The sequence below is a fragment of the Lathyrus oleraceus genome, chromosome 5, assembly GCF_024323335.1.
Source record: "Lathyrus oleraceus cultivar Zhongwan6 chromosome 5, CAAS_Psat_ZW6_1.0, whole genome shotgun sequence".
Classification (NCBI taxonomy): Eukaryota; Viridiplantae; Streptophyta; class Magnoliopsida; order Fabales; family Fabaceae; genus Lathyrus; species Lathyrus oleraceus.
The window spans coordinates 43,315,794-43,387,882 of NC_066583.1; the positions used below are offsets into that span (position 1 = coordinate 43,315,794).

The 72,089-nt window shown below is 37.1% G+C and overlaps 6 protein-coding genes and 1 pseudogene across 6 annotated transcripts; 2 read left to right on the top strand and 5 right to left on the bottom strand.

Annotated features, from left to right (window-relative positions):
• Positions 1–22,595: 22,595 nt before the first annotated feature.
• On the bottom strand, positions 22,596–23,897 carry LOC127078634 (uncharacterized; annotated as a pseudogene).
• A 319-nt stretch (positions 23,898–24,216) lies between these two features.
• Positions 24,217–24,672, bottom strand: LOC127078636 (uncharacterized). The gene has a single exon (XM_051019075.1). It carries the CDS (start codon positions 24,670–24,672, stop codon positions 24,217–24,219), a length of 456 nt encoding a protein of 151 aa, XP_050875032.1.
• A 66-nt stretch (positions 24,673–24,738) lies between these two features.
• LOC127078637 (glutathione S-transferase T3-like) lies at positions 24,739–25,224 on the bottom strand. The gene has a single exon (XM_051019076.1). It carries the CDS (start codon positions 25,222–25,224, stop codon positions 24,739–24,741), a length of 486 nt encoding a protein of 161 aa, XP_050875033.1.
• Positions 25,225–26,192: 968 nt separating this feature from the next.
• LOC127084298 (protein RADIALIS-like 6) lies at positions 26,193–27,365 on the top strand. Its single transcript, XM_051024716.1, has 2 exons — positions 26,193–26,576; positions 27,198–27,365. The coding sequence occupies exons 1-2, from the start codon at positions 26,314–26,316 to the stop codon at positions 27,223–27,225; spliced, it is 291 nt and encodes a 96-aa protein (XP_050880673.1). The 5' UTR covers positions 26,193–26,313; the 3' UTR covers positions 27,226–27,365.
• A 225-nt stretch (positions 27,366–27,590) lies between these two features.
• LOC127084488 (uncharacterized) lies at positions 27,591–29,761 on the top strand. The gene is made up of 2 exons (XM_051024948.1): positions 27,591–28,052; positions 29,235–29,761. Exons 1-2 carry the CDS (start codon positions 27,751–27,753, stop codon positions 29,602–29,604), a joined length of 672 nt encoding a protein of 223 aa, XP_050880905.1. The 5' UTR covers positions 27,591–27,750; the 3' UTR covers positions 29,605–29,761.
• Positions 29,762–30,016: 255 nt separating this feature from the next.
• LOC127084351 (uncharacterized) lies at positions 30,017–32,003 on the bottom strand. Its single transcript, XM_051024781.1, has one exon. The coding sequence runs from the start codon at positions 31,976–31,978 to the stop codon at positions 30,074–30,076; it is 1,905 nt and encodes a 634-aa protein (XP_050880738.1). The 5' UTR covers positions 31,979–32,003; the 3' UTR covers positions 30,017–30,073.
• A 3,837-nt stretch (positions 32,004–35,840) lies between these two features.
• On the bottom strand, positions 35,841–41,833 carry LOC127081383 (alkylbase DNA glycosidase-like protein mag2). The gene is made up of 2 exons (XM_051021644.1): positions 40,298–41,833; positions 35,841–36,191 (listed from the first exon to the last, which is right to left on the bottom strand). Exons 1-2 carry the CDS (start codon positions 41,422–41,424, stop codon positions 36,167–36,169), a joined length of 1,152 nt encoding a protein of 383 aa, XP_050877601.1. The 5' UTR covers positions 41,425–41,833; the 3' UTR covers positions 35,841–36,166.
• Between the last annotated feature and the right edge of the window lie 30,256 nt (positions 41,834–72,089).

Here is a 72,089-nt window from a genome sequence, read left to right on the forward strand (position 1 = left end):
AACATATCAATGATCATTCATACAAAATTTCAATCCAATCCAACAATCATAGGTCATGCAAATAAATTCAGAAAGTTGACCTAACTAGGTGTGACACAAATTGTCACACCTAGATTCAAAAAATCATATCTCAATCATCAGGTATCCAAAAATCACAAACTTTATATGGAAATCACCATCAACATGTCCAGAATGAGCACAAAAAATTTCAATCATTTCTTTAAATGTATGAGCATTTCACAAAGGTTATGGCAACATGTATACAATTGTGTCACATTCTACAAACCCTAGCCATTTTATTTTTCCATCCATGCAAAAAATTTCCAAAAATGTCCATTAAATTCTACACAATTTCATGAGTATGGCACAAAAAGTTTCACTCAAATTGGATCAAAAATGAAGGAGTTATTAATTTTTGAAGTTTATGCAATTAAATGGAAAACAAGAAAAAATGAAATAGAATAATTAAATAAATAAATGGCGCCAGTGGCATTTTTGAAAATATCTTGAAGTTCCTCAAAACGACACCGTTTTGAGCTTAGAAACGAAATGTTTCTATTGGCTGCTGGGCGCGGCAAACAAAAATTCAAAAGCAAAAGCCAGAAATGAAGATCAAACGCCCTATTTTTCCAGAAATCATCATCAATTTCCCAGCAATGGCAAGAACATCAAGAACAATGAATCTCAACAAAAATCATCATGCGTATAACCAATGGAAAGGTCTAATCATCAGGAGCACGAATATACAACCTAATCAACCTAAATCTAACTGTATAAACCGGATCGATCGAATTAGGTTTTGGCATCACAACTAAAATTCACGATAACTCGTTCTACAGCTAACCAATTCACAAACCATCACTTGCATGCTGATCTATGATGAACACACTACAAGAAACACATAATAATTGCAGCAATTGAGAATTTCGAAAATGCACCTTGAAGAAATGGCAGATGAAGATCTGGAAGTTTCAAGGCAAAAAAGGCACAAACAGATGATGCTCATGGATCATGAAGTTGAATGGAAAAGCTTGCTCAGCTCCAGCATGCTCCAGGCTCGAAAATTCTCAAAGTTCCATGGATGTGCAATGTGTAAACAGTCGAGATTCTTGATGTTTTTGGTGAAGCTTTCTCAAAACAGTTGAAGAAGGAGATGATTGGAGAATGAAGCAAAAGGAATCACACGAATTGATGAAGAATTGGAAGAGTTTTGTGGAATTTTGCTCTTGAATGTTCTTGAGCTTTTGGAGAATTTGGAGGGAAAAGTTTGTTGAGATTCTTGTGAAATGTGATTCTGATCAAAAGTTGGTTATGATTAAGTACTTATATCCCCAATTAATCCACCTCTAATCATCCAATTAACCAAATGACATGTGATTAGCAAAAATGAGATTTTACTAAGCAAGGGTAAAAATGCCATTTCACAATGGGGCCCATGACAGCTGTATGACAGCTCACACATTCTCTAAATATCAGTTATGATGTGGTGCAACTTGTCCCATGGTCATTGGTTGTGTAATTTTGATTTTCACTATGCCATACCATGAAATGCATTTTTCAAGTGAAGTTCAAAAGTGACTTGGTCAAATATTGCACCTTGGATGTTTATGACAGTTCAAACCATTTTCAAATTGCATTTGTGAGGTGTTGCAAAAATCCCCATGCCAAAATTCCCATTATTTCTCCACTTGGACCATTTTGCCCTTGGATTTTTAATTGTACACTTGAAAATTGACTTTTTGCATTGACCATTTTTGATGAATTCCAACTATGCACCATGAAAGTACATGTCAAATGGAGTTTGCTCATAAAAAGATCACTCAATTTAGACACTCCATGTGGAAGTTATGCCACTTTGATTATGGGTCATTTTTGAAATTGAATGGACCATAACTTGCCAACCATACATGGGAATTTCATGTTCTTGGACTTTTTGGAAAGGTTAGAACAAGATCTACAACTTTCATGTTGAACAAATTTTCATTTGAAGCTTCCTTGGACATGTAATTTTGAGGTCAAAAACTTTCCATTTTGGGAACTTCTATTACAAGTCACTTTCTATTTTTGGCAATTTCTTGTCTGACTTGATTTTCTCCATTCTTAAGCTTTGAAATGTCAAATAACACTTGTTCCAACATGAATGAAGTGGATCCAACTCATTTTCACCTCCAAATCCATTAAATCATGCACAGTTGACCACAGTTGACTTTTCAACTAATAGATGAATTTGGCAATGCATTGATCAATCTGAGCCCCAATTCTCTGATGAAGTGGCTCAAGGATGAAACCCTAGCCTCAATAAGCTCCATAAAATCATATGATGATCCCCATATACATCATAGACCCCATCTCCTAGCCATGCCCTGATTGGCCCAATGCACCTGATTAGGGTTGACCAGTGGTCAAAACCCTAATCTCAAGGAACATGCTTCAACACTTGATGATAACAAGACCATGATGATGATGATGTATCACTCCAACCAAGATGAAGACTAATATCCTTGAGAATCATGAAACCCTAACTTGGACCTCCACATCCTCAGATGATTGCTGACTAGTCCAATAAAACCCTAGCTTGCACTTTGACTTCCTCATCTTCTGACCAAGACTTGAGAGAATGACTTGCACCATGTAACCACATGATATGCAATATGCAATGCCTAATGACCTAAAATGATATGCAATATGTTAAGCTAGTCCCAAGAGAGGAGGGCAAATTTTGAGGTGTTACAGCTGCCCCTATTCAATCCATTGTGAACCTGTCGATATGAATAGCCTCGGCTTTCAGATGATCAGGATGAAGAGTGATTGAATACCAAGAACAGACGAACAATTTGCACTCTGATGGGAAAATAATTAACAACGCCTGTCAGAATCGGCGAAGAAACAATCTAGAAAGAACATTCGTCCGGAACGGAGAAAACTCGGCTTGAACCCCAAAACGGAAACGTCGACCTGGATACCAAAATAAATGGTAACACAGGGATAACCATGGCCTGAACACCACTCATCCGCTCGGGATTATTATTCCTTTCTTTTTATGCTTTTCTTGAACCCCAGAATTTTTCTGATAATCCTTTTTTATTTTCTTGAACCCCGAAATTTTCTTTTGCGCAAATGATCCTCAAATCACTGCATTTGAACCCCGCTCTCCTATTTGCCAAATAATGAACCCCATTCTCCAGTTTGAACCCCAGTCGCCTGACGATAACTCACGATCGCCATTGTGAACCCCGTTCTCCAGAAAATGCCTCAACATTTCCCTTTCTCCATTTGAACCCCATCTCCAGAAAATGCCTCAACATTTCCTTTTCTCCATTTGAACCCCGATCTCCAATTTCTCGTGATGATTCCGCTGGCAACGTCGGAAATAACACCAAACACCACTCTGAGGGCGACATGTCAGAGGGTATACCTTCATAAAGGAAGGTAGCATGTGTATCTCTTCCTCAGAAGACACCTTATAACGACCTCCATCGGCCTCAGCCAGAGTCTTAGGTGACACATGAACAGAAGATAATCCTGCGGACCTCATCCTGGATATAATCTCCAACTCCAATCTCCATTTGAACCCCAAAAAATGCCTCAGCATATACTCTTCTCTGATTGAACCCCGATCTCCAGAAAATGTCGCAACACTTCCCTTTCTTCATTTGAACCCCATCTCCAGAAAATGCCTCAACATCTCCTTTTCTCCATTTGAACCCCGGAATCGCGCTGATCGCGTAACGTCCTTGATTTCACTTCCATCTCCGCCCGACGGAAAAACTCGTCCAGTATCGCGCTACTGGAGAACACTGCCGATCTGACATCTAGATGCTAAACTTCTCAGAATAACCCCTTCAACTAGACACTGACTGATGACTGGGAAGAAACTCGACGTTTACTGGACATCGAACAATGATGTTTACCTGACACCAAAGAAAGCTCGACCAGACACTTACTGATGACTGGGAGAAAACTCGACATTTACTGGACATCGAATCAATGATGTTGACAGACACCAAAGAAAACTCGACCAGACACTTACTGATGACTGGGAGAAAACTCGACGTTTACTGGACATCGAACGATGATGTTTACAGGCATCAAACAAGGATGTTGACAGGACATCAAACAAGGATGTTGACAGGACATCGAACAATGATGTTGACAGGACATCGAACAATGATGTTTACAGGCATCAAACAATGATGTTTATAGGACATCGAACAATGATGTTGACAGGACATCTAATCATGATGTTGACAGGCATCGAACAATGACGTTGACAGGACATCGAACAAGGATCGACCAGACATTAAACAATGACTGGGAAATAACTCGACGTTTACTGGACATCGAATGATGATGTTTACTGACACCAAAGAAAACTCGACCAGACACTTACTGATGACTGGGAAATACTGTTGCTCACAATGCTGAACTCCTCGGAGTATCGTCTTCACTATCCGGCAAACCAAATCCCAAGCGGTAACCACGACTTGAATTGCGCTGATCGCGTAACGTCCTTTGATGTTATTTCCATCTCTGTCCGACGGAAACATTTCCTCCAATATCGCACTACTGGGGAATATTACTGATCTGACATCCTGATGCTAAACCCATCAGAGTAGCATCTTCCAACTTCTGTCGAAACCACCTCTCAAACAATAACCACAGCTTGAGACTAGCCTATGCTTGCAATGATGCATGACTTTTTCTGCGTAATGCTCCATAATTATGGAAATGCTACGCGATTTATTATGCAATATGCTATGCTTATTCTACATGATGAATGCATAAAAAGTATCCCCCTCAAGGGATTCTGCTGAGGAGCACGAGACACTCCGTTGAGGAACTCGTCAATTCTCCGATCTCCACCCCGCTGGGGAATAGTACTGCTGCTGGGAAAAGGTAACCCTTGCTGGGGGATAACCTCCTTTGCACCCAATCCGCTCGAGAAACTGTTGGGGAATAAGAACCACCAACACTCTGTGGGGATACAACAGTCTTTGATTTGCTGAGGATATCAATCCCGACTCTGCTTGGAGACCCCTCACAGATACCTGGTGACTTCACTGGGGAAATGCTCACAGATACTCTACCGGGAAACAGCCACCTTCAGGCCTGGCAACTGGGGAAGCATCGAACTGACACCTGCTGGGGATAACCATCCTGACCCTGCTAGGGAAGCGACTGCTACTCCGCTGGGGAATCCATCCAATCCACACCTAGGATACTCAGCTGGGGATGCAGATATCGGCCTGCTACGGAAACTTATCCGATCCACTGGTAGGATGAACACTGCTGGAGATATATTTCACTGAAACCCGCTCCACTCGGGGAGTAGCAACCTTCAGGCCTGGCTGCTGAGGAAACATCGTTTACCCGCCGAGGATAACCATCCTGACCCGGCTGGGGAATCCACAGACCTCGGATCTGCAGGGGATTTGGTCCTCTAATTCTGCTTGGGGACCTAGCTGGGAAATGAGAAAAGTTGGTACAGAACACCCGTCGACTCGTCGAACCATGGTATCTACCTCCCAATCTCGTATCAGCTTTCCACTTTTGAGAATTCCCAGACTCGTCTGGACCTTTTCTGCTCCATCATCTTGTATTCCCAATCGCTCCGCGCTCGACGGAGAGCGTACTCCTGGGATTTATACAGACTTTTCAATTTTCCGACTTTGAAGAGTCTTCTTGATTAATTCCAAGGGTCGTCGGACGTCTCTACGTCTCTGCACTGTTCTCCCACTTGCCTGTCCCTGATTGGACCCTGCGGGGATTTTTTACAGACTTTCCAATCTTCCGATTTTGAAGAGTCTTCTTGATATCATTCAAGGATCGTCGTACGTCTCAACGTTTTCTCGTCGTCCCTTCATATTCATTCGTCCCAGGTTGGACTCCATAGGGATTTGTTTTGTAACAGCTTCCACATCACAACCTGCAAGTGAGTGAAAAATATCTAATAGTTCCTGCAAAACAGATCGTTAGATAAAACCGTGCCCCAGGCGTGTCAAGATTTCAACACTTGAGTCACTCATCCTTCCGAATAAGATTTCAAGCTTTCAATCTTATAAACATGCATTGGAAGAGACCTGTATGTCTTAAAATGCAAGATTCTTTATCAAAAAATATTGGATGTTTTTGCAATCAAAGTGGTAATGAAAACAAAAAACAAAATCATTTGACTGAATATGCATTTTATTGATTGGAAAAGTGTGGCTCAAATTGAGCAATACAAAGGAAGCAATTCCTGAAAAGAGGTAATTGCGCACAAAAGGAAAAATCTATCCTAATGGCAATGTGAAACCCGTAATCTCATCGAGTTCCAACTCGGTTACACCCCATATGTCCTCAGACTCTCCGTGCTTTCTGCCTTCTGAACAAGACGATTCCGATTGATCCCCACCGGGTATTATCCATGATGCTTTACTGAAGCGCAAACGATCATGCTAGACGCAGTTGTTCGTTTCAATCCCTCTTTTGCCTGGACCGCCCTTTCGGGTTTTCAGTCCACCGGGATACCCATTTTTGCCCAAGTCGCCTTTTCAGGTTTTCGACTTGCCGGGTGTACACTTTTTCACTTTATCCCTAACTTTTGCCCGAACCTTTCTTTCTGTTTTTGGTTCGCCGGGATGCCCATTCTTGCCTGGACTATTTTATTCTTTTCGTCCAGCGGGTCTCTTTATACGAAGTATTTTTTAACTGCGTCCGCATTCACAGGGGATGGAAAATCTTCGCCATCCATGGTCGTCAACAACAAGACTCCGCCAGAGAAAACCTTCTTGACCACGAATGGACCTTCATAATTCGGTGTCCATTTGCCCCTACGATCGTTTTGAGGAGGAAGGATCCTTTTCAGCACCAGATCACCTACGTGATATACCCGAGGTCGCACTTTTCTGTCAAAAGCACGCTTCATCCTTTGCTGGTATAACTGCCCATGACAGATGGCCGCTAGCCTCTTTTCTTCAATCAGGCTTAACTCTTCGTACCGGGTCCTTACCCATTCCGCCTCTTGCAGTTTCACGTCCATCAGGACTCTCAAAGAGGGAATTTGAACCTCAACTGGTAGCACCACTTCTATCCCATACACCAGCTTAGAAAGGCTTTGCCCCAGTAGATGTACGCACCGAAGTTCAATACCCAGGATACAAGCTTCGTACTCAGTCACACCGTCGGTGCCTTCAAACGTTAGCCGGGCGATAAAAGCTCATTCACCTTAACCTCCCCATCAGACATTAGAATCCGTTCGGATTCAGGGTCAGGCCCCTCCTCCGGGATCGGTTACTCTCAATCTTTCGATTAGAGCACCTCAAGATGTCCTCATCAGGGAACTCAAACTTCATCGGTTGATCATCCTCCACGAGTTACTGGGCGATGTAATCAGACAATACACTCCCCTTGATTGTTTTCTGAACGGTGTATCGAATATCGCATTCAATCAAAATCATTGGCCCTTTCGCAACCCGTCCGGTCATTGCTGGCTCTTTCAGAAATCTACCTGATCAGATCCATCTCGAAATCCACAAAGTGGTATGAATCAGCATATACTGTCTCAGTCGGCGAGCCGCCTATGCCAAAGTACATCAAGTTCCCGGAGCAGTGAATGTATTGTTTCACAGTCGGTACACTTTTTGCTAAGGTAAATTGCATGCTCTTTTCGACAAGCCTCGTCATGCTGACCCAATACACCTCGCAGACCCCTCGAAGGCCGTCAAGTACCAGATTAACAATTGCTCCTTCCACGGGAGACATCGGAATCAGAGGCTCCTGCAACTTATTCTTTTACCATTCAATGCCCCTTGGCAATCATTATTTCACCCGACCGTTTGATCTCTTTTTCTTGAATGGGTTCCCACGTGGCTGTTAGGTGAGATGTGAACCATGACATGTAGTTCAATCTTTCTAAGAAACCACGAACCTCTCTTTCCATTCCCGGTTCAGGCATTTTTTTTTTTTTTTTTTGCAGGATCAACCTCGATTCCCCTTTTTTACAATGAATCCCACAGCTTACCGGATCGCACTCTGGTAGTGCACTTACTTGAATTCAACCTCAGTTTGAATTGTCTCAACCAGTCAACCGACTTGCCCCGGTCATCCAGATGCCCCACTTCTGTATGGGACTTTGTTATCATGTCATCAACATAGCATTCAATTTCATGATGAATCATATCATGAAACGAAGTCACCATGGCTCTCTGATACAGGCACTGGCGTTCTGCTTCTCTAGAGGACAATCTTCTCTCCATGGTAGCTTGTGCGCAATGACACCGGTATCCGCCCTGGCATATCCTGACATGACCAGGTGAAGGTATCCACATGCTCCTTCAACAGGACTACCATTCTGCTCTCGACTTGCCTCTGAAGCGGCCCTAATTTCCATTTCCTTCCTGACCTCGGCGGTGCTTGGAATAACAATCTCAACCCGCTCCTCGTGCGGCTGAATCACCTTCTCCTCTTGTTTTGACAACCTGGCTAATTCCAGCAGATCACAATCTTCTTCGCCTTCTTCTTCGGCATGATAGATCGGTTTGTCGAAGTCATATGAGGTGTAACCAAATTGTTATCAACGAGATCCGGAGAATTATTTTTTGAATTCGGAACGAGACAAATCAAAAAAAGAAAAATGAAAACAAACATTGCCATTTTTATTTGTTTTTAAACTGCAAAAATAAATGAAAAACAGGGAACACCGCTTTTTGACTGAAAAACATCCATTTATTAATGATGCAGAAAATGCAAATTTATGAACATGAGGTGGCCCTTACAATGAACCATTACGTGTCGGGCAACACGTATGGCTTTCATGCAAATAAAACTAAAAACAAGAAATATTACTCTTCCGGACGAGTGACAGTGCTGATCCTTTTAAGCCTTCCAGCTCCCTGGTGCGCACGATCTTATCCATTGATCAATCTCCCAGTCATTATTAGTTTCTTCACTCGCCGCACCGGCGTGAACTGGATCTAACATTCCAGCACTGATAAACGTGAACGATGGACGACGTCCTCTATTCTGCTCAGACGAATCTTGACCTGGATGATAACTAATCCCAAACATATCCGACTTTACCACAATGCCTATGATTTTTCCCCAGCCTGGGATCCCTCCATTTCTCAACATTTCCAGTGCCTGTTTGTAAGAAGACACAGACGGTTTTTTCTCTTTTCCAATACCGATGGCATTTTTCACCTTGATGGCTCCAGCTACCAGACTGGGTGTTTCAAATTTTCCATTGTCCATTTCTACCTTCATCTTTCTCTGGACCGATTCCCCAATTACTACACACCCCTTTGTAGCGATGGCCGCACAACAATCATCAACACGAAGGAAAGCTCTATTTTTCATCAGAGGTCTCTGAACCACAGACATCGGAGCTTTTAGCTGATCCCCATTCGTTTCATCTATTTTCCTCTTGTCTTTGGACATCACATTCACCCCCATAGGGCCATGCATCGGCATAGGGTTAGCATTAACATCCGACATCAGCGCAAAATTGATGGCTTTAGAATCCACCAAATCTTGGACCACATGCTTAAAAGCTTTGCAATCCTCAATGTGATGTCCGGGTGCCCCAGCATGGAACTCGCACCTGACATTCTCATCGTAACCGGCAGGCCTCTGATCAGGTTTCAACAGAGTCAACATCCTTGGCCGCACCAATCCAAGATCCATCAACTTTTTGAACAGAGAGGCGTAAGTCACGGGCGGCTTATTGAAATGACGATCTGTCGTCCTCCTTCTCACCTGGCCCACTGCTCTTTGTGCTCTCTGTTGAGGTGGTGGTTGCCGCTGTTGTGCAGATTGATTACTAGTAGGGATTGTTACCGTATCAGCATATGGGTGATAACGATCCTTACCGCGTTCTCTTTTAATCTGCGCACCACCTGATTCAACCTTCTTCTTGGGCTGACCACTGTCAAGGGATTTCTTCACTATAGAGCCAGAGGGATTTGTTACTTCGGATGACGGAGTCTTTCCCTGAACTTTTTCCTTGATCGTCCAGCCCTCAATCCTTTCTAATCTCTCGGCCATGGCTTTCTGCCCCAAGGCAAGCCCTTGCACAACACTGAACAAATCCCTCACCATCTCTTTCAGCTCGAAGATGTCGGCGTTGGGAGAATCCATCAGTTTGGATTTGTTGCCCCTAGCAGGATATCTGAGCAAACGAGCTATGCGCACCGGTTGACACCTACAAAACAGCAAATGGGTTAATATGCATGAATGCAACGTCTATCCATATGAGGAAGCTTCTGTCCTTTGATTCTGGTTTCATCAAGACAGATAACATTTTGACATCCATATTCTGAAATTCAAGATGTCTCTCAACCAGATTCTCAATCAATAATGCCCCCATATGGCTAGACATAGGTTTGGTGCAGATGAATGCAAAATGAGAATGATGCAGATGTATGAATGCAATGCATTGCCACCCTCCAAGTCATCTGATCATCTGTTGCTCTGAAACCTGGTCTCTGAACTGATCATAACCATCTGAGGGAACAAGTAACCACCAATCCATCTTAAGGGTTCCGAAATAAACGGAAGACAGATACATCATCATCATCATCAAACCATCTCTGAACAGATACCAATAACCATCTGAATCGGCCCGGGGAATCCTGAAATAAACGGATCCCCACTGATAAATAACTCGGCCCGGGGAATCCTGAAATAAACGGATCCCCACTGATAAATACCACGGACAGCACTCCGGCGTCTCAGAAATAAACGGCCATAAATCCGACTCATAAATAGAACCCACGGAACAAATAGTCACCATCTGAACATGCATCTGAAAGAATCACCCTCCCCTCACAGGTAAATTCTAAACAGGTCATCCTAAGGCGGATAATAGTCTCGACAATCGGGCAGAGATACTCAATGGGTTTGCCCTTTCGGGTGTGCCATTGTAGCTCTCCTGAGATCGTCTAAACCAAAGATCCGGGAAATGATCGGTCACCAGAGTCAACAGTTCAGATGAAGTAACTCAACCAAAGTGGAATACCCACAGAGGCAAGCACTATCAAATGAACCTCGTCCGGCTTGTGGTACATCATGCTGCCAGGCACATATTGACCTAACATGAAGGAGGCAACATGAGACCACACTAATCCTAGGTGTATACTCGGGCCTAGGTTTTAGCCCCACTCAGAACACCCACCCCCAAACAGAGGAACCACCTGCACAGAGGAAGGCAACATGATAGTATGATGCATGCAAATATTTATGCAAATATATACACTGTTAGAATAATCAATGCAATAAATACAACAAAACAAACAACCTAAACTATCCTAGAACGCTAGGAGAGACTCGCTTAGGGCAGATGGACCAACACAGGTCAACATCTGTACAAGTCCCCAGCAGAGTCCCCAGCTGTCGCATCCGCGAAAAAACAACCGGCGGGCTGAAATAAAAACACAACACAGAGCCGCCACTGCGCGTTATTTATCCCAAGATAGGGAAAGGAAACACTCAGAGAAACCTGGAAAGGAAATGGTCTTGCGACCAAAGAGAAAGGGTAAGGGAGTCGGTTACGCAAGGGGAAGGTATTAGCACCCCTCACGTCCGTCGTACTCGACGGGATCCACGCTCTAAGAAAAGAAAAGGTTGCTAAAACACCACAGACACACGCACCGAAGACAACACAGGTGGGGTTAAGGGGGAGAGAGCTCGATAGGACGTCGCATCCTATGCCTACGTATCTCGTCTGGAACGAGAATCAGAGCTGCCGTAGTTCGGCTCACGCACGCCAAACAAGACACACCGGCAAACATGGAGCCTGAATGCCAATCACTGGGCTTACATCAGCATCCGAACCAAAACACGCACAAAACGGCAAACGTGGAGCCCGACTGCCAATCACTGGACTTACATCGGCATCCGAACCAAAACACACGCAAGAAGATAACAAGCAAACACACGCAAAAAGAAAAAAAGTGCCCGGAGAGACCTCGCACGGTCTCCTGCCTACATACCTCGTCTGGAACAAGGATCAGGGCGATGTAGTTCCCCCTAAAGGGAAAGGAAGAACATGCAAACTAGTAGGGAGTCGGGAACTCGAGCCTACAAGTCATCAAGCAAGCCAGAAGAGACGCTGAGACGTCAGAAAAAACGGCACACACAGACTAACAGGGAGTCGGGAACTCGAGCCTGATAGCTGCCAAACAAAACACACGCAAAAAAGAAAAGGGTGCCCGGAGAGACCTCGCGCGGTCTCCTGCCTACATACCTCGTCTGGAACAAGGATCAGGGCGATGTAGTTCCCCCTCAAGGGAAAGAAACTCTAGCCAGAAACCAAGGGAAGACACACTACCAGGGAGCTGGACTCGAGCCTAGTGTTGTCATGCATCATTACCCTATGTTCAGGTTTCTACCTACTTGCACAACTGCAAGCTAATCCTATCCAGGAAAGAAGCAAGCATACAAGCATACAAACAGAACAACCCAAGCATTTCAAACAAATATTCACATAGCACACACTATAACCAATCAAGTGAGGCTCACACAATGGGTTTGACTGCCGAAGCAAGTCATCTGTACATGGGTAGTATTCGCTCTTAACCTTGCCATTACGAGGCTAAGGTGAAGCAGATGAAAGGTGAAGTGAGGATGAGACCTCACAGCTCTTATCCCTGGCCAGGGAGAGCCTTTAGACAAAGGAGCGTGGGTCCAGAATGGAGGGACCCTTCTACGCTCAAAGACTCTGACTCGATTGTGCAACAGCACAGGATCTTGGGTTTGTGTCCCAATGCATCAACACACAGCCGTGTGAGCAGAGGGACGACTCACAGAATAGTGGGGGATAGATTGCATATCCCTTTGATCCACCAATTGCCTCATAGAGGTCTTTACCTGCTTGGCACAAATGTAAACAACCACAAACATCGCCTCTTAAGGAGGACTTCAGACAGTTGCCTGGCCAAGTAACAGGCCAGGTCTTCCAGACTACATGAAGAATAGAAGTCCTACCTCAAGTGGTTTAAAAACCAAGCAACAGCAAGCAAGTTCTTAAAGAACTGTAAGCGACTAAATGTATCTGAAATCAATCAAGTATCATCAATACTCAGACAGACAAACAGTACACAGCAAATGTTAATCAGTTAATCTGTACAAACAAGCAACACAAGTTAATGCACACAAATGCAAGCTATAAGCCCAAGCTCAAGCCTCATAACCTACAACACAAAGTCAAGTTAGTTTATAAACATCAACCAAACTCAATTCAAATTGCCTTGAAGCAATCTCCTTAAGCATTGTGCACTTCATCCTGAAAATCCACACCAAATGTGAGAAACTAGACCACTAGGCCAAGCCTAGGATCCAAAAGGGAGAAAAAATCCTAAACAGCAAGCAATTCTCAACCAAAACCAAATTAACACAAATAGAAAGCAAATGCAATTGATCCCATACTCATATCATTCACCATATTCATTTCATGACCAAAACAAGTCAAACTAGGTCAAATGCAACATCCAATGTCCAAACAGAATGAATTCCATCAAAAGCATACCAAAATAATTCCAAAAATCCTCAAATAATTCACACCTAAACAGGACATATTCAAGGTATAGCATGTCAATTTTCAGCTCAATTGGACAAAAGGAACTAGGTCAATGAAAATCAAGAAATCCAGACACAATTATTCAAGCCAATTCAAGGTATCAACACATGCATTCACTTCAAAAATTCATAACAGAGTGAGAACAATTAAGAAATGAATGGGACCAAAACAGTGATGTCCTACAATGTGTCTATAATCAACATACCAAATTTCACATTCATCCAAAACCATATGAGAATTTCATACAAGATTTACCAACATGTGTCACACAAGCTTGCACAATGAACATACAGAGAAGAAAAATATCAATCAAATTGAAAATGCCATAGAAAAATCCAGAAAAATTCACATAACATCTCAACATATCAATGATCATTCATACAAAATTTCAATCCAATCCAACAATCATAGGTCATGCAAATAAATTCAGAAAGTTGACCTAACTAGGTGTGACACAAATTGTCACACCTAGATTCAAAAAATCATATCTCAATCATCAGGTATCCAAAAATCACAAACTTTATATGGAAATCACCATCAACATGTCCAGAATGAGCACAAAAAATTTCAATCATTTCTTTAAATGTATGAGCATTTCACAAAGGTTATGGCAACATGTATACAATTGTGTCACATTCTACAAACCCTAGCCATTTTATTTTTCCATCCATGCAAAAAATTTCCAAAAATGTCCATTAAATTCTACACAATTTCATGAGTATGGCACAAAAAGTTTCACTCAAATTGGATCAAAAATGAAGGAGTTATTAATTTTTGAAGTTTATGCAATTAAATGGAAAACAAGAAAAAATGAAATAGAATAATTAAATAAATAAATGGCGCCAGTGGCATTTTTGAAAATATCTTGAAGTTCCTCAAAACGACACCGTTTTGAGCTTAGAAACGAAATGTTTCTATTGGCTGCTGGGCGCGGCAAACAAAAATTCAAAAGCAAAAGCCAGAAATGAAGATCAAACGCCCTATTTTTCCAGAAATCATCATCAATTTCCCAGCAATGGCAAGAACATCAAGAACAATGAATCTCAACAAAAATCATCATGCGTATAACCAATGGAAAGGTCTAATCATCAGGAGCACGAATATACAACCTAATCAACCTAAATCTAACTGTATAAACCGGATCGATCGAATTAGGTTTTGGCATCACAACTAAAATTCACGATAACTCGTTCTACAGCTAACCAATTCACAAACCATCACTTGCATGCTGATCTATGATGAACACACTACAAGAAACACATAATAATTGCAGCAATTGAGAATTTCAAAAATGCACCTTGAAGAAATGGCAGATGAAGATCTGGAAGTTTCAAGGCAAAAAAGGCACAAACAGATGATGCTCATGGATCATGAAGTTGAATGGAAAAGCTTGCTCAGCTCCAGCATGCTCCAGGCTCGAAAATTCTCAAAGTTCCATGGATGTGCAATGTGTAAACAGTCGAGATTCTTGATGTTTTTGGTGAAGCTTTCTCAAAACAGTTGAAGAAGGAGATGATTGGAGAATGAAGCAAAAGGAATCACACGAATTGATGAAGAATTGGAAGAGTTTTGTGGAATTTTGCTCTTGAATGTTCTTGAGCTTTTGGAGAATTTGGAGGGAAAAGTTTGTTGAGATTCTTGTGAAATGTGATTCTGATCAAAAGTTGGTTATGATTAAGTACTTATATCCCCAATTAATCCACCTTTAATCATCCAATTAACCAAATGACATGTGATTAGCAAAAATGAGATTTTACTAAGCAAGGGTAAAAATGCCATTTCACAATGGGGCCCATGACAGCTGTATGACAGCTCACACATTCTCTAAATATCAGTTATGATGTGGTGCAACTTGTCCCATGGTCATTGGTTGTGTAATTTTGATTTTCACTATGCCATACCATGAAATGCATTTTTCAAGTGAAGTTCAAAAGTGACTTGGTCAAATATTGCACCTTGGATGTTTATGACAGTTCAAACCATTTTCAAATTGCATTTGTGAGGTGTTGCAAAAATCCCCATGCCAAAATTCCCATTATTTCTCCACTTGGACCATTTTGCCCTTGGATTTTTAATTGTACACTTGAAAATTGACTTTTTGCATTGACCATTTTTGATGAATTCCAACTATGCACCATGAAAGTACATGTCAAATGGAGTTTTCTCATAAAAAGATCACTCAATTTGGACACTCCATGTGGAAGTTATGCCACTTTGATTATGGGTCATTTTTGAAATTGAATGGACCATAACTTGCCAACCATACATGGGAATTTCATGTTCTTGGACTTTTTGGAAAGGTTAGAACAAGATCTACAACTTTCATGTTGAACAAATTTTCATTTGAAGCTTCCTTGGACATGTAATTTTGAGGTCAAAAACTTTCCATTTTGGGAACTTCTATTACAAGTCACTTTCTATTTTTGGCAATTTCTTGTCTGACTTGATTTTCTCCATTCTTAAGCTTTGAAATGTCAAATAACACTTGTTCCAACATGAATGAAGTGGATCCAACTCATTTTCACCTCCAAATCCATTAAATCATGCACAGTTGACCACAGTTGACTTTTCAACTGATAGATGAATTTGGCAATGCATTGATCAATCTGAGCCCCAATTCTCTGATGAAGTGGCTCAAGGATGAAACCCTAGCCTCAATAAGCTCCATAAAATCATATGATGATCCCCATATACATCATAGACCCCATCTCCTAGCCATGCCCTGATTGGCCCAATGCACCTGATTAGGGTTGACCAGTGGTCAAAACCCTAATCTCAAGGAACATGCTTCAACACTTGATGATAACAAGACCATGATGATGATGATGTATCACTCCAACCAAGATGAAGACTAATATCCTTGAGAATCATGAAACCCTAACTTGGACCTCCACATCCTCAGATGATTGTTGACCAGTCCAATAAAACCCTAGCTTTCACTTTGACTTCCTCATCTTCTGACCAAGACTTGAGAGAATGACTTGCACCATGTAACCACATGATATGCAATATGCAATTCCTAATGACCTAAAATGATATGCAATATGTTAAGCTAGTCCCAAGAGAGGAGGGCAAATTTTGAGGTGTTACACTCACAAATTACACAAACACTCAAACCCTAATGCAATCAATTATCTTCTCTTCTACGTGAGTAATTAGGTTTTGAGACATTCTATTTATAGCCATAAAATGCATTGGATTTGGGCCTTGTATTCCAAGAGCATCAGTTGCACAACATTAGGTAATCAATCAAAAGTTTCCTAAAATGTCTTAACATTAAGAAAACATAATCTGTTAACCACAATACGAATCTCTGATTCCTCAATCACGAACGTCATAAGGGAAAGCATAATATTCCTAGAATATTCTGTAGACATTTAACCCCACAAACATTACCAAGGTAAAAATTTGTTTCAGACAAGATGTCACAACCACATGTTAAGGCATCTTGTTCAACATGTTGCAGCTAAGTTAGTTTTACCAAAAGTTACTGTCAATCAAAACAACCAGGAATTAACATATACTTTTACCCGACTAAATATATAACCTCAAACAAAGTCATGTACTTATTTTGAAGTCAGAAAGCTCCTTATAATGGATTATATGCTCCTTAAATGTATTAATGAACGCCTTATAGTGAACATGACAAAGCTCGTCAATAGAAAATAATAAAATCATGAGGAGATACTTAAGGAATTTTCGTACTTAACTAGTGACATATGATGGTATACCCCATTAATAGGAATAACTAGAAGAAAATCATTAGCATGTTCTTCTTGCAAACCCCAAAACATTATTTTATATCTTGTGATCATATCAAACTTTACTTACATATATTTAATACTTTTACTGAAAAGGGCATTTGCCAAAACATGTTGGAATTTAAGTGAAATTGTGTTCTTGCTAGTAAACTTGCTAATATTAAAATTTGTAATCGTACCTCTAAGATCATTCAAATTTATATCAAAATCAGCGCCCTTACTCTCTCTCTCTCTCTCTCTCTCTCTCTCTCTCTCTCTCTCTCTCTCTCTATATATATATATATATATATATATATATAATATATATATATATATATATATATATATATATATATATATATATATATATATATATATATATATATATATATATATATATATATATATATATATATAATCAAATGACACCAAGATGTCAAACTTAGTAATATGTCATCTTCGATAATTTTTCACCTTATGTCTATATAACAAAATCTATCGTTGGATTGAAAGCTTGTTAATGATGAGAGTAAAGAATTTGCAATGGATTCCGAAATCGAGCGATGATACCATGCAAGAATCATGGTATTGCTACGAATCCATGGCGCATACAAAGGATCTGCTACTAAAGGTTTTGTGAGGGTTCCATCAATGAACTTCTCATTGTTCTTGGAGATTAATGCAATGGAAAAAAGTGGATTACAATATCCACTATATACATTAGTCAATAACTAACAAATAACAAACTTTAACTAACTCTACACATGTCAAGTAATTAATAGCCCAATAATATTAGTGTATTAACAAAATTATTATCATATAATTCACGCCTATAAAGTTTCAAGTCAATAAAAAATTATTTGATATGTTAAAGAGAATGAAAAAAAATTAACGATTTTCATGAAGTTTTGTAAGACATTAATTTTTATGTATCTCGTGGACATGTCAAATGATTTCTGATTGATATTAATTTTTATAGATATGATTTATATGATAATAAATTTCAATTCAACGATAAATTTTATTATACAAATATGCAGTAAAGAGTTATCGGTGGTGTCATTTGATCCTGACCATATATATATATATATATATATATATATATATATATATATATATATATATATATATATATATATATATATATATATATATATAGAGGTCATACTTCAATGAAAGTCCATGAAGAAAGGACTTCCATCAATCAAAATCTCTTCGACTGCCCCCTTACAACTCTTCATCAAACCAAATAGATGTATCCTCAATGTGGATCAGTTTAACATATCTATAGGCCAAAAATAGTTTGGAGATACCCATGTAAGCAAAAGTAGTGTCTGTCAGTCTACCATGTTGAAATAATTCAATAAATCTACTATGAGCATAGCCAACGAACTGTCTTCCTATTGATTGCTCAAAACCATGTTTACATTATGAAATAGGCTCACCACCATGTGATACTTGACCTCGAACTAAAAGTCATTGAAATATTTTGCCATGTCTTCATAGACTTGTTTCATAAAAATCTTGGATACCATACACCTCTAAATAGAACCTACAATAATAAGGTATATCTCGCCATTAGCCTTTAATAACACTATCAAAAGTGCATAAGCTACAAACTATGTCAAACATATCGTACACATTCCTCCTATCCATAAGTTAACTACTCGAGTTATTGCACATAAAATATATCTTGCCAAACCATAACTTTCTCCACATAGTGTGTCTTATATGTGTTGGGCTCGCAAACCATCTATACCACACAATGTCTCTTTGTGGAACGATTTAATGCACTATAGAATCATGGCAACTTCAACCACAAGGGAAGTTTCAAATAACACGGTGGTCATTATGGAGGAATGTGTCATGTACGGGTGTTTAACCTCCAAAACTTTCATTTTATCTCAATTATAAGCGCCCTACACCAGATGACCTTAACACTTTTACATACAACATAAAGTATTCATCTGCAACCTTAGAAAGGCATTGCCTGATGTTATTTCCCATTCTTGTATCTCCCTCTTAGTATAATGTCATCTATGACCCATAACATCTTGTTCAATTCTTACTAACAGACTATCAACTATCTTGGTATATTTGTTTATTTTTCTCCATGTATCTGAGAAACCTAAAATATGATGTTGTTGTAAGGACTTTTGATTCCAAAATTTATGACCCCTCATATTTTGAGGCTTTACCACCTCTATTGTGAATAAGGAAGAAGTAAAAATCAAATTCAAATACATACATATCTTGGGTCAACGACCACCTTATAAAGAGTCTCTTTTAATGCCTAAAAGAAACAAATATGACAATTATGCAGTATACTCTTTACACTTAAGATATGTGATGTGGGGACTCTCTCTAACAACCTTGCATCCAAAATAAGTTTTTTACTATGCACCTAACATTTTGGGATCCTTTGTGGATGATTTTTAAATACCTACAAGATGGCTTTCGTCTTCCTTTATCGCATGAGTAACACGAAATACACCATCATGATGACATGTCTGACTCATGACAAGAACGCTCATGCACTTTCCCTATATCTATTGTTTGACCACTTTCAAAGATTCTTTCAATGCCATAAACAAATCATGATCACTCTCATTGGTTTTCTGGATTGCATTTTTTCGTTTATCACTATAGAATGTGTGGCGTCTTAAGAAGATCCATACGAAAAATGGGTTTGCTCGTATCTCTACCATTTGGACAACAATTAAACCTCCAAAATGAAAAGTATAAGCCCCTATCGGAGTAGAAACCATTGGAGAACACAAGTATGTGCCTTCTCTCTATGTGATACAGATGATGTTTAATTGAAAATTTTCAACAGACAAATTATGGACATAAGTGAAAGAGAATTTCACCATAGTTGTGTTGAGTCTTAGGGGTGTACACGGGTTGGGTTGGACTGAGTTTGATCTAACCTGTTACCCAATTCGTTCAAATTTTAATGGGTTGGGTTCTTCGTCCAACCCGCAATTTCATTGTCAAAACTGACCAAGACCGACCCGTTCATTTATGTGTTGGGTTTGGTTGGGTTTGTGGGTTGTGTTTCAAATATAAAAAAATATTTTTTATGATTCTTTTTGTTGGTTTAAAAAAATGTAACACAATTCAATACAATCATACTCATTTATAACACTCAAATTCGATACAAAAGAAAAAGAAAATAAGACACTCAATGTAACACAACTCAACAATCATACTCATTTATAATACTCATTCATCAACATGACATAACACTTTATAATAATAAAAAATTCAACAAGACACGCTATTTCCATTAGGGGTGTAAACGGATCATAAAAAACCAATTAAATCGACAATCCAAACCAAACCAAACAAAAATAAATCTGTTTCTGGTTCGGTTCTAAAACTGAACTGGACCAATAAAAACCGATGTTGTTTGGTTCGGTTCTCGGTTTTAGTTTTTAGGAACCGCCAAACCGATGAAACGAACCAATGGATATAATTATCCTATACATCTTTTATTTCACCCATCATTAAGCATAAATTTTGTATCGGTCTAACCATTCTCCGTCTTTATTTACACTTCCTTTCTTTTAGCAAAATACACATCTAGAACCAAACTCCTAAACATAGAAATTAAAACCATAAGTTACAAAAGCTTGCTCTCACTGAACTACTGCTCTCGCTGCCCGTCACAAGTGTTTCTCTCTCTACCATCGTTTTGATATGTTATGGTCGTCTTCTTCGTGTTCAACAAAATTCCTTCTAGTCTTGTTACAAAATAGCTTTGATGTGTGCTCTAGATGTGAACACGTGAATTGTTGTGTGTTTTATTATGTTCTATTTGTTAAGCTTTCAAATCCCTTCTCAACCTTCTGATGTCAAGTGTCAACTTTTATATTTGATACTGAACTTATTTCATGATGCAATGAAAATCATGTCACTGTTTCATATGGATTAAGACCAACTTGTAATTTATTTGAAAAAATAGAGCATGAAACAAATTACATGAAATATATTATTTTAAAAAATATTAGCATAAAATACGCCAAAAACACGATAATGGAGAATACACTGATTAATATAATGTTTGAAAAAAATACTATAAACCAATCAACCGAGCCAACCAAATCGAACCAACCAAATCAAACCAAACCAGTTCATTTAACTCAGTTCCAATTTTTAAAAAAAATGTTAAAAACTAAACCAAACCTATATCAGCGGTTTGAACATTTTTGACCAAAAATCGATCCAAACAAACCGATTACACCTCTAATTTCCTTAAAATATATAAGTTGGAAATGATATAAAAGAAAATAAGAAACAATATTTAATCTTAGAATTACTTAACTTTATTGGTCTAATAGTATTATTGGTGGAGAATAAAAAAATTTAGAAAAATTATGGTTATTAGTGTGATATTAATTTTATATTTTTATTTAAAATTATAATAAAAATGATAAGAATTACTAAAGTCACATCAACGGGTTGAGTTAACGGGTCCGCGGGTAGCACAGTTCAAACCTGATACCTGAATCAAAACGATACAGATTGTTATGGGTTGGATATACTTGTAAATGAGTGAATTCGAATAATTTATGGATTAGTTCGATTTAGATCTACTGGTTTATAGATCGATCTGTATCCATGAACACCTCTATTGAGTATTATTTTTTGCATTCGCATATATGTGAAATAGATTGTGTCGTCGTGTGAGAATAAATATGAAGAAAAAATTTGTGAAACGATGAAGTGTGATTTGTGAAAACAATGAAAGACGATGGTTATATTTCCTTTTTATTTTATTTTATTTTTTTAACTTCTTGTGTCTTCTATTTATAATTTATTTTGGCTTCTAAATAAATTTAAAAAAAAAAAAATTAGTATACATTATCAAGTGTAAATTTGTTTAGACGGTGAGTACATCACAACTATTCATAATTATGTACTTTATACTATGATAAAAGTCAAACATGAATGAAAGTTTAAGAGCATCTCCAACCGTGAACTCATTTTTGCGTTCTTTGTGGGACCTATTAAGCCACGTCAGCTTGAAGCAACTCAACTACTTTTTCACTCCAATGGTGCAACTCTGAAGAACTCAGATTGGACCTCACAACTTTATTTTTATATATTAATATTTTATTCATATTAAATTTTATATTAATTAAAATAATAATTTTAGTGTTTTAAATTAAATTTGATATAAAATAAAAAAAATTAAATTAAACTTATAATTTAAAATGATAATTAAAATTAATCTCAAATACATGATATATAATTAAAAACAATAAAAATAAATAACATCACATAATTAATCAAACTTAAATTTCATCATCTTCATGTCCAAAACGTTCCCAAATATATTCGACTAGATCTCCTTGAAGTTTACGATGAACTTGTTTTTCTTGAATACTTGCTCTTCTTTGTAGTCTTGTTGCAAGATTCGGATGAGGACCGCTAAATGTTTCAGTTGTTGAGTTATTGATATCCACATTATCATAAGAGTAATCAAAATTACCTCCATATGTATGTCGTTCGTCTTCCACAATCATGTTGTGCAATATGATGCAGGCATATATGGTATGCTTGAGAGTGTCCATGTGCCAGGCACGCGTTGGGCCACGTATAATTGCAAATCGAGATTGAAGCACTCCAAATGCTCGCTCCACATCTTTTCTAGCCGATTCTTGATGTTGAGCAAATAATTTTTTCTTTTCTCCCTGTGGCATTGAAATAGTCTTGACAAATGTAGCCCACTCGGGATATATACCATCTGCTAAATAATACCCCATATTATATGGTGTCCCATTGATTGTATATTGCACATTGAGAGCACGTCCTTCCAAAATATCGTTAAACACGTTGGATTGGTTTAGCACATTAATGTCATTGTTTGAACCTGCAATACCAAAAAAAGCATGCCAAATCCATAAGTCTTGTGATGCCACTGCTTCAAGCATGATTGTGGACTTACCATGATCACCTCGACAAAATTCTCCTTTCCATGCAACAGGACAATTTTTCCATACCCAATGCATACAATAGATGGAACCCAACATACCTGGAAAGCCACGTGACTCTCCCATTTGTAAAAGATGTTTAACACCAGTGTTGTTAGGCTTTCTCAACTACTCAGCGCCAAATACAACATTGACACCCTTAACAAATCTTTCTAAGCACTCAATTGAAGTGCTTTCATCGATTCGAACATATTCGTCTACAAGGTCAGCAGGAGACCCATACGCCAGCATACGAATAGCAGATGTACATTTCTGCAATGGTGAAAGACCCATTTTACCAGTTGCATCGACCCTCAGTTGGAAATATTCATCATGATTTCCAAGGGCATCTACAATTCGAAGAAATACATGCCTATGCATTCTGAACCTTCTTCGGAATTGAACATCTGTGTATACTAGGTTTTCCGAGAAGTAGTCATTGAATAATCGATAGTGCCCTTCTTCACGACCTCGATCTACCGTTGTTCTTCTCTTTGGCCTAGAGGAACTTCTAGATCGACGTTCATTCTGAAGTTGTTGTTCTTCATCACTGTCGTCCATAAATTCTTCTTCAACCAACTCCCAAAATTCTTGATCGTAATTATCTGAATTGTCTGAATCCATTTAGTGAGTAAAGAATGAGAGAAAAATGAGAAGAATAAGATGAGAATGAGAAAACAATGACATAAGTGGTAGTATATATAATGGTTTGAATAACGGCTAGTTTGAATAACGACTAGTTTGAATAACGACTAGTTTGAATAACGACTAGTTTGAATAACGGCTAGTTTGAATAATGGCTAGTTTGAATAATGGCTAGTTTAAATTAAAGTGGTAGTTTAAATAACGGATAGTTTAAATTAAAGTGGTACTAATGACCATTTTACATAGGTGTTCATAAATTAAAGTGGCACTAATGACCATTTTACATAAGTGATACTAACTACATTCCATATTTTCTTTTCATCTTATTACAATATTTTTCATGAATATCTCGTTGACTATCGTTCATAGTAGAAGTGTCTTTCATCATCATTTGCACTACCCTTAATTCTAGCTCGTCCTCCTTAGCTTGCGCAAGTCTGTCCATTGTTATTGCTCTTTTATTCTTTGCATCTTGCGTTGCATTTGGAATTTCTGATGCCTTACCCTTCCTTTTTGCTACTTTTTGTCCCATTGGACGCTCCATTGGTGATGATGAGTTAAACTCATAACTTGAAGTTGTATCTGGGTTCTCCGATGATGGCCCATTAGCATAAGTCTTTGTTATTTTTGCAGAACTTCCAATCGATTCTTCGACGATGCGCCATTTAGCTTCATCTTTTAACAATCGCCATGCATACTCAAGATTGAATGTTGTACCTTGATCCTGAGCAAAAATAGCATGTGCATCTGCCATGACATCGGTCTCGGATGTCCCACTTTTCTTTCCTTTAAGAGCAATTTTGTAACGCCCAACAAATTTTTAAACCATGCCATTTATTCTATGCCATCGACATTTTAACTGTCCCCCTAACTTTTCCCGCAATTGCCCACAATATTGGTTATAACTAGCGGTAATTCTTAACCAAAAACTCTCAGCCTTTTGATCAACTCCCACAATTAGATCCTTTGAAACATTGAGCCATGATTGGATAAGTAGTATATCCTTTTCCCTTGTAAATTGCTCTCGAGATCTTTTTTTAACGACAACCCTTTCTTCTTTTTCAGTACCAACTTGAGTAGAAAATGATGGGACTTGAGTAGAAAATGGTGGAACTTGAGTAGAGAATTCCATACTATTAGAATTCATTTGAGGTATGGGATATATATTTGGATTGTTTGGTGACGGAAGAAATATGGCGGGGTTTGTTGGCACCGGTGGAATTTGAGAATTTTGAGGATTAAGATTTTGATAATTTTGCATGTAATTGAAAAAAACTTGTTGATAATGAAAATGATTAGGATCCATTTGGCCTAAACAATTGTAATTTGAAGTAAAAAGATGAAATTTTGAGTTAAATATTTTGTAAAAAAAATGCTAATGAGAAAAAATTGTTGAAAAAAAATTAAAAGTATAGGAATAAAATGATGAAATTGTGAGAGAGAAATTTCAAATTGAAGAGAAAATAAAAGTGAGAGAAATTTGTGTTGGTAAATTTTTGGAAACCAAAATCATATTTATAATAAAAAATATGTTAAAAAAATATATAAAAAAATAAGTAGCCGTTCTAAATTAAAAAATAGAAAAAAAGAAAGGTTATCGTTGCATGCTGAAGCAATAGCATTGCCATGTTGGCGAACTCCAACCATTCAACCGTGAAAGAACTGCTCTCATTGTTGTTTCACTCTGGCGAACTGAGTTGAAAAAACTACCGCTGGAGATACTCTAATAGTCATAATTAATGTGTAAAATCTCTTTAGCATACCAATTACCATCAATAAAAAGTGATAAGTTGATTTCATTGGATTTGATATTCACATTTTTTTCTTAAAAACTAAACTAAAATTAAACTAAACATATGAAAAATCAGTTGATTTTATTTTATACGATCAATTTATATTTTTAAAATTTTATGAAATTTATATTAAACATTAAATAATAAAAAATTGCATACGCATTACATTTTTATACCATTAAAATAAGTACATAAAAAAATAGTAGATAATAATTATTTAAAAAATACATTAACATAACATATATCTTTTAAGTTTTAAATAATATAGTGGAAAACAAAATATAATGATGATATCTTGGATGATCAATGTTAAAACTAATTGAGAATAACTCAAGCTAACAAAAATTACTAGTAAGGTAACTTCACTCATAGAATTTGTTTGTTTTTTTCAATAATATTCTACAAATAAATAATAGCCAACTTGACACCCTTCACTTCACTCTCCCTTATATAAGGAACTAAGACCACAATGTCTTAACACAACGTCTCATAATAACAACTCTCATATCACTGTGTTTTCTACTTCAAATCACACTTCTTTGAGCTTGTATTATTATTATATTGAAAAGTTAGATATATAGATACATAGATATAGCAACAATATGGGTTGGACAGGAGAAGAGAACAGACGTTTTGAGGATGCACTTGCTGTATATGGTCCAGAAGATCCAAATCGGTGGCAACATGTGGCTAACGCTGTTGGTGGAAAATCAATACAAGAAGTTCGAAGGCATTATGAAATCCTCAAAGAAGATCTCATTCGAATTGAACGTGATCAAGTTCCGCTACCAACTTATAGGGGAGGAGGTTCTTCTGGTATCAATATCAACAACACCAGAAGACAGTTAATTGCTGATGAACAAAGGTACTAATGATACATTCAATTATTGTTGCCACGATGCACTGAGATTCGGCCTTAATAATACATTCAATTTCACAGCTTAACAATCACTCAAGAAATTAGTATTATTTATACTAAAAAATCCATGCACATTAATATATTTAAGGATCGTGAAATTTGTTACTATATAAAATATTTGTCAGGATTAAACTGCGGTTAAATAAGATTTTTCACACATATATGTTAGAATTCAAACTCTGATGATGACGTTCAACCTAACAAAATCGATTTCTGCTACTATTTGAACTAAGATTTACAGAGACTTCTATTTAGGGTCACATGAAATTCAATCCATCATCAAAGTTATCATGTGCACGTGATTATAGTTAAGATAATGACTCATATATATAATTAATCATCATCAACTCATAGATTAGTTAATAATCACTAGATCATACTTAGACCTATGTAGTTTGTCCCCAGGGTCCTCTTTTTAAATAATATTCATCTGCAATATTTTGATTTAGTTAAGTTTTTTAGCACATGCACTTGTCCATTTATTTATTAATTAACTCTATTAGGTTTCTTAATCAAGTATGAAATCTCCCTATTAATTATTATTATCCTGTCTAATCCCATTTTCAGGAGAATGAGGAATCTTAATATCCGTTGAAGCAAAGACAAAGACTGATACAGCTCTGGAGCAACATGTTTTTCAATTAAATTATATTAATGTGTTGTGTATTTTTAATTTGAGTGTAACAAATGTTGTATTATGTGATGTAATGTAATGTAAAACTATATTAGAAATTATGTCTGGTTTATTTATTTTAGTGAGAAAATAACATTGATGGTATAAAGTAAAACACCACTAATTATTGTCTATATATATAAATGGTTAAGAATTTTTTAGCAAATAATGTTAGCGTAGAACCTTATATTTCGTGAAACTAAAATGTGAGTGGTGGGTATTTAATTAACACATATGTAATAAGAACCAAAAATTAAGGTAACATCACAACTTTCTCAAACGTTAAACATTCCTAAAACAGGTTATTGTGTTGATATAAAAAACATCAAATTCTAGTCAAATAAAGTTGCACTACATTGCCATCCTTTGTTGGATTACAAACAAAAAAATAATTTATAATTGTGATTGTGAAGGTGTTTTTGTTGTAGGGAAATTAATTAAGAAAAGATGGCAAAGATAATATTTGTTTTGGTGTTCGCAATTGCGGTTGCGATGCCGTTGCGTACCGTTATGGGACAGGGAAACTGGCAGGAACTTATGGGACATGGAGATTTGGCTGAGACTATGGATGAGGCTAAGAAGGCTCTTGGTGCTGCTAATACTGCAGCAGCCGGTCAAGCCGCGTTTGACGATTATTTTGGTGGTGGTGGTGGTGGTGACGCTCTAGGTGGAGCCGGTGGAGCCGCTGATACAGTTGATGATGAGGTTCCAGTTGAGGGTGCATCTTTGGCTGATTGGATAGATGAAAAGTAAGATCACAATCATTCTTTTTCTCTCTTTGTACATAAAAATCTAGTAACAAATAAAATGTTACGCGTATGTAGCGCACGTACGCGTAATGTGGTTAATTCAGTTAGGGGTGTGCAAAAATATGGTTAACCAAATTATATGTCTAAACTGAATTGCATTGCACCATAAAATAACCAAACCACTTGAATGGTTAATGATCTGAACCATTTAAATTAACCAATTATAATTCAGTTTAAAACCGGTTCATAACTAGTTTTCTTTTATAAACTGCTTTAGTTATAATTTTTTTAATAAAAAAAAGAAAAATTATTGAGAGTGAAAAAAAATAGAAATTAAAAATATTTATAATTATGAAAAATTAAAATTATTTTATTAAAAATTAAAAATAAAATTATAAAAAAAAATATAGTTTTTTTAGAAAAAAATCTGAAAATAAAATATTTTGGATTCCATAAAATAAAAAATAATTTTTTTCTGAAAATATTTTTTTTATTCATTAAAAAAATATAATTTAATTTGAAATAATTTTTTTTTCAGAAAAATAAAAAATTATTGTTTTCCAAAATAAAAAAATTCTGAAAAAATATTTTTTTTTGAAAAATAAAAATTTCAGAATAAAATTATTTTTATAGTGAAATTTTTTCCCAAATTTTATGAAATATAAAAATAAAATAATTTTTTTTTTATTTTTCCAAAAATAAAATTCGAAAAAAATTTATTCTGAATTTTTTTCCCAGAAAAATTAAAATTAAAATATTTTTTTTGCATGAAATTTTCAAAATATCTATTCAGATTTTTTTTCAAAAAAATAAAAATTTTAAATAATTTTTATAAATAAAAGTTTTTTTAAAAAAATAAATATTTTCATTTTTTTTTTAAATTAATTATTTTTTATGAAATTAAAAAAATTGATTTTAAAACAGTTCAAATTATAAAATTGGTTTATAATTACAAACTGATTATAAACTAGTTTATAAATACAAACCGGTTATAAACTAGTTTTAAACTGAATTGAAACCATTTTAACAATTAACTGCATTTTTTGTAAAATGGTTATTATAAACTGAATTGAACGTGGTTTGGTTCAGTTCAGTTCATGAACCACGAACACCCCTAAATTCAGTTGCGCAGATAAATTCAACTATATTAATTGAACATGTTTTTGTTGTTCCACAAAACAGCGCTACAGAAGCAGCAGTTGCACAACCATTGCCGGTGGATTCACCAATCGGTGCACCAGAAGATTTACCAGCAGAGACACCAGAAGGGTCACAAACATTCGAGGGCCTATCACCAGGCCTATCACCGGGATATGAACTCAAATATTCACCATTCGGATCACCATCGGATGAACCCAAAGTTATACCCGAGGCACCAGAAGACGATAACGACGAAGGCATAGTTGACAAAAGAATAGTGGGGGTTTCTCCAATAGGGTCGCCAACGGATGCACCTGATGGAGCACCATCAGATGACGATGACGACGTGGATTCACCTGATGGTGCACCGTCATTCGCACCTGGAGTATCTGGATTCGATGATGATAATTGAAGCAAAGAATAGTAACTTCAACATCAAGTAATTCTAATATCAATGTTGATTATCAACATACAGTTAAATTCCCTTGAAATGTTAAACCAATTTGAGTATGTAACATAACATAACACCTATCAATTTCCCTCCTTAACAAAAATGTGGCTATTTGTTATTATTATCTTTCTATTGAGAAATCATCGATTTTCTTGCTTGTACTAAGTTTTATATTATTGGATCATTAAAGAAAAAGATCAAAACTTTAAATTAATTTACATTAACATTGTATGTCACTTAATCTCTAAATACATTGTTTGCTTCATGAATGGCAAACAATAGATTAGAAGTCTCAATATTATTGATTTTTATTTATAGAATACACAATCCAAAGATCACTCAGATGAAATAGTAAAAGATTTTTTTTCAGCTAAACCAAATATTCTAGGTTCGAATTCAGTCTTGATCACGCAGCTGGTGCTAAGTTTTCTCATAGATGTGAGATCAATGAGCTGCGAGTTTCTGAACCAAAAACTAAACCATTTATATGATCATCTTTCTTTTCGACTTCCACTCTTTTCGCTACCTCGTGTTTTATCCTCGCAACATCTTTTCCGAACCTCGTCTCCATCAGAATTTCCAGTTTTCCTTCTAGAAGCTTCTCTTTAGCAGCCCATCTTTGCAATTTTCCAGAAGTAGTTTTGGGAACACTTTCACTCTTAACCAAAACCACCCATCCAACTTCAACACACTCTTTCTTCAAAACACTTTCTTTAATTCCTTCACAAACACTCCTTAGAATCCCCTCATCCACATATTTTTCAACTCTTTGCATCTCTGCAACAATTACAACCGTCGCTAAAACTTTAAATGCTGCGACACAACCTCCTCGTAGAAGCTTCGGAAAACTGTTGAAAACAGCGGTCTCTATGTAATGTGGTTGAATCTTTTCACCATTTTGAAGCTTTATAGTATCTTGAATTCTACCAGTAACATAGAGATACCTTTTTTCTCCTTTCACGATTCCTCTGTCGCCCGTTCGAAGAAAACACCTACGAACTTTGTTTCTGATTCTTGCATGAAAAACTTCTCTTGTTAGAGAAGGGTGACCAAGGTAACCAGAACAGTTACTTGGAGATGAAACCCAAATTTCACCTTCAACACCATCTTCAACAGGTTCGAGTGTTTCTTCGTTAACAACCATGATTTCCATGTCTTCTTGTTCCTCGAGCCTCGCAACTGGTAAAAGCTTTTTGTGAGTTGGAAAATGCGAGAAGCTAGAATAGGCTTCTATGTTATGATCCCTCCATGCAGTTGAAACAAAAGTGCAATTCTCTGCTAATCCATAAGAAGGTGAAATGGACGAAGCTCTTAACCCGAATGGCGAAAAAGTATGAATGAATTCAACCACTGAGTCACTATAAATAGGTTCATTGATGAGTATAAGGTTGTTAAGATTTGATAGATTAATAGGTAAAGTTCCTTTGTGAACTCCTCCACGTTTGACTACAAGTGGTAAGGTGAAAGAAGGGACAGGAGTGCATGTAGCATTGAATTTCGACATTAACTCGAGCCAGATTCTCGGCCGTTTGATGAACGATGTTGGAGAAGCGAGAACACACGTCGCACCTGATACAATTGTGAGTAACAGAAACATGAGACCGCAATCATGGTATTGAGGTAGCCAGGAAACGATAGTACTGTTTGGATGAAGATCGTAAGCTTTTCTCGCTGTTCTAACGTTATGAGCAGCTGAACCTGTTGTAACGAGAACCGGTTTTGGTATTCCAGTTGCACCTGAGGTGTACTGAACCAAGTAAACCTCGTCTGGTTTACGACCATTGTACGAATTAGAATTAGAATTTGAATGTATGTTACTGTTTTTGATGTCTTCTGTGGAAATCCAGAGGAGTGTTTGTAACATGTGAGCTAGTTTATTATTGTGACATGAAGTGATGTAGTGGTGAATGGCTGAAATGTAATTGGGGTGAGCTATGGCAGCTTTTGGTTTAGTTTGTGAGATTATTCTTATAAGGTGATGATAGTTTTTTTCGTTTGCGAAAGAAGGATTAGGAGGGACTATAGGAACAGTTAAAAGACCAGCTCTTTGACAGCCGAAAATGACCTTAACAAGGTCGAGTCCGGGAGAGCAAAGAATAAGGACAGTGTCGTCTCTTTGAAGAGTAAAGAGTAGTTGAGTTGAGATTACATCTGTTGAGGTATTGAGTTGTTCGTAGGTGAGGTGGGTAGTGGAAATGGTGTTTGCGTAATCTTCGGCCCAAATGAAAGCTGGTTTGGACATGAAAGATGGTAACCTGGCCCAAAGTGGGAGGTATTGATCAACCACAGGTTGGTCGGGGAAGGAAGGATCATAATTCTCGTACTCATATTGCATTTTTGTTGTTGTTTGTTCTTTTCTGTTGTTGCTGCTTGTGAAAACTGGTCTTAGTCACTTGCTACTTATAGTTAAATGATTTAGATGTAGATAAAGACCAAGTGAAGATTACAAAGACTAGAAAAAGGTATAAAGGAACATTCTGTGAGAATATCCCACTGAGTTTTGTGACCTGATAACACAAACCGTCGCTTTGCTGTTGTTCCATTTGAGTGTTCCATCTCTTCCCTCAATTTATGTTTTTTATATTAATGGTTGGTTGTCTCTCACCTTCATCTGGCAGGCTGCTTGTATTGTTGTGCATAGCATTGTAATGAGTTGTCCCATCACTAGAACTTGTTTCAACTTTGCATCTTCAATGGCTCCGCTTTCACATACAAAAAATGCCTTTTTGTCAAAGATCAAATATACTTCATACTAAAATTCCTATACCATGTTTATCATGGACTTATGACTAATAGAATTAATTTAGAGGATTTCTTAATGCATCCTATATATTTTTTATGCATTATTTAAAAATTCTAAAATGCTTTCCAGATTTTGGAGATGTATTTCCGGATGCACCCCAACACACACACAACACAAATCATTTATGAGTGGTGCCCTATAAGTTGGGTTTATCTTATTCCGGAGATGCATCTCTGAAATATTTCAAGAAATATATTCGTAATTGATCAGTTTAGTAGAAATTCCGAAGCCACACCTCCAGAAGTTTTGGCGGAATTTTGAAATATTTTGTCATCTTTGTGTGTCAGATATTTTCGAAGATGCATTTCCGTGATAATCTGATAAAAGATAAAGTTGCATGATCACACAGCCATTGTTGGCATTGTTGTTTTCCAACACAAACCCTCACCAAAAATCCATTCATTCTCGATCCATTTTTTCACTCCAAATCTTCAATTTTGTGGTTCATCAAATCGAAGGAAGTAAAAGAAGATAGAATTTCAAGTAAAGATCTTTTATTTCACACTGCATTGTCACATTAATCATGCATTTTGTCTGAAAAATGAGCATTGTGTCCGTAAATGTATCTCCGAAACGAGTATGAACTTTTTCGGAGATGCATATCTGGAATTAGTCTATATTCATTTTTCAACTCTGTTTTCAGTGGTGGCGCTTATATATTGTTATGTTGTAATTGTTTTCATTAGATATGGTGCACCCCGATGATTTTTCAAAACAAATTGTTTCTCTGAATGTACAAGGTGTTGTTGTGAAGGCGATAGATATTGACAACCAATTTAAAAACGAGCAAGAGTTTGAATCTCCTGATCAAATGTTTCAATAGATTCGTATGAAGGTCTCTAAACTTGGATTTGGTGTGGTTATTGGAAGGTCCGATAATCGTTCGGATAGAGGATGCGCTTTTGTGACAATGACGTGCGAAAGAAGTGGGAAATATAGAACTCATCTCCGGATTTTTAAAAGAGACGACATCGATTTAAGAAAATGTGGGTGTCCAATTAAGGTACGTGGTTACGTATTGGCAAACAAAAACTAGAGATTTAATGTTATACATGGTTTGCATAACCATGAGTTGTGTAAAAAAATAGCCGACCATCCTAGTGTGTATCGGTTCATGCCGGAAGAGAATGAATGTGTTGCTGACATGACATTGAACTTGGCTCAACTGAAAAATATACTTGCACATTAAACAGAAAAGACTCGAAAATATATCAAATATCAAACAAGTGTATAATATTTGATATCAAACTAACAAGATGCTTAGGTGGGATAGAACGGAAATGCAACAACTCTTGAAACTGTTGGATGATAACAGTTACGTGTCTAGGTATCGAACGTGCGATGATGAATTTACTGTTAGAGATATATTTTGGACTCATCATGATTTCATAAAGTTGTTCAACATGTTTCCTACTGTGTTCATACTTGATTCAACCTACAAGACCAACAAGTATAGACTTCCATTATTGGAGATGGTTGGTGTTACCTTAACTGAGAAGACATCTTGACCAGGTGAAGGAGAAAATTTTTTGTGCATGGACTGATAATGTTAGATACCTTGAAAATACAACAGCTAACAGAGTTAATTCTGCCCATGCTACTTTGGAAAATTTATTGTGAAATAGTAAGGGAGATTTGTATAAAGATTGGAACTCCGTGAACCACATGATTTAAACTCAGCATAATGAGATACATACGTCATTTGGTCGGAGCATCACAGTTTTGGAACACAGATTTAAAGACAACACTCTTTATTCTCAGTTGGTTGGTAATATTTATCGGATGGGTTTGAATTATATTTTTCACGAGGCTAAACGAGTTGATAATGTAAGCTCCGATAGCGCAAAGTGCGGATGCACAATTGTGAAAACATGTAGTCTCACATGTGCTTGTGTTATTGTAAAAAATGTAAAACTTGATAGCCCAATAAGAATGGATGAGGTTTGCACTCATTGGAAGATACTTAGTTTTGATGATGATGGTGTCATGAATGACGATAAATCGAATATCTCTATTTTGACCGAATGGAAAGTGATACAAGAGAGATTTTTGAAAGTCGATGATAACATGAAACTCCACATCAAAGAACAATTAAGGAAGATTGTCTATCCGAAAACCACTGACATGAAATCACCCTCTCAACCAGTAAAAACAAAAGGTGCTTCGAAGAAAATGAATCATACACTGAATGACAATTCGACTACACAGTCTCCTTCGTATTTTGAACATGTTGACAAAGTTTTTCTCGACTCACCAACTCCAAAATCTCAAAAAAAAATGTTGTCAAAGAAGCTCGCATTAGCAAACCACCTCATACGCCTCAACCAAAGTTTTCATTCATTGACGAGATGTCGATTTTTATGCACAAATACATCAAACAGATCGTCAATGTTGTGGAGACGATAATTGCGATTATCGAACAGTTTCGACTTTACTCGATAAATGAGAAGATAATCATACACTTATCCTCCATCAACTTATCCAAGAGTTGATGGCACATAAAGAATCATACACACGGTTGTACGAAAAGAAAGAAAAATTCGATGAAGTTTATGAGTCTCTTGTTCCTTGCCTTAGCGGTTCAGCACTGGAGGCAAAATGGATGTGCTTCCCGGACATGGATCACCTTATAGTATGTGCGTGTGATAAAGTGTGTGTTAATCTTACACGATATAGGTTTTTGGAAACCTTTTCCCACTGTGCACCGCCCCACCTCAAATAAATATTAACTATTATGTCACAAATGTCTCCTTCTGCAGCTCTACACCAAGACGAACATTTAAGCTCAACGACTTCACTTCCGTCGAACATATTAAATACGAAATCCAGCATCTCCTATCTTATGAAGACAATCAAAGGATTGTGAAGCTCGAGTACCGTTATCGTCGATTGACAGTGAAGAAAAGATTAAGTTCAACGAATTTGAACTCAAGCTATTGGAATGCTTATTTCAATTTCTAAATAAAAATTTTGCTCAAGTTGGAAGCGACGGTTTAATGATCGATCGAAGATATTAAAACATCTATCTGAATATTAAAATAATATTACATTTATGTTGAATATGTAATCTTAATTTTATTTAATTAGTTTTAATTTCATTTTAATTACATATTTGAATGTGTTACGAAAATATAACCACACAAACATTTCGAAGATACATCTCCGAAATAAAATAAATATCAAATAATAAGACATCACTCAGAATGATCTATGTTAAATGTGTGTTAGGATACATCCAAAAATACATCATCGAAAATTAAGAATATTTTTGAATTTTTGCTTGTGCCTAAGAATCATATAAAATGCATTAAAAAATCCTCTTAATTTAAATTGAAACCTATATATTATTTATATCACACGAATTCTATTTAATTAACGCAAAGGGGGGCACTAATACAACATGAAATAAGGACTCATACATTAGTTACAAGGTCCGAAGTCCAAACCGCACTACCTACCAAAAACACGACTAGACAACTTGAAATTGGCCTCTGAACATTCATTACATTTGGCAATAAACAAAACAAAATTACGGACTAGCCTTTATTAATCTTGCACAAGTTTTACTAAACACAAGGTAAATCATACACTAATCCTTCGATGCAGTATCCATGTTTCAGTCTAAAATCTACCCTTAAATATGCATAATGGCATAGCTTTGCAAATATGAGTGTCTGCTAGCAAAGCCTGGTAATAACTCTTCCTCAATTTCTTCAGCGATCACTGTCCCCAAGCACAGGCAGCCCTACATGCACCAGCATGAGAAAGCAAGATGAGAGATGTGTCAAAACTACATTATTAAGTTACAAGTTATAATAATTAATTACAAACCTCAAAGAAGACCGCACATAAAGTAAGGAACAAAAGTCATAAACATGTTCTTTTACACAATGAATTCACAGACCCCTCCTCCTTTAGACTAACTGAACTTGGCAGATATAAAACACAGATAAATGAAATCTAATGAAATATTTGGCGCAGTTGACACCATCATAAACCGAGAGTAGTCAATCGAGGATAGCATCGGGGAGCGGCTGACCCCAAAAGTGGAATAGCATAATAGAGTATAGTGGAATGACCACTATTTAATCATTTTTTGGACAATTACATATAATAATTATAAATATATATTTAATGTAAAATTAAACAATTAACTCAAATACCATAAAATATTCATAAATCAAAGCACAATTTAATTATAAAAAAAACACAACCAAGTTATAATCGAAACTCTTAATCAACATCAACAAATCTTTCTCAAAACATTACATCCCAAAATTCAAACTTAAGTGCAGAAGGAAGGAAGGTTAAGGTCGAGTCTCATCTCAAATTTGATTGAAAAACTCAAAATTACCCTTGAATCGTTTTAAATTTAAGGGATAGTTTCAGTTTTTCATAGGGGAAAGGATAGCGGGTCAAATACCGCTCCGCTATCCCGCTATTTACCCTTATAGCAGTGGCTAGTGTTCTGCACCACTAAGGCTCTTCTCATAGCAGCCGGACCACTCCGCTATCCCGCTATAGCACTGCTATTGGCCACTATTGACTACAAAACATACTCCAAAAACAAACAGACAATACAGGAGACTAAAGAATTACAACCTATGTAGGAGACTATAACAAAACAACCAATAGAAGAAAGCACTTCATGTCATTTTATCCATTTTTGTCTACATAATGTCAGAACAATAATGAGTCAGATTAGAAAGCAGTTCATGTCATTTTACTCATTACAGTCTTCAGACAGTGAACCACATTAGATAAACGGTTTCTTTCAACCAAATACATCTAAGTTGAATCAAATTACCAGAGCACCAAACTAAATTATGATCTGACTGAAAAAGAAATTTCTAAAATATGATAATAAGTTACAACATGAACAACAGGGGATATCAGGATGGTTTCGTGGCTGAGATGGAGAGTTGGGTTGTGGAGTGATTAGGGGGTCAAGGGTTAGTTCCCCGTTTAAAAATATAAAAAAAACCCAAATTCACACTACAACTAATTAGGGACAAAATATAGCACCGATATACCAAATAAGAAGGCAAATGATCAAATCATGTTAATTAAATAACAAAGAGAATCAACAAATAGACTTCTTAAAAGGCCACATTGACCAAATAAAGACAAGATATCTAAATATGAGTTGGCTTAGTCCCTTTTCACAACTTCAAATCACCATAGGTGCCTTAAAATAATTTTAGAAAAACAATGTTAACTCAGTCTATTATACCGTGTAACTTCCACAATTAATAAATAGCTACAACACCAAACACACTAGTTTTGCAATGGAAAAACAAGAGACCTCATGAATCTCTTGTGTATCAATTCCTTTGAACTATCAACCACAATTTTTCCCTGTCTTTATTAACAAAAGATTATTCCATTTTAGGCCACATCATAAGAACATGTCTTGACTGAAACTTAACTTGAAGCCTAATTAAAGAAGTATGATTGATAAATAAAAGTTGTCAAGATTTCATTCCTTGTGCAAACATGTAAACTTCATCCTGGTAGCTTTATGACATGAATACATTTATTCATAATTATGTAATAATTGAGCGCATGGTTGTCAAAATCAAGAACCCGCTGAAGATCATTAATACTATGTTTGGATTGATGGATTAGAAGGGAGCGGAGCGAAATGGAACATGATGGAATGGAGTGGAGCAGAATGAAACAGAGATTCAATTCCATTGTTTGTGTATTTTTATAATTTGACGGAACGGAACAGAACAAATTAGTTCATGACATTGCATACACCCCAAATTGGGTGGAACGAAAATTGAAAGGAATAGGATGGAATGGATTCCATCAAGATCCATTCCGGAATCTGATTATATACCACTTTATTTCATTCCATTTCATCACATTCCACAAATCCAAAAATACCCTAAGGTATAGAAAAATCGTAAATCGTAAGATCCTTAAACAGATTTTAAGATCCCACCGTATAGACAAAATTATAGAAATCTAGGAAAAATATCCTTAACATAAAATTTTATTAATTTAATCATAAGTAGCAAACATTTAACAAAAAAATATTATTTCCTCAAACAACAACAAAAAGCAGAATTGTCTCAACATGATCCAAAAAACATCATATAAAAATATCATCTTAACTCAAACATTGTCTAAAAAATAATGGACGTCTAAAAACTAATGGAAAGGCTCTGTTTTGAGGAAGAAAGAGGAACTGCAGTACAGTGTGCAGGGATAATATGGATTGACCAGTTTAGAGATCAGAAGAATTGAGGAAATATCTGCATTTATTGTATTTTATTCATGTTTTAACTGAGCATTTGGAACCTGAAAACTGTACATTGGAAATGTGAGTGCTCAATTAAAACACAAGTAAAATAAAAGACAATAAATGCCAAAAACCTAACCGTTATGGCACGCTTTGTATTCGAAAGAAAACCGGATCAAAATCTGACAGAACGAGTTGAAAACAAGTGTGTAAGTGACAGATCACAAATGGGTGTGAAATGGGCCAATGGTTGGAATCCGGTTGCGTGGATCACAAGATCCCACAATCCAGCGCGTTTCCTCTGCAGTCAATTAAAACACAAGTAAAAGACAATAAATGCCAAAAACCTAACCGTTATGGCACAGCTTCATATTCCAAAGAAAACCGGGTCAAAATCTGGCAGAACGGGTCGAAAACAAGTGTGTAAGTGACAGATCACAAACGGGTACGAAATGGGTCAATGGTTGGAATCGGGTTGGGCGGATCTCAAGATCCCACGATCCAGCGTGCTTTTTCTCTGCGCATCAACCGCACTGCCATCTTCCACTATCTTTGAAACACTCCAACAAGGAGAACAGGCACACGAGATATCGTACGATACAGGAGTTATAGCACAATCCTGTAAAGGTGAATGTCAACTCATCCTTAACATATAAAACCAATCTCGACACTGCCCATGTATTCACTGCTTCATATGTATGTGTATTTTACTCCATTTCCCATCGTACATGTTATATCAACATAAATCTTGGTGGTTCCCCCCTTTTCTTAATCTACATATAGTAATGCAAGAGAATGCCAAAGCACGTGTTTTCTACCCTTATATATCCGGACTATATATAAACAGATAAATTGATTATTCAATGCATCTAAAAAGTGAATTTTTTCTTATAATAAAGACTGAAGGGAGTACTATATATACTCTATGTGGATCAAGATATGTCCCTTGTGGATCCCCCATTCAAACGGAACAAAAAATTATTTCTGATATTTATATTGTTATTTCACTAATCACAAGAACAAAAGATATATGAAACTCTGCATACTAAAATAGGGGATTGTTAAAATTCAGATATGCAACAGTGCTATAGTGCTGTTAAAGGCTATCGCCGTTATAGAATTATAGTCGTTACAGACTTATGGCACTGTTTTGAAAGCATTTTGTAATAAACGGACAATAGACGTTTTAGACTGATAGCCGTTATAGACTTTCGCATATCCTGGACAAAAGCTCTTTGTCCAAATTCTGCTTCACTATAACGGTATAGTGCTGCTATAATGGCTATTTAACAACATTGACAAAACCAGATAACAAGATAATCAAAACAAGAATGCATTGTATCTTGTTATTATCGAAAACCAAAGCTCAAAAGGTAAAGATGTTATTTCCAATGACAGGTATTCCACTTTTTTTTCTCTAGTTCCTAAATTACCTAAAAGGGTGACCAACACATGATGAAATGAAAGCTCTCAATCAACTGAGAAATATTTGATCACTATTGTAAATAGCCATTAGCAGCAATATAAGCAATCTTAAGCAAACAAGTTTGCCACCTTTTCAAATCAATCTATTTCAAATAAACTCACACACACCATCTTACCCGATATTAAACATGCTATTCATGGGATCCATAAGTTGTTGTTGTGAAGGATGCTGCTGCTGTTGCTGCTGTTGGTGGTGATGCTCCATCTGATGCTGCTGCAAGCCAGCCCCAGTGGCAACAGCCACAGCCGTCGAAGGAGTTCCCTTAGCTTCAACAAACCTCCACATATACCACGAAGCAACAGACCGATAAGGCCTCCATTTCTCACACAAGTGCTCCATCTGAGATGGCCGAGGCAAATCATCAAGATTATAAAGAATCTGAACCCCTTTCCGAACACCAAGATCATTAATGGGAAGAACATCAGGTCTATGAAGCGAGAAAATCATAAACATATGAACAGACCAAGACCCAATCCCATTAACCATAGTAAGCATAGTGAAAAGCGACTTATCATCCATATTTACAATGGCGGAATCAGAAAGTATCCCATTCTGATACTTCCTAGCCAAATCATGAAGATAACTAGCCTTCCTCCCAGAAACCCCAATTTGACGAAGCTGTTGAGGATTCAAAGCAAGAACAGTTTCAGGAACAACACCACCTTCACCACCACAGAGAGCAATAAATCGCGTATAAATCGAAGTTCCAGCCTTAAACGCGAGTTGTTGATACAAAATGCTCCGAGTTAGTGCAAGAAACGGAGTATGAAAACTATCAAAGGTAGGTGGTTGATGAATGTCGATGAGAGGAGATAGCAGCGGGTCTGCAGTACGAAGGTAACGAATCGCCATCTCAACCTCACCTTCATACGAAAGTGACCTAGCAACAATCCTCGGAAGCGCTAGGGCTCGCTGTTGTTGTTGAACCGCTTTGTTGTTGTTGTTCCGTCCATTCGATTTACCGCCGGGGAATGAATTAACCGGTTTAGGGATTTCCGTTTGCGATTCGGAAGTCGTCGGGTCCGGAGAGACTTTCCGGATCTTTCGAGGACGGAGGGGGATTTTGGTGGCCGGTGAATTGGTGTGTGGAGGGACATTGCTCAGTTCGGACTCAACGGGGATAATGGCGTCGATGATGTTATCGGAAGAAACCTCCGTTTGCGGCGGAAGCTGCGGCTGAGATTGCGGTTCAATTTGAGTTCCGGTTAGGGATTGTGGTTGAAGTTGTGTTTCTTCGCCCATATGTGAGGGATTCAACTGAAGAATAATTTCACGGTAACCGTTAGGGTAGAGAAGAATGAAGAAGAGAAAAGGGTAACGGTGGTGTTATTATTATTATTATCTAATAGTAATAATAATAATTGAGTTTATCACTAATTAATCGAAGATTCCAGAGACTGTGTTAATATGGAAGGTAAAAATGAAATTAAAAAAAAATAATAAAAATAGGTGAGGGTTTGTTGTGGAGAATAATGTGATTACTATAGGGTAATGAAACGATTCAAGAAGAAACTGGGTGTACGGAATTTCTTCATCTTCAAGACCTTGATTCCTTGTTCTAGATCTCTTTTCTTTGGTCAATCTTTGGTTTTGTTGTTGTGTTGTTTTGTTTCTATTTTCTTGCGTGTAACACGTGAACTAATGCACTCTTGGCCCAAATATTAGAAATACGAGAAGGCCAAGTATATCACTAGCATCGCGTTGGATGAGTTTTTTTTTTAAATTCGTGAATAGTTCTTCCCAACCTTATTTGTGTAAATATTTTTGAAAAATACCTCAACAAAAATCACGACATATTTTAAATTTATGAGATTCACCTTATTTTTTATAAAAATCTCTGTATAATATATGAGTGTATCTGGATATACATTTATTAAGTGTCCCTTGAAGTCCTTAAGTGTCATATTTGTAAGGAAAGAATTATTTCGAAGATGTATCTTCGGAAACTCTTCTGAATGGTTTCAAAACAGCATCATTGTTCAAACATTATAATTTTTTGAGACCATGTTATATTAACATAAAATCTGTTAGACGGTGGGCCTAGATCTAGAGGGGGTGAATAGATCCCGAGTTGAAAACTTGACAAAAAATAGTTTGCAAATTTTATGGTGCGGAAGCAAGTTACAAATATCACGGATCAAAAATCATCTAATTGAACCAGCTATCAAAAGGCTCGGATACGCGTATTAACGACAATGATATGATAATGATTCACAAATTGATCAACAACAACTAATCACAACTAGTTGAATGCAAAGTAATACGAAAAGTCTATCTCCAAAGAAAAATACACACAAAAATTAAGTGAAGCAATTTGTCGAACACTTGGTGTTCGATCAATAATGTTTGGAATTCTATTATGATATTGTTGTTCTAAAAATCCAATCACAATCAATTGTTTGTGATCTACACAACAACATTAATTTCAAAATGTGTTCAAAATTATGATCCAAACAAAATTGATTAAACAATTAATGCAATCGACAATTTGCAAACCGAAAATAAAAGAGGGATAGAGAAAGAGAGAGAGAGAGTACATAAGGATTTGTTAAGTCAGTTCTCTAATTGACCTCGTTATGGGTACGTCTGCCCTCAATTCACATGAGTAAATATCATCAAAACCAGATAAAGTTGGAAAATCAGCTGAAAACAAATCAGAATAAGCTTCATCAACAACTTCAGAAAACAACTCTATCTAAAAAACAGAATTCTCTTCCTTGTTAATCTTCTTATTTTCCAGTACTATTTATGGTAAATGGATTGGTGATACATACTTTTTTTCAACCTCAACAACAATAGAAGGTTCAGGTTTATTTTTAGGTGTTACACTAACAATTTTTTTATTTTTTTCTGGGGATGACTTTGTAACTTTTCTGGATCTCAAGGAAATTGCATTCACATTGAGGCATTTTGGATTCACTACTGTTTGGGCATGTAGTTGGTTTGATCCTTGAGCTTGTTGCATGACACCCATTGAAGTGACAAGTTGTCCAATTTGTGTTTGCAAAGTCTGAATACTATAATTTGTTTGCTGCTGAAATTGGAGACTATTTACAACCATTTGCTTGACAAGTTCCTCTAGTGAAGGTTTAGAAGGTGAAGAGGTGGTTACTTGTGGAGGGTTATATGGTGGTGGTGGTGGAATGGGTAGCATCAATTGTTTCACTAAAGAGGTAAGTTCATCAATTCTGGTTTCTAAAGCTTTGTTGGAAAAAGAAACCTAAATCTCATTCACAGCTTTTGCTTGAACCACAAAATTATCCCTTGTTGTGAACGATTGGGAGTTAAGTGACATGTTCCTAATCAAGGATTTGACAGTAACAGGATATTCAATACATAAAGCATTATAATTAACATCAGGGGAAACAAGCTCTCTCAAAGTTCTTTGGTCAGTCATTTTAAACTCAATAGAAAAAAATCAACAAACAATGAGAAAACACATAACTAATTCAGCAATGCAGCAACAAATAGGAAAACACTGACAATGTCCCTATTAAGAAAAAACAATTGAAATACGAAAAAAAACTATTAAAATAAAAGGAAAAAAATACAAAAACACTAAAATTAATCTAATAAAGTCAACTAAAAATTTTGAGATTTTTTTTGGAATTTTCTGAAACTATCAAAAAAGAAAATAAATCATAAAAAATAGAAAATAAGGAATTTCAGATTGTTAGAATGGCTTCCACTATTTAGCCCCTAAATAGAGGCTTTTGATCCTTGATTTTTTCCTAGTTAATCGACAAAGAATCGGAATAATTTGAGATAATTTTCTTAAAAAACAGATTTTTTTAATCCTAAAACGCAAAAAGACCAAAACTCAAGAAAGTTAGGGCAAAAAAATGCTAAAACACAACACCTAAAACTATAATGATGGTTAAGATCTACAAAAGTCCTCGGCAACGGCGCCAATTTGATCCGCTGTCGCACACGGGTCAAAAACGAATTTAAAAGTGTAGTAAAACGGAAGCGACACTCAAATATCGTATCACAAGGACTCTTGAATGTTATAACCAAACAAATGAAAAGAAAGGGGTTTTTCAAGGTTCAAAACTTAAATCGAAGATGATTAAAGGTAAAAGCAAAATTGATAAATAAGCTAATCTATTGTATCGATTTCCGACTTATCATCGATTCTTATAATTTCAATTCCCTAGCGGATTCAATCCCATTCGATTACAATATCCATTGACAAGCGTAAATTGGTATTATATGATGTATGTTCCTAATTTCCGAATTAAGCAAACAGATTTAAGCAGACGCAAATTAAGCAAACGCGACTTAATCAAACACGATAACGAAAAAGCTACGCTAACGTGATTATAGTTAATGATCATACAAACAATCAAATTTAATCAACTTTATCCTATAAGAAACAATCAAATTAAGCAAACGAAAGTAATCGAATTAAGCAAACGAATTTATAGGAAAAATTGAAATGAAATTCAAATTAAACTGAAATTAATAAAAACCTCAAAGTGGAATTCGAATACAACAGATCAGCTCTTTGGGAATTAGCTCTCCATGGAATTTTCTAAGCAATATTGTCTCATCAAAATTCAGAATTAGCATTACTATAGTAGTCAAAGACCTAATATAATAAAAGGCAAATTCGGGCCCTTATAGGATCCGACCCAAAAATTACAAAAACTGGCCGAAACTAACTATTTTAATTAAGTCTGGAACTTCAATGAATTATTCAACCCATCTTCATTCTGAATCTGATTTTGACTTCAACGTGAAACTTGTATTTCTTTCTCTTAGCTTTCCAACGCATATTAGAACATGTCAATCCGACTCCTATAGCCCAAGTTATGTTATGTATAGTAATAAGGTATCAAATAACTATTTATTCTGAAAATAAAGTACGAAAATAAAATAAAGTCAAAAATAAATTTAAATATTAAAACACAATAAAATATTAAAAATAATATAATAAACTATAGATTTGCCTAAGTACAATAGTAGAAGAAAGTGAATCAAAATGCACTGATCAATGGTGATCAAGCCTAATCGATGATCATACATCAATCTTAATTATTCATAAAGAGAAAGTTTTACACACATCAAAAGATTACCGTAATTATGAAAAATAATATTGTCAATGCAAACGCAAACTCAAAGTCATTACATATATAAATTAGGGACACCCCCTAGCATTGGGGGATCTAGCTACTCATATTGTTCAAAACAGATTCAAGATAAAAATTAGACATTACAAGTAATTCGATGACTTGGATCTTCAATTTCTTCCACTCATGAAAATCGTCCGCTCTCCGAATTCCTTGATCTCTTCAATTCTCGATCGTATGACAATTTTCCATGCTCTATTTTCTCCTCCAAAAAGTTGTCTTTCTTTTCTCGTAGAAACTCTTCTAAAATAGTGAAAATTCCTTAGCATTAGGGAAATCCCCAAAGCGCCCTTGCTGCTCAAGTCTTGATAAAAACACAACAACTGAAATAATTAGCGCATGGGCTAACACGGCCTGTGTCAGCTGACATTGGTGACCGTATCACACCACTGTCTTGGCCATCATCTTCTGCTTCCATATCAGGGGGGCTGACACGGGTGGCCGTTTCATGCCCCTGTCTTCCTTCTCTTGTAGCTTGTTTAACCCTTATCCTGACACAACCCGTGTCAGGCTTCCTGTAACTTAGTAGCTTCCTTCCTCAAACACCAGATTCCTCTACTTTCTTGCACTAAGTCATTTGGGTCTTCTACTTGGACCTGAAGACAATCAAAACAGACAACCAAAGCATAAAATCCAGAAAACACGAAATAAAACTAAAAAAACGATAAAATGCTCAATTAACTTAAATAAATTAAAACTGACTTGAAAGGTAGCATAATACTAACAAAGTACTCCATAATCCTTGGCTTCTTGTCGAATAAGTGATGAAAATATAGTAAAAATGGTGATCGATCACAACCCAAAACTTAGCTCATTGCTTATCCTCAAGTAATGTTCTAAATGATAGAGTGTGTCACTTCCCAAAAATGAAATTCTTACCACAATACTGCCGAGATATTTCGCCACAAGCCCTCACTCTTTCTTCCATAGTCCATGTTTTCCAGAAATGATTTTCCGCCACACTTCCACCTAGACTTACTGCTTCACTTGTCAGCTTATATCACACTCTCACCAATTCTCTCCGGGTTAAAGTGTTTACACTCAAATTTCAGATTATGCAGTATCGACTCATAAATTTGAATAACTTCTCCTTTCGTATCAACTACACACAACACATACTTTTTTAGGTCTTTTGGGTTGTAATTGGGCTTGGGTTACAGTGGGGTAAACACAAACAAAAGGAAAAACAAATGGTTTTGGGTTCAGAGTCAATGTCATTATTCTTTTCAATATGTTTGTTCTAACATATCATTTACATTTCTTTTTCTTTTTCAGTCCCGCTACTCAATTTTTTTTATACCCAACTGAGTGTTTCTCCTTCAGTGAGTGTTTTTCCTTATTCCATCAAATTTCTCTTTGCTTTTGTTTCCTTTTTTTATGGTTGTTTTTCTTAATCATTTTTTTCGCACTCACCGTACTTTCAGATACTTATGAGGCTACCCCAAACTTAGAATTGAACATTGTCATACCCCAAAATTCGCCTTACCATTCACATTGATCATATAGGCCACTAATCCTAATCATTTGCATATCATTAAGCACTCATTTCATTTGCATAAGCATGGTTCAACACAAGGAGACAAGTGATGAATTTGTGGCTTTATGATTGCACCTAGTGGATACTAGGGTTCATCAGCAGTTTAAGGTGAATCAGGTAATCAAACCCTAATCTCTTGGTTTATAAAATTGGTGAACAATTTCACTTACATGATAAATCATATATCTTGAGGCATTTGATCAAGCATGATCATGCCTCGATCATGAGGGTTTGGCATGTATATTATTAACCAGGTATTCATTTGGTTTCTTGTCTCACTGCACCCTTAGATCCACGCTCATTCAAAGACCTGTCAGTGGTTCTTGGTTACATGTTTCCCGATTCACTAGTGCATGATTCATTGATGTGTTTACCCAGGGCCTTACTATCACCTGGACTCATTAATCTACTGCATGTTATTATTCGATTCATATTTTTATCATTGCATCATATCTTTTTACATTGATTTTAGTTTCAAATTGATTTTAATTTCAAATTAATTCGATAAGTTCAAATGGATTTTTTGTTCGAATTAATTTTGGTTCAAATTGATGTTTGAAAGTTCGAATTGATTTTTGAAATTTAAATTAGTTTTAGAAATCATGTCATCATCTTTTATTTCAAATTAATTGTAGAAGTTTCAATTTAATTCAAACCATTTCTGACTAATGGGTCATGCTTGTCAATAGTAGAATTTAAGCACATTCATCCTTTTCTTATTTTAAAAATTCAGCATTGTAGTTGAGCCCATGTGCAGCCCATAACCATCTAAATCCAACCCACATCTAATTACCCATTTAATCCAAATCCAACTGTCATAATCCAAAATTTACCCTACTCTTTCTTTTTTTTTACCTGACTTACAGCTTTATTCATCTACATGCATTTAGGAAGCATTCATTTCATCTACATCTCATCAGTTCATCTTCATTTGAAAAATCAAGTCAAAGGCTCTTTGGTGATGATGTTTTGCTTAAATCAGGAAGTATCTTGAATTTGGAAAATGGAAAGTAAATAAGTGGTTGACTTTTGGTCAACAGGGTCGACACTATTGATCAGACGTTTGACCACTATCATAAGCATTCCTAAACCTATTCATCCATCTTCTTTAATTCATCACATCATGTGCCCTGTGCACGACATATCCATCAATCAAGCACTTCACATTTTTACATAACATGTATTGTAAGTCATTCAATCTAACTTGCATTTTTTTCCCGATACATTTTCAGTTTCTAAGTGATTCACTAAGTCACTTTTCACTTCATGGGTAAATTCCCTAAGCATTCATTGAAATTCATTTCGATACATACACTTTGAGCTATAATTCCCTTTTTATTCATGGTCTTTCAATCCATGCACATAAAGTTCAAAAGTCACTAAATATTATTTCTACGTTTACATGATTTCACTTTGCATAGCTTTATGTCATTACAAACATACTACATAATTTTCGTACACAAGAATAAAAATAATTTCAAGCTCTTCAATAGTTTTCATTCATACTCCATTCTTGACCATGCTTGTTCATGCTTCATTATCATGTACCATGTTACAAGGAAAACAATAAAAATAAGTTAGAAATTACATTCATTTTTAAAAACTCAACACTTACATAACAAAATTCAGCATCATGAGCATTTAGAAAATACACATGAAAAGTCATCTTAAATTCATATCATTCATCTCTAAAATTTAACACATGCACATACATTTACATCACATGCAAGACCATTAAAAATAAGTCAAGTTCAATAAAAATTCTGCATGTTAAGCATATACCATGAATACATTTCATACTATATATCACTTTCATTCCACTTCTATACAACAAGCAAAACCTCATAAATCATGGGCATTAAAATAAAAATTCAGCATGCATGTAATACATCATTTCATCCATGAACATCAATCCAAATGCATATATAATTCATTCATTCATACCATGTAAATGGCCAAGCATGTATTCAAGTGGTGCCATGTAAATTCATCCAATTTCCTTCATATTCACTAAAAATTCAGCATATGCACATGCATGTGAATTCACATACATCCATGTTTTAACCACCCTAACTACCTTAAACTTCCACAAACTAACTTTTAACTACTTTGGGCAATTGCCCATAGTGCCCAAAATAGCCCCAACTAATTTCTAACCAATTTGCAGCCTTTAATCATCCCTCACCTTTTTCTATATAAGCATTCATCATTCACTCACTAAGGAGTTTTTTTTTTCTTCACTTTTTGATTTCACCCACTCTTCACTTTCTCTCAAGTTTTTCACTCTTCATTATCCATTCTTCAACCTTCCCTCACTAGAGCTCAAATATATGGTTGTTGAAGTTTCAATCAACTTGAGCATAAACCTTAATCACACTTCACATCATAGTTTTCCATGATTCAAGCATTGAAAAATAGAAAAAGAATTAACAACAACAACAAGAAAACCAATGGAAGAAAAGATGAAGAGGAATGGAATCAAGTGTGATAGAGTTTGATAAGATGGAGAGAGATTGAGTAAATTGTAAATCTCATATTGTATTCTCTATCTGAAAAAGATACAAGGGACTCTCTATTTATAGAGAGAGTAAGCAATAGTCTAGATCTAACAAACTAACAGAATGCTGTAACAGAATGAATGACAACTCAGCAAGATCTAACTAGCTGCTACTAACAATGACAGCTCAGCAAGACCTAACTAACTGATACTAACTACTCTATTAGCCCCCCTTAGAAGCTGATGGTGATTTGAACAAGTCAGTCTTGTTGAACACCTTCAGTTTTTCCCTGAGAGGAACAAATTTTGTAGCAGAAAGAGGTTTTGTTAGAATGTCTGCCCACTGGTCTTGAGCTGGGACATGAACCACAAACAAACTTTTGATGAGAACTTTTTCACGCACAAAGAAGATATCAAGCTCCATATGTTTAGTTCTATTGTGAAGAACATGATTATGGGCAAGAGTAACAGTGCTTAAGTTGTCACACAGTATTTTAGGCACTTGGAAAGAACAGTGAAGTTCCTTAAGTAAGGACTGTATCCATATTAATTCAGCAGCTAATTGAGTCATACTTCGGTACTCTGCCTCAACACTTGATCTTGCTACAAGTTGCTGCTTCTTGGACCACCAAGAGACAACATTTGGTTAAAGAAAAACACATGCCCCTGAAGTTTACCTTCTGTCATCTGGGTCTGTAGCCCAGTCAACATCACAAAAACCTAGCAACTACATAGGTTGCTGAATAGCAGCAGGTTGCAGAAGCAAACCATGCTGAAGAGTGCCACTCAAATACCGTAATATTCGCTTGACTGCCTTCCAATGTTATTCTAAGGGATTGGACAAAAACTGACACACTTTATTAACAGAGAATGATATTTCAGGCCTGGTCAGTGTGGCATACTGCAAGGCACCAACAACTGATCTAAACTGAGTTGGATCATCAACAGTGTCAGAACCAACCTTTGACAATTTGCTGCTAGACACCATTGGAGTGGGCATACCATTGGCATTTAGCATATTCACCTTTGAGAGCAGATCAGTAAGATATTTGGTTTGAGATAACAACAATGATCCATTAGATAAATGAGACACTTCAATACCCAGAAAATAATCCAGCTCTCCCAACTGTTTAAGTGAAAGCTTGTCATTGATTTGCTTGATCAAGGAGTTAATGAATGAGGCAGAATTCCCTGTGATGATGATATCATCAACATACACAAGAATCATGATCTGAAGTTTTCCTTGATGCAACAGAAACAGGCTGGGATCACATCTACTAGCCTGAAACCCATGCTGAATTAGAGCACTTTTGAGTTTGTCAAACCAGGCCCTAGGAGCCTGTTTTAAGCCATAAATGGCTTTGTTTAACTTGCAAACAAGAGATTTATCAGTTGATTCAAAACCAGGAGGTTGTTGCATAAAGACCTCCTCCTCAAGAGTACCATTTAAAAAAGCATTATTCACATCAATTTGCTGAATTGCCCAATTATTTGTGACAGCAATAGTTAACACAACTCTGACTGTGACAGGCTTGATAACTGGGGAGAATGTCTCCTGAAAATCACTTCCATCCCTTTGATGGAACCCTTTTGCAACTAACCTGGCCTTGTATTTATTTATGGATCCATCAGGATTTTCTTTGGTCCTGAAAACCCATTTACAACCTATAGGCTTTCTAGAATCAGATGCTTTCACCAATGTCCAGGTCTGATTTTTCATTAATGCCTGATATTCATCTTTCATTGCCTGATGCCAATGGGGAGCAGCCAAGGCTTGATTAACTGATGTTGGTTCCAGATGGGTCAAAATAAGTGTGGGATGAAGTCTAGGTTGAATGATACCTCTTTTAGCTCTAGTTTGCATGGAATGCACATTATGAGGATTAACAAAAGGCTGATTTTGATGGGGAGGACTGGGAGAAATTGTTTGAGAGGAAGAAGGAGAAATAGTGATAGCTTCAGCAATATCAGACAGAATTAGGGCAGGAGAACATGGAGGTGAAGTTGAGACTGAAGTAGAAGGTTGGTCATGGGCAGACTGCTCATTTAAAATAGGAGCAGAACCAGAACTTGGAGTAACAGCAGGGGAAGAAGAAGATGCTACAGAAGGAGAAGACATTGTAGCACCACTGGAAATATGATTTGCTGCCTGAATGAAATTGGGATTAGTAGAGGAGGAAGGAGTGTCCACGGGACTGGATGCAAGGGAAAGAGGTAAAGAGGGGGCAGACCAAGAGGGAGTAATGGGAGATGAGGAGGAAGGGCCAAAATTGGAGGATTGAGCAGGAAACAAAGTTGAATAAGGGAAGTGAGATTCACGGAACACAACATCTTTAGAGATGTAAATATGTCCATCTGCAGCAAGGCACTTGTAACCCTTATGAGATGTAGAGTATCCAAGGAAGAGACATTCTTTGGACCTATAAGCTAACTTGTGTGAATTGTAGGGACGAAGAAAGGGATAACAAGAGTAGCCAAAGACTTTAAGAGTAGAGTAATCAGGAGGCTTATTAAGAAGTTTAGAATAAGGGGAACAATTATCAAGCGTGGGACTGGGAAGTCTATTAATCAAGTAGGCTGCTGTGACAAAGGCATGATCCCAAAATTTCAAAGGAAGGGTGGATTGAGCAAGAAGAGTTAGGCCAGTTTCAACAATATGCCTATGTTTGCGTTCAACTAGACCATTTTGATGATGTGTGTGAGGACAAGTAAACCTATGAACAATACCCAATTCTGTAAGATACTTGGTAAATGGCCTGAATTCTCCACCCCCATCACTTTGAACACATTTAATGAGACAATTAAACTGCAGTTCCACTATTTTCTTAAACTGAATAAACTGAGTTAAAGTATCAGGCTTGAGTCTTAGAAGGAAGACCCAAACAAACCTAGAAAAGGCATCTACACAAGTTAAAAAAATATGTGTATCCTCATGTAGACTTCATAGGGGCAGGACCCCAAAGATCACAAACAACAAGTTCAAAGGGATGAGTATACACAGTGGTAGATAAGGTAGAGGGTAACCTATGTGATTTTCCTAGACAGCAAGCATGACACAACTCAGTAGATGGTTTAGGCAGAATAGGGAGATTGCATAGTTTAAAAACCTCTACAAGAGCATGGTGATTAGGATGCCTTAACCTAGTGTGCCATAAAACATATTTATCATTAGCTATAGATGATGAACTATTAGAATGAGAAGAAGTTAACTCAGTGTTGTATGTAGTAGAATTAAGGGAAGGAGAATTGGAAAAACTGCTCATAGTATTATTATTGTATTGATCAAAATTACAAGGAGTAATACATTGAGGGATACAATTTGACAAACAGTTGGAAACATGATTAGTGGGTGCTACAGAAGAACATGAGACATTACAGCTAGCACTATACTTAGTCTTAGAGATAGATTGAGCAGAACTGGAATTTGAACTTGAAGAGAGCTTTGACAGTTAAGTGGCAGGATTTGGAAATTTGTAAAGGCCATCACTTCCAACAGACCCACGCAGTAATACTTCAGATGAAGCCTGGGATTTTACAACACAGGATTTTGGGTGAAATTCAAAGAAAACATTGTTATCCTGAGCAAACTTGCTCACACTCATCAGGTTTTTAGTAATATGAGGAACAAGTAAAAGATGGTTAAGAGTAAGGGATAGGGTAGGATTATTTGGTAAGGGAAAGAACATGGAACCAACAAAATTGATTGACAAACCTTGGCCATTTCCCATGAAGACTTGCTCAGTGCCAGACAATGAAACATAATCAGTCAAATTAGAAGCCTCAGGAGTAACATGATGAGACGCACCTGAATCCGGATACCACCATTGATTACTGAAATTAGCTTCAGTACCTGCATAGAAGGTTTGAGGTGCTGAAGGTCTAGGAGGTACACCTCTGGGAGCAGGATAGCCAAACGGAGATGAATACATGGAGCGAGGTGGCATGAGAAAAGGATTGTACGGAGCCCTCTGAGATGTGTACGCAGCTCCACTAGTGTTAGAGTAGAGATAATAACAAACAGAGGCATCATGTCCAGATTTGTGACAGATCTGACACTGTGTTTTGCCAAAGCGTCCTCCACCACGACCATAACGGCCACCTCCACGACCAAAACAACCTCCACGTGAGCTATAACCATGGTGCTCAGCATACGCAGTAACATGACTCGTTCCTTGAGAAAACGCATCAGTGGTGGTTTGATCAACGGGAACGGACGCAGACGGTGACGCTGGTGACGCTGCATGAGTGAGATTCGCCGTCGTAGGCTCCGTAATCACAGCTTTGCGATGCTTTTCCATTTGCGACTCATGTGCAAGCAAAGACGACTCCAATTCTTCTAACGAACTGACCTCTTCTTTACTGTTAACAACCGCAACAATAGAATCGTACTCTTCAAGAAGAGAATCAAGTACGATCTCAATTAGGTTACAAAGAGGAACAGGATCCCCAATTGATGTCAACGATTCACTAATTTCACGCACAAGAACCATGAGTTCGTTGATCGTGAGTGATCCTTTTGTGAGACGACGAAGATCCGAGCGCAACTCACGCGCTTTGGTGGAGAGAAGAGTGTTGAAGTACCGATGAACCTCCGTCCAAACTTGCCACGAATACGTACAATCCATAAGCTTCGGAAGAAGCGAATCGGAGATGGTGGATAGCAGCCAGGTACAGATGAGTGCGTCTTGTTGTTCCCATTCCAGATACGCTGAATTCGCACTGTAAGATGCTGAATCAGAATCAAACGGTGATCGCTGTGGAATCACCGGAACTGTAACAAATCGCTGCAAGCGATGACTGCGAACAACGTCGTTGATCTGTTGCTTCCATTGCTTGAAGTTTTTATCATCAAGCTTCACAGAGATCAAGTGAGAGAGCTTCACTTGCGAAGACGGAAACAAAGACTCCATGGATCGAAAAAAAAATTAAGCTCTAGATACCATGATAGAGTTTGATAAGATGGAAAGAGATTGAGTAGATTGTAAATCTCATATTGTATTCTCTATCTGAAAAGATACAAGGGACTCTCTATTTATAGAGAGAGTAAGCAATAGTCAAGATCTAACAAACTAACAGAATATTGTAATAGAATGAATGACAGCTCAGCAAGATCTAACTAACTGCTACTAACAATGACAGCTCAGCAAGACCTAACTAATTGATAGTAACTACTCTATTAAAGTGAATACAAAAAATCGCTTACCGTATTGAATTTGCATCGTCATTGAAGAACCATCGGAGGATCTTCAATCGGTAAGCCTCAAACTTTATTTATCACTCCATGAATGCTTGCTTGTTTGTGCCTTCTATGCTTGCTTTCTTGCTTGAGTCATCTTTGTATGCTTGTTTATGTATTTGCCTTGATTTTCGTCTTGTGTGGACGATTACTACGAGAATCCAAGTCTTGACATGAACACAAACCAGAGAAAATTCAGCACCAAAACTTGACTTCCTCCATCATCAATTCCAACCTTCATCGAAAATCCACCATGAACCATAAGAAACCGCCAAGAAAATTGTTACTACACCAAAATCCTATTGAAAAATCATAACCCTGAGGAATTGATTCATAATACAAAGCAATGAGAAATAGAATCCATAACATAGCTAAAACAAGTCAAAGAGAAAAGAGACTTGATTGAAGCAATTCACCGAACACTTAGTATGTGAGTTATGAAACCACATACATGTTAACCAATTCACAAGCCGTAAAACCAAGCATAATTCCAAATTGAAACCAATGATTCACTTAGTATCTTTTTTGATGTCCAACTCGTGATGCATACAAAGCAAGTCATAAGGAACATTACTGGATTAAGTTCTTGAATGATCCTATTAAGGAAAAGTTTATTGAATTTTTCTTCGAGGGATTTTGCTGCTATAGATGGTGACGGTTATTAAAACTTTGTGGTTGCTGACTCATAATAATGTTTTCTTCGAGGAAAATATATTAATTAGTTTAGTAGAAAATGAATATATAAGTTCAGGTTAGGAAACGTACATATGTTAGCCGCAGGTTTTCATGTTCTTGGTTCAGTATATTATCTTTTAATCTGTTAGTTTATATAATTTAGAAAGCATGTGCATTAGTTTTAGGTAGAATAATATACAGTAACTTAATTAAATTAACATTCAGTAGCATTAGCCTAGAAAAATATATGACTACTAGTCCTAGCTTAGAAAATTAACACATAAATCTACTTAGAAAAATATCCATTAGTTTACTTAGCTCAGATTTAAAAATATTAATTTAGTTTAGAAAATATATACATTGGTTACCTAGTTAAAAGTACACATCAAAATGTGTAACTCATATTTGGGTAGATTTTTAGACTTTAGTTAAGTTTAGTCTTATTAGATTTTTCTTTAATTTTATTAATGGCAAATTGGAGATTAGGATTGATGCATATTAATCCTAATTTTTTATGACCTTAGCTTTTTTATTAAATAATACCATGTGCTTAATATATCTTTGCACAATCCTTTAATTTAGGATTTGTACATATCATTTGATTAACCTTTAGATGATTTGTACATAATTAATCATATTTTTAAACTAATTCCGACTCTCGATTCAAGTTGATCAAAAACAATTTTGATCAACTAAACCCTTTTATATTGTATAATCCCATAATCTAATTTGAGTGACCAAAAGATCTTTGATCACTTAACAAGACTTTTTCTGTAAGCTGTGGAACTCGAAGCCTCAAGTCAAAATCCTCAATCAAGACGTCCCCAGTCACATCAAGCAGTGGATTATACCAGATAAATCAAAGGTTAACACTTGGTAAATACAATCCAAATTGTACGATATGAGTCTTAAGTAATAAGGAATGATGAGACGGAGTTTCTCATACCCTTGTCTAGAGTGACTCTGCGTACGGGGCGTAGGCCCCAGCTATTCAGAGTATTCGCCCTTATTCATAAACTTTAGTGTGATACGAATCGAATAAACTACCAAGTCTTCTTCATACAAAAACAACATAAACACAAGGATCAACAATAAAGATTCTTCTCCAACAACTTGTCAGTTATTAGAAGTATCATACGCCATGAGCCTCAAGTAATAAGGAATGATGAGACGGAGTTTCTCCTATCCTTGTCTAGAGCAACTTTGCGTACGGGGCATAGGCCCTATCTATTAAAAGCGTTCGCCCTTATTCGTAGACTTTAGTGTGATTCTCGCCAATCAATTGTCAAGTCTTTCTCTCCTCATCATTGCAAGAAACAATAACAAAGATTCTCCTCCAACAACTTGAAAGTTAGGACGAGGATCATATTGTTGGTGTAAGCCCTAGAGGCCAATACTTTTGGTACTTGTATCGAATTATTTATTAATAATAAAAGGCTTTTTCTTTATTATGTTTGTTTAATAAAGTCCCTAGAATAGTTAGTCTGTTTAATGTATCAAGTATGACTTAATCATGAGATCACATTAAACATAAGGACACTATTCTTAAAGTATCCGTAGTCGAGCTTTATTGTGAAGTGGGATAACATTAAAGCATTAAGACTATTATGTATATAGACTGATGATCACATCTCATGGATCATGGATAAGGAGTTATCAAGTCTTAAACATAGGTATGAATATTAAGAGTAATATTTATACCAGATTGACCCGCTATGAGAATACTATATAGAATGTTATGCAAAGTGTCATAAGTTATTCTCATGGTGATAATGGTGTATACCACTCTTCGACCTGAAACCACTATGGACCCTAGATGTAGAGTCGAGTGCTTTATTGTTGATCAAACGTTATTCGTAACTGGATAACCATAAAGACAGTTGATGGGTACTCCACGAAGCATGCTGAGGGACATGAGTGACCTAGATGGAATTTGCCCATCCTGCATAACAGGATAAATGTCTATGGGCCCAATATTGAACTGGACAAGGATGACACGGTCTATGTCTTGTGTTCAATATAGACATAAGGGCAAAAGGGTAATTATGCACATAAGTATTATCACAGAAGGAATTGTCAGATCACATGACATTTTCGTGTCTTGGGTAGCAGTGATGTGTTGCTAGATACCGCTCACTATTTATTATGTTAAATACGTGATTTAATATAATTGTCAATGCCGCGAAAACCTACAGGGTCACACACAAAGGACGGATTGATGAGAGATAGAGTAACTAACCGTAAGGTACGGTGCACTTAAGTGAGTTGTAGAACATCGTAAGGTACGGTGTACTTAAGTAGAATACGAAATATGGTAAGGTACAATGGACTTAAGTGATTTTGGGCATATTATAAGATATGGGCCAAAATACACTTAAATAGGCTTTTTAGCTTGAAGCCTACACAAGTGGTTCTATAAATAGAACCCTTATGCAGAAGCATTCATTGCGGTTGCATTATTTTTGTTTTCTCTCTCTCTCTCTCTCTCTCTCTCTCTCTCTCTCTCTCTCTCTCACTCACTCACTCAAAGCCTTCATTCGTACCAGCTAGCACTGAGATTGAAGGAATCTGTTCGTGTGGACTGAGTAGAGACGTTGTCATCGTTCAACGTTCGTGATCGCTCCGTGGATCTGCATCAAAGGTTTCAATCATCACAAGAGGTAAATATTCTATCACTGATCATGATCATTCGTAAGGATCTCTAAAGGAGAAAATTTTAATTTCCACTGCGTTTTGGATCGCAATTCTCCTTCAGTGGTATCAGAGCCACTTACGAAACCATGACTCGGATAACTGTTTATTTTCTGTATTAATATGGTTAAAAGACAGAATGAATCAATTAATTAAACGGGTAATTAAATTTGGCATCATGAGTGTACGAGTTGGATGATTGATGTTGACTATGCTTCGGAACCGACATTAGTATGGTGAAGCAGCGATACATCGATCGTCCATAGGTTACGCAATTGAGACCGATCAACTTATATATGATATAAGTAATCCTAATGCAAAGTACGGTATATATGATATACTGTTTATGTTTCGTTCATTCAAACACTGAATGGTTCTTTTTCTTTGAGCGATCAATGGTCATTTGCTTCGGAATCCGACATTAGTATGGTGAAGCAATGATCTGTTGATCAATCATACTGAATCAACAATCGAGGTATGTTTGACGGTCTGAAATTGGTGCATTAGGGTTAGTGATGGCGCAAGGGTTGTTCCGTCAAGGAGTTGTGAATTGAGGGCTTGTTGGAACACGTCTACTGACTGTTTCAAAGCGTTGGCTTTTGGCCGCGTGACGATCGTCATGGACCTGCGACGATCGTAACAAGCTTGTGACGGTCGTCATATTCACAGAGTCAGAATTCTCGGGGTTTTCCGTTTTGTGACTGCACAAGAGTTGTGTTGATGCAAAATGACGTCGATTTCAAATGAATTGTTCATTAAAAATTTCGGACATGGGCGTTGTCCGGGCAGCGGACCCCCGGCTAACTCTGCTTAGTGTGATCGGTTGCCGAAATTTAATTTGGTTTTAATTAATTAAAAGAATTAAAATTAATAATAATAATGTGTTCGTTATTATTGTCTTGTGGTGATCAGTTATGGCCTTAGTCTTCCTTTATTTTGTTTTGGGTTTTTTAAATACGACTTGCGTGTTGTGCCTCTCCTTTTAATCTCTTAATGTAACTTCTTTTCTCATCTCAATCCCTCGTATGTAAAACGAGTTTCTTCTGTAATGTAATACTATGAAGAAAGAGAAGAAGACAATGTTATGAAGAAAGAGAAGATTTCAATATCAAAGGAGGACAACCTTGAAGATCTTGCTTGGAGAAGCTTAGATCGTTATTAGGTTAGCTTAGGTTCTCTCATTGGCTTGGGAGAACAATTGCGCTAGGGGCCATAACTGTTTCATTATGTATGTTGATGCATGTGTATGTATGTTGATGCATGTGAATGTATGTTGATGCATGTGAGAGACGATTTATATGATAAATAAGCCGGTGAGATCAGAATAATTGCAATTCCCTCAAAACTAAATATTAAGTTTATGCTTTCCAAGTTTTAGCACTCATCAAGACTAGTATCGGATAATGTAGATTTCGCCTACGCGAGGTGCATATTCTATATTAGTAAGGTGCGATGGGATAATTGTAATATCCAAATGCTAGAACAATGGGTCAAACTTAACTAAACAAATTATAATAAGATTATATATATTTAGAAGCAAGAGTTGGGAATGATCCATATGATGGATTGGAATAAGGAGTTATTCACCCAACTGAAATTTTTGAAAGTTGTATGAGATACAATTGGAAGGAGTTCCTACCTAAATAACCTAGTTTTGTGTAATCCGCCTACGCGGACTTAGAACGAAGTGAAATATGGATCTCGACCCACTAGAAAATCTTCCAACGGGATTTTCCGAATCAAATGATGAGGGTCATCTGTTTTGAGTAAAATAGTGGGAGCATATTTAATTAAAGGCCTAATTAAATATGTTAATGATACTTATATTTTCATTAATTCTCATGTAGATTACCATGACAACAAACACCTCTAACAACATTTTGCGATCAATCCTTGACAAGGAAAAATTGTCTGGGACAAATTTTCTGGATTGGCACCGAAACCTGAGGATTGTCCTCAAACATGATAAAAAACTGTATGTCTTGGAGAAACCTGTTCCTGAAGAGGAACCTCCTAGTTCTGCACCTAAGGCAGAAAGAGATGCTTATAAGAAGCATGTCGATGATGCCAATGAAACTGCTTGTCTCATGCTAGCAACCATGAACTCAGAATTGCAAAAGCAACATGAGAACATGGCAGCGTTCGATATGATCGGACACCTGAAGATGCTCTATCAAGAGCAAGCAAGGCATGAGAGGTTTGAAGTTTCAAAAGCCCTTTTTCAAGGCAAGTTAGTTGAGGGAGCCCCTGTAAGTCCCCATGTGCTCAAGATGATTGGGTATGTGGAAAACCTTGAAAGGTTGGGTTTTCCCCTCGGAAAGGAACTTGCGACTGATGTGATCTTGCAATCGTTGCCAGATGGATTCAGTCAATTTGTCCTAAATTTCAATATGAATGACATGGACAAATCGCTTCCTGAACTGCTAGGCATGTTAAGAACTGCTGAGCAAAATCTGAAGACAAAAGGGAAGTCCATTCTGATGATCGGAAATGGAAAGAGACAGAACAAAAGGCCCACCAAGCATGATGATAAAGGGAAAGGCAATGAAGTTGCCAAACCCAGACCCATTGTTGTTGCTTTGAAGCCTAGTGGAGGCATAGCAAAGGCAGGCACCTGCTTCCATTGCGGTAAGACCGGACACTGGAAGAGAAACTGCCCAAAGTACCTGGAAGATACGAAGAATGGAGTAGAGACTTCAACTTCAGGTATTTTTGTTATTGAAATAAATTTATCTACTTCTGCATCATGGGTATTAGATACTGGATGTGGTTCTCACATTTGTACAAATGTGCAGGGGCTAAAAAGAAGTAGAGATTTGGCAAAAGGTGAAGTTGACCTACGAGTTGGCAATGGAGCAAAGGTTGCTGCTTTAGCCGTAGGAACTTATGTATTGACTTTACCTAGTGGTTTAATAATTTAGTTAGAGAACTGTTATTATGTACCTGCAATTAGCAGGAATATTATTTCCATTTCTTGTTTGGACAAGTTTGGTTTTTCATTTATAATAAAGAACAATTGTTGCTCAATTTATTTGAATGATATATTCTATGCGACTGCACAAATGAGAAATGGACTATATGTCCTTGATCTCGAAATGCCTATTTATAACATTAATACTAAAAGGATGAAACCTAACGAGTTAAATCCAACTTACCTTTGGCATTGTCGATTAGGCCACATAAATGAAAAACACATTTCCAAACTCCACAAAGATGGACTGTTGGACTCTTTTGATTATGAATCATATGAGACATGCAGATCTTGTTTAATTGGAAAGATGACAAAGTCTCCATTCACAGGAAATGTGAAAGAGCTAATGATCATTTGGCCCTCATACATACTGATGTATGTGGACCACTGAACATACCAGCCAGAGGAGGTTTTCAGTACTTCATCACATTTACTGATGATTTCAGTAGATATGGTTATGTGTATTTAATGAAACACAAATCGGAGTCCTTTGAAAAGTTCAAGGAATTCAAGAATGAAGTACAAAACCAACTAGGTAAGAATATTAAAACTCTTCGATCAGATAGAGGTGGTGAGTATTTAAGCCTAGAGTTTGATGACCATCTGAAAGAGTGTGGGATCCTATCCCAACTTACTCCTCCTGGAACACCCCAATGGAATGGTGTATCTGAGAGAAGAAATCGAACCCTGTTAGACATGGTCCGATCCATGATGAGTCACGCCGATCTTCCAAACTCCTTTTGGGGACATGCACTATTGACAGCAGCTTACACACTTAACCGTGTTCCATCCAAAAAGGTTGAGAAGACACCATATGAAATATGGAGTGGTAAGAAACAACATATGTCTTACATGAAGATTTGGGGTTGCGAAGTTTATGTGAAACGACAAATTTCAACTAAGCTTAAGCCCAAATCTGACAAATGCTTATTTGTAGGGTATCCTAAAGAAACAAGAGGGTATTATTTCTACAATCCTTCTGAGGGCAAAGTGTTTGTCGCTCGAACTAGAGTTTTCCTAGAAAAGGATTTTATTTCCAAAGGAACCAGTGGGAGGAAAGTAGAGCTTGAAGAAATTTAAGAATGACAAAACATAGATACACATATGGAGGAATTATAGCAGGAAACACAAGTAGTTGTGGAAGAGCAACCTGCTCAAGTAGAACAAGACCAGCGTAGGTCAAGCAGGATACGTCAACTACCTGAGAGATATAGATATCTCATAACTGATCAAGGTGATGTATTACTCATGGATCAAGATGAGCCTGTGACCTACGAAGAGGCCATAACTGGTCCCGAGTCTGAGAAATGGCTAGAAGCCATGAAATCTGAAATGAATTCCATGTACACAAACCAGGTTTAGACCTTGGTAGAGCCTCCTGTAGGAGTTAACCCTATAGGATGCAAGTGGGTCTTCAAAAAGAAGACTGACATGGAGGGTAAGGTATATACCTATAAGGCAAGACTGGTTGCAAAAGGATATAAACAAATTCATGGGATTGACTATGATGAAACCTTTTCACCAGTTGTAATGCTTAAATCTGTTCGGATTTTACTTGCTATCGCTGCATATCATGATTATGAAATATGGCAGATGGATGTCAAAACTGCTTTCCTTAATGGGAATCTTCTTGAGGATGTGTACATGACACAGCCTGAAGGATTTGACATACCAGAAGAAGCCCAAAAGATATGTAAGTTACAAAGATCAATCTATGGATTGAAGCAAGCTTCCAGAAGCTGGAATCTTCATTTTGATGAAACAGTAAAACAATATGGATTCATCAAGAACGAAGATGAGCCTTGTGTCTACAAGAAGGTTAGTGGGAGCATGATCGTTTTCCTGGTATTATATGTAGATGACATATTACTCATTGGAAACGATATCCCTACCATACAACAAGTAAAGTCTTGGTTGGGGAAATTCTTTTCTATGAAGGACCTAGGTGAAGCAGCCTATATATTAGGAATCATAATCTATAGAGATAGATCACAAAAACTGCTTGGCCTAAGTCAGAGTGCATACATAGACAAAGTGCTGAGACGCTTTAATATGCATGATTCCAAGAAAGGATTCATACTTATGCAACATGACATGTGTCTATCAAAAACATAATCCCCTTCAACTAAGGAAGAAAGGGATCGCATGAATAAGATTCCATATGCATCTGCAATAGGATCTATCATGTATGCCATGTTATGTACTCGACCAGATGTCTCGTATGCTTTAAGTGCAATGAGTAGGTACCAATCTGATCCTGGTGATGCTCACTGGGTAGCTGTCAAGAATATCCTTAAGTATTTAAGAAGGACTAAGGACTCATTCTTGATATATGGAGGTCAGGAAGAGTTGGCTGTAATTGGATATACCGATGCTAGCTTCTAGACAGATAAGGATGACTTTAGATCGCAATCTGGTTATGTGTTTTGCTTAAACGGTGGAGTTGTGAGCTGGAAAAGTTCAAAGCAAGATACAATTGCTGATTTTACAACCGAGGCCGAGTATATTACTGCGTCAAGTGCAACAAAGGAAGCTGTTTGGATCAAAAAGTTCATTAGTGAACTTGGCATAGTTCCTAGCATTGTGGATCCCATTGGTCTCTACTATGATAACAATGGTGCTATCGCACAAGCCAAGAAGCCTAGATCTCACCAACGATCCAAACACATACTTAGGCGTTATCACCTCATTCGAGAGATAATAGATATAGGAGATGTGAAAATATGCAGAGTACCTACACTTGACAATATTGCTGACCCACTGACAAAGCCTCTTGCGCAGTAGAAGCATGATGGCGATACTAGATCTATGGGCATTAGGGGTATGCCTGATTGGCTCTAGTGCTAGTGGGAGATTGTTGGTGTAAGCCCTAGAAGCCAATACTTTTGGTACTTGTATCGAATTATTTATTAATAATAAAAGGCTTTTTCTTTATTATGTTTGTTTAATAAAGTCCATAGAATAACTAGTCTGTTTAATGTATCAAGTACGACTTAATCATGAGATCACATTAAACATAAGGACACTATTCTTAAAGTATCCGTAGTCGAGCTTTATTGTGAAGTGGGATAACATTAAAGCATTAAGACTATTATGTATATAGACTGATGATCACATCTCATGGATCATGGATAAGGATTATCAAGTCTTAAACATAGGTATGAATATTAAGAGTAATATTTATACCGGATTGACCCGCTATGAGAATACTATATAGAATGTTATGCAAAGTGTCATAAGTTATTCTCATGGTGATAATGGTGTATACAACTCTTCGACCTGAAACCACTATGGACCCTAGATGTAGAGTCGAGTGCTTTATTGCTGATCAAACGTTATTCGTAACTGGATAACCATAAAGGCAGTTGATGAGTACTCCACGAAGCATGCTGAGGGACATGAGTGACCTAGATGGAATTTGCCCATCCTGCATAACAGGATAAATGTCTATGGGCCTAATATTGAACTGGACAAGGATGACACGGTCTATGCCTTGTGTTCAATATAGACATAAGGGCAAAAGGGTAATTATGCACATAAGTATTATCACAGAAGGAATTGTCAGATCACATGACATTTTTGTGTCTTGGGTAGTAGTGATGTGTTGCTAGATACCGATCACTGTTTATTATGTTAAATACGTGATTTAATATAATTGCCAATGCCGCGAAAACCTACAGGGTCACACACAAAGGATGGATTGATGAGAGATAGAGTAACTAAGGAACACCGTAAGGTACGGTGCACTTAAGTGAGTTGTAGAACATCGTAAGGTACGGTGTACTTAAGTAGAATACGAAATATGGTAAGGTACCATGGGCTTAAGTGATTTTGGGCATATTATAAGATATGGGCCAAAATACACTTAAATGGGATTTTTAGCTTGAAGCCCACACAAGTGGTTCTATAAATAGAACCCTTGTGCAGAAGCATTCATTGCGGTTGCATTATTTTCATTTTCTCTCTCTCTCTCTCTCTCTCTCTCTCTCTCTCTCTTTCTCTCTCTCACTCAAAGCCTTCATTCGTACCAGCTAGCACTGAGATTGAAGGAATCCGTTCGTGTGGAATGAGTAGAGACGTTGTCATCGTTCAACGTTCATGATCGCTCCGTGGATCTGCATCAAAGGTTTCAATCGTCACAAGAGGTAAATATTCTATCACTGATCATGACCATTCGTAAGGATCTCTAAAGGAGAAAATTTTAATATCCGCTGCGTTTTGGATCGCAATTCTCCTTCACATATGCCACGAGCCTTAAGTGGTAAATAAGGAATGATATTGGAGCTTTCCTACACTCATTCTGGATATCGTTGGGTGCGGGACGTTTGGCCCATCGCTTATCGTATCTGCCTTTACTCATAGACTTTAGTGTGGTTCTTATCAAGTAAATATCAAGTCTATGCTCCTCTTTCATTTAATCATTATATCATCTCTTCTTGCCTCCCTAATCATCTTATTTTTAGCTCTAGTGGGCTGAACTATGAAAGCTCTAATTTCCTTATTGCACTATAAGGATACGTAGGCAGGAGAACCCAGTTTCTTCACGAGCTACCCTATTTATTCAATCCTTCTTCATTCATTCAATCAATACCATCTTTTTGAGATCAACTATACTTCTCCTTGGACTCGTTGTACATCCTTTTAGGACAAATTAGCGGCAGTCCACCTCATCAATCGAGAGTTGTTTGGTTGGCACCCAAACATTTAATTCAGTCTTTGTTTTTTGCTTTACCCTATAGCGGCAACCTTGCTAGCCCACGTACTGATAAATGCCTACCTTGCTCTTCGATTCAGAGTCTATCTCCTTCTTGGATCCAAGATACTATCCTTCTTTGACCTCGAATTGTTTGTTCCCCATCCAGTGATATATTGTTCCTTGTACACAATAATACTTTCTCTTGGGCCCCGCCTATACCCTTTTAGGACGATATAGCGGCAGTCCGTCTTGCGAATCAATAGATGTTTGGGACTGTGCCCAAAAACTTAATTCAACCTTTATTTTGGCTTTACCATAGCGGCAACCTTGCTAGCCCGCATACTGGTAAGTTCATGTTTACTCTTTGATTCCAAGTTCCATCCATTTGTGGGTTTCCTTGATATCATTCTGTTGGTACAAGTCATACTTTTCATCACTCTTATCTCTCTCTCTCTATTTTCGTGGTTCCACGAACTACGATTGCTATGACTTTCTCATTACAAAATGAGAATACGTAGGCACGAGGATGCAAATCCTTTGCGAGCATACTTCTAATTATTCCTCCTTCTGCCTTAGGGAACCATTCATATCTTTCATGATCCATTATCTACCTTCGATCATTGAACCGTTCACCTAGTGACATACTATTTCTGTGACACCGAAACACAACTTTCCTTGGAATTCCATATATACCCTTTTAGGACGATATAGCGGCAGTCCGCATTTGTCCCTAGAGTTGTTTGTCTCATACCCAAACATTTAATTCCTTCTATTTTGGCTAAATATCAGATAGTGGCAACCATGTTATTCCATATATCGTTTAACGATGTTTCCCTCTACGGTACAAATCTCATTTCTCTTATAGATTCTAATATACCTTAACCTTCGGTTTCAAATTATACTTATTCAGTCGTCTGTTACCAAATACTCAATTGTATGACTTTGGTCACTTCATTCCGTTCATCTCCATAATGCCTTCATATTCTACCTTCATTTACTCCACGTGATATATCAGTAATCTTTGAGCCAAATACACAACCTCTTTGTGCTCCTTCTTGCGTCCCCTTATGAACCAGGAGATGTTTGAGACTATGCCCAAACACCTATTTCTTTGTCTTTTCGGCATTACCCTATAGCTGCATCCATGCTAGCCCACGTACTGGAAATAACCACCTTACTATTGGGTTCATGTTTTCACCCTTGTTGGAGTTTAAAACACAATCCATTGGTTCAGACCATACTTGTTATCACACTTCTTTTCATCTCCCGCCACTAGTTCTTTGAACTACGGAGTTCTGAATTCCTCATTGCACTATGAGGATACGTAGGCATGAGGGTCCAAATCCTCACCGAGCATTTTATATATTTCTTTTCCATTTCCCTCATTCTTTTACGAGTAATCTCATATATCACACATATTCAAGCGAGAACAATCAAAATGGTTCCCATGGAGTACCATGGATGTTTGGGGTGCTAATACCTCCCCCTTGCATAATCGACTTCCTTACCTAACATATCTCTTCCCCCCGGATTTTATCGATGTTTTCCCTTTCCTTCGAGAATAAATAAAGTTCGATGGCGACTGTTGTATGTTCGAGCATGCGATACGTTCGAATATATTTCCGCTAGCTTCAGCTGGCGACTCTACTGAGGATACTTCGTTGCTCGGAGTACTTCGTAGTCGCTAAAAGGAGTCGGGCCTGGTTTAGGTTGTTCCCTCGCTAGTTTTAGGTATTTATCTTTATACCTTACTCGCTTTATCATTATATTCATTTGCTTTATATTATGGATATTATCTGTTATACTCTCTGTTGGGTTGGGGATAGATTACATGAGAGAGAAGCTTTATACTCGAGATTGAGTACATACACATGATAGTAATGTAACTAGAGTCGTGTTTAACCTCCGTGGATTTATTCCACGATCATGGTTGACGCGAGACGTCACACCTAGAGTAGATCCTTTTTGGGAGCATCATTGTCCGATGAGTCATTCATCTAAGGCAATGGTATCTCGAAATGGATCGTTGACTCTAGGAACCTTTTTAGGTTGCCTTTGAAGACTAGAACCTACATGGGAGGGGGATATGGGTTTTTTCTGTAGGAAACCATAGACTCTACATACCTCTATTCTCATGGACGTCGTACCTTTGATCCTGCATCAGGCAGTACACACAGATTATCCGGATTATTGGTGTTGTTAACCTATTGTTATTGCTGTCGCATCCGCGAAAAACAACCGGCGGGCTAAAACAAAACAACACAAAGCCGCCACTGTGCGTTATTTATCCCAAAGGAGGGAAAGGAAACGCTCAGAGTAAACCTGGAAAAAGCATGGTCTCGCGACCAAAGAGAAAGGGTACGGGAGTCGGTTACGCAAGGGGAAGGTATTAGCACCCCTCACGTCCGTCGTACTCGACGGGATCCACGCTCTAAAAGAAAGAAAAGGTTGCTAAAACAAACACATCACACACACACACACACCGAAAACACCACAGGTGGGGTAAGAGGAAGAGGGCTCGCTAGGACATCGCGTCCTATGCCTACGTATCTCGTCTGGAACGAGAATCAGAGCTGCCGTAGTTCGGCTCACGCACGCCAAACAAGACACAACACACACAAAGGCAAACATGGAACCCGAACGCCAATAGCTGGACTTACATCGGCTTCCGAACCAAACAAACACACTCAGGATACGGACAACCAATCGCTGGGCTTACATCCATATCCTGACACACAAGAAGAAACCAACAACAAGTCGCTAAGGAGTCAGGCACTCGAGCCTAGCAACTGTCAAACAAACCCACACACAAACAAAAAAAGTGCCCGGAGAGACCTCGCACGGTCTCCTGCCTACGTACCTCATCTGGTATGAGGATCAGGGCGACGTAGTTCCCCCTGACAGGGGAGAAAGACTAACCAGAAACAAAGGGGAGACGTACTACTAGGGAGCTGGACTCGAGCCTAGGTGTTATCATGCATCATTGCCCTATGTTAAGGTTCACTATCTACTTGCACCACAGCAAGCTAATCCTATCCAGGAAAAACAGGCATGCAAGCATAAACAAAACAAATCAAACATTTCAGATAGCACACACTATATCCAGTCAAGTGAGGCTCAAACAATGGGTCAGACTGCCAAGGCAAGTCATCTGTACAAGGGTAGTGTTAGCTCTTAACCCTGACATTGAGAGTCAGGGTGAAGCCAGATGAAAGGTGAGTGAAGATTAGACTTCACAGCTCTTATCCCTGACCAGGGAGAGCTTCAGACAAAGGAGTGTGGGTTCAGAAAGGGGGAACCCTTCTACACTCAAGACACTGACACAACTGTACAACTGTACAAGATCTTGGGGTTTGTGTCCCAATGCATCAACACAGTGGTGTGAGCAGAGGGACGACTCAACAAGAATAGTAGGGGATGGATTGCACATCCCTTGGGTTCTGCCAATTGCCTTAATCAAGGTCTTTACCTGCTTGGGGACAAAGTTAAACAATCACAAACATCGCCTCTTAAGGGGGACTTCAGACAGTTGCCTGGCCAAGTAACAGGCCAGGTCTTCCAGACTACATGGAGACAAGAGAGTCTACCTCAATTGGTTTATATAACCAAGCAACAGCAAGCAAGTTCAAAAATAACTGTTAGCAACTAATGTACCTGAAATCAATCAAATATCATCAGTATACCAGACAAACCAACCTTAAACAGCAAAAGTCAATCTGTACAGTCAAACACAAGTTAATGCACACAAGTGCAAGCCATGAGCTCAAACTTAAGCATCAAACCCTACAACACAAAGTCAAGGTTAGTCCTAAACAATTCACAAGTCAACTTAATTAACTTGCATTTTCCTCCTTAAGGCATTTGCATCTCAACCTGAAAATCCAAACCAAACATGAGAAACAAGACCACTAGGCCAAGCCTAGGGTCCAAGGGAGATGAAAAAATCAAAATAGCAAGTGAAAATTATCCAAAATCACATTCCAACAAATTAGAAACAAATGCAATTGGTCCCATGCTCATATCATTCACCATCATCATTTCATGCACAAAATAGCATCAAACATGCAATTTGCAACCTCAAATGACTAAACAGAAAGATCTCAAGCAAATCCATACCAAAACAATTCAATTAATTCCACAAAAATTCAAGTCTAAACAGAACATATCCAATGAATAGCATATCAAATTTCAGCTCATTTGGATTAAGGGAAGTAGGTCAATGAAAATCAAAAAGTTCAGTCAATTTCAAACAAGCCAACACAAGGCATCAACACAAGCATCAACATCCAAAAATCATAAAACAGTGACAATACATGATAAATGAATGGGATCAAAACCACAATGACCTATAATGTGTCTAGAATCCACATGTCAAATTTCACATCCATCCAATTAACCATGAGAATTTCACAAATCAAATGCCAACATGTGTCACAAAAAATCACAAAATGATCCAACAGAAGAGAAAATCTCAATCAATTAGGAAATGCAAGCAAAAAATCCAGAAAAAATCACATGTGATCTCAACATACATAGGCTCATTCATGCAAAAATTTGGCTCAATTCAACATCCCTAAGCAAGGCAAATAAAATCATGAAGTTCATCAAGCTTGGTGTGACACAAATTGTCACACCTCTAATCAAAAATTCATATCTCCTCATCCAGGTAACCAAAAATTACAAACTACATACCAAAATCACCATCAAAGAGTCCAGAATAAGCACAAAAAATTTCATCAATTTCTTTGGAAGCATCATCATTTCATAAGTGATATGGCATGACATGTACAAAATGAACACATTCAACCAAACCCTAGGCATTTTTATTTTCCACATGTGCACAAAAATCATAAAAATCATCATTAAAATCTACACATCATAAGGAGAGTATTGCAAAAAGTCTCACTAATTTTGGACAAAAAATGAATTAGATATGAATTTCTAAAGATCATGGATGAAAATGAAAATAGAAATGAAAAAGAAATGAAATGAATTAGAATTAATATGTGAAAATGGCAAAGTCGGTAATTATGAAGAACCAGACCAAAACGCGGTCGTATTACTTAATGTGATGGCGCGTTCCTATTGGCCTTTGGGAGCGGGAAACAGGTTTTGAAAACAAGGCCAAGGTTTTGAGGATCAAACGCGCATTTCATCTTGTTCTTCATCAAGAACAAGTTCAGAACTTCCAGAAAATGATGATGAACATTTTTCATCCAAAATTGACACGCCATACATCAAAATCACCAGTGAATCACGTACATCATGGATATGCCATCGGTTCTACCTAATTCTTCCTATGCTAGGCGAATCGAACGAAAAAAGAAATGCACATCAAACTTTAGATCCAGATATCTCATCCAATATTCAACCAAATCAAAAACCACAAGTTACATGAGGATCTACATTGAAAGATCTACACAAACCACCTAACAATTTGATCAATGAAGGAATTCGAATTCTAACCTCTTGACGACGGCAGTGCTTGATTCGTGCTCTTCCAAGTGTAAAAGGTCAAAACAGATGCAACTTATTGATGTGGAAGGTGATTGCAATGAATGCCTTAGCTCAGAACCACGCCAGATGCAAGAATCTTCACAACTCCATGGAAGTGCAAGCTTATGACAGTTGGAATTCAACAAGCTTCTGTCCTTGATTTTGCAAAACAGTCGTGTGCCAAGGCTTAGGGAGTGTAGATCAATAAATAATGATCAAAAATGATGAAGAATTCATGGAGAATTGGTGAAAAATGTGTGGAAGAAGTTTGGAGAATTTGAGAGAATTTGGAGGGAAAAGTTGTTACAATCTTGGAGAATGGAATGTCATTAGCAATTTCTGTTACAGTTAAGGCTTTATACCACTGCTTAATCAACTTCTTAATCCAAATTAGCAAAACCAAAGTGAATTTAGCAAAATGAGTTTTTAAGTGTTATGTCCAAAAAGTCCTTTTCCAAATTTGGCCAATGCAACAGTACATGACAGTTCCCACAAGTTCTATTTGGCATTTGGAATGTGTTAGAATTGGTCTTGTATGCAAAATCCTTGTATTTCACAAAGTCACTTATTTTCCCACCAATTTTCAAAGTGATCACTTGAAAAATGACTTTTTGCCATGCTTATTTTTGATGAATTTTGACCACACATCATGAAAGTACATGTGAAATGGGGTTTGCTCAAAGAAAGATCACCCAAATTGGTCATTCCATGTGAAAGTTATGCCACTTTGATTTTAGGCATTTTTGGAAAATGATTGGATCATATCTTGCCAACCATTCATGAGAAATTCAAGTTCTTGGACTTTTTGGAAAGGTGAGAGCAAGATCTACAACTTTCATGTTGAACAAAATTTCATTTGAAGCATTTTTGGACATGTAATTTTGAGGTGAAAAACTTTCCATTTTTGGAAACTTTCATTACAAGTCACTTTCCATTTTTGGAAAGTTTTCTCCTGACTTTATTTTCTTCATTCTTG

Coding starts and splice junctions, on each gene's coding strand:
- LOC127078636 (XM_051019075.1), bottom strand. CDS start 24,672: ATGGCAGATGCACATGCTATTTTTGCTCAGGATCAAGGTACAACATTC.
- LOC127078637 (XM_051019076.1), bottom strand. CDS start 25,224: ATGGATCCTAATCATTTTCATTATCAACAAGTTTTTTTCAATTACATG.
- LOC127084298 (XM_051024716.1), top strand. CDS start 26,314: ATGGGTTGGACAGGAGAAGAGAACAGACGTTTTGAGGATGCACTTGCT. Junction 26,577..27,197: donor TTAATTGCTGATGAACAAAG/GTACTAATGATA, acceptor TCCCATTTTCAG/GAGAATGAGGAATCTTAATA.
- LOC127084488 (XM_051024948.1), top strand. CDS start 27,751: ATGGCAAAGATAATATTTGTTTTGGTGTTCGCAATTGCGGTTGCGATG. Junction 28,053..29,234: donor GCTGATTGGATAGATGAAAA/GTAAGATCACAA, acceptor TCCACAAAACAG/CGCTACAGAAGCAGCAGTTG.
- LOC127084351 (XM_051024781.1), bottom strand. CDS start 31,978: ATGCAATATGAGTACGAGAATTATGATCCTTCCTTCCCCGACCAACCT.
- LOC127081383 (XM_051021644.1), bottom strand. CDS start 41,424: ATGGGCGAAGAAACACAACTTCAACCACAATCCCTAACCGGAACTCAA. Junction 36,192..40,297: donor AATAGCATGTTTAATATCGG/GTAAGATGGTGT, acceptor TGGTGCATGTAG/GGCTGCCTGTGCTTGGGGAC.